The sequence below is a fragment of the Prosopis cineraria genome, unplaced genomic scaffold, assembly GCF_029017545.1.
Source record: "Prosopis cineraria cultivar Desert tree isolate PC_DT_omini unplaced genomic scaffold, ASM2901754v1 PC3, whole genome shotgun sequence".
NCBI lineage: Eukaryota > Viridiplantae > Streptophyta > Magnoliopsida > Fabales > Fabaceae > Prosopis > Prosopis cineraria.
In genome coordinates this window covers 44,251,868-44,323,152 of record NW_026555334.1, presented here as the reverse complement: position 1 = coordinate 44,323,152, position 71,285 = coordinate 44,251,868, and the positions used below count along the sequence as shown (strand labels likewise).

Sequence of the window (71,285 nt, the reverse complement as noted above, 5' to 3'; positions counted from 1 at the left end):
AAGGGTTGAGGAGCAAAAATGTGATATTGTTGAGTATTTGTGCTCATGGTATGCTGTATGGGTAGTCCTAAGTCCTTTAAGTATATTTTGGGTGTTAGAAATTGCTTTTAGCACATGTGTAAGGTTTTGGACACCCTTAAGCTGTGACAAATGTAAAAGGTTATGAAAATGTGTTTTGATGTCCATCTTCTTTTTGTGACATAATTTAGAAGGAAACCTCTTGCCATTAGCTAACTTGTAAAACAAGCTTTTCATAGATATTTAAATCATCTCATTCGGAATTCAAATGGAGAAATGGGGCACTTTAAAAGTTGCCCTGAGTTATTGTCAATTAACAATAAAACTGCTGTCTAATATGTGCATTTCATTCCTTGATATTTTTTAACTGATGTTGAGTCTTTTTCACTCCCATAAAGTATCCCATATTTCTAAAACATTATTTACTTTGATTAAAGGTTTACTAAATGATTGTTGAGTAATTTTAAACTATGATAACTTGGGATCCTATTTTTACAAATTACAAACTTGATAATCTAATTAGTTTAACCCAATGATTGCCTTAAATTATTGTAGTTAATTGTGATTAAGTGAGGAGTTTTACAACTTGCTATTAGATTTTACATCTTCTACCTACAATGGCTATGCCTTTCATTCTTTACCTCCCAATCTAGCTTTCTTGTTGCAGTACACAAAAGATATTGTTGGCATCTGTTATGGCAACCTTTCAATTTTATCCTCACTTCTTATACTCGTTTTTCAGATTTGTTCAAAATGAAGTTGGGGAAAGATAAGAACTTTTCTTCATACTCAATAAATGCACTGATTAAGGTACCGATCAAGTTCAAGTTTGATGGGTTCATCTTTCTTTCACCATTAAAATCTATAGCAAGTCACTAGTTTGAGTTTGAATTCGAGTTCACCATTGATGGGTTCAAGTTTATCTTTTTCTAGATCTAGGTTCAATATCTTACCATTGATGGGTTCAAGTTCTAGATCTGGGTTTAAGCCTTCCCTTCCTTATGATTGCATTAGGTTTGGGTTCAAGTTCATTATCTTTCTCTTTGGAATGTAGATCGGTTCATCTCTTCAACCTTTGACTGCATATTTTTTTAATTAACGATAAGGGGCATTATAGTATTTTAATAATCTATGGTTGATTATAAAATAAAATTAATACAAGTAGTCCATTCAAATATTAATTCATACCAAACATAATTTAAAGACTCAATTCCAATCCCAATACTTCAAAATTCATATCCATGTACCAAACAAGGGTTAATTTCCATTTGCGTTGTCGATATGCAATGCAATATCACAAGCTTCCAAATTTATAAACAACAAGCTGTTTGAGTTTGGGCAACAATCAATTTGTAATTGATAACAACACATTCAAAATTTAATAAAATTAAAAAACTGACAGCATGGGTTTAATGAAACAAATATTCACCCTACACAAACAATAAATAATTTAGCTTTGACAACAATCAATTTGTGATTGATAACAGCATATTCAAACGTTAAAAACCAATTATTGTTTGGTTGTTTCTCTTTCATTATAAGGGGCAGTTACATCATTTCCCATAAAATTTTATTTTTAGCTAAAGAATAAAGAGGTGTAGTAAAAAATTAAAATTTTAATATCTTTATTTAATATAAAATACCTCCAGTGGACTCAAGTGATATTTTCCTGTCAATAAAGTCTTGTGATTTTACGAGTGAGACTATTTGCTCACATGAAGAAAGATGGATACCAAAATAGCCAAGTCTTTCACAGAAAATTTAGATTTGAGAATTGACGACAGGCAATTAAATTCCAAGAATAATTAGTCTCGGCCATGTATAGCACTCATAGCCATCACCAAGTATATATGGCACAAATCTTTGGATGCAGGATCTATGTGAGTAAGATATCCTAAGCACTAGGATGAGGAGGAGAGAAGAACCTAGCATCTCTTCACGTGGATAAATACTTGATACACTCTTTTTTTATTACAAATAATGACTCAAAATGTCTATTAAAATCATCATTGGGTGAAAATTCGTTGGATACGTCTTGACTAGAATAATTTTGTCTCATAAATTGTAAAATTACTTTTTTCCCATGTTGTACTGAACAAAACTTGAATTTGTTATTCACAAATACACTTCCATTTTTTAACTACACAAAAATCACTTGACGGTGTAGAACTGGAATCATGATTGATGAATCTCCCTAAAAACTAGACCTCCGCAGGAATATCCTGTTCCATTTCCATTCCATAGGCTAGGCCCAAGCTAAGCAATAAATCTCTCATTTTGTGAAATAAAATAATGGATGTAAAATGTAAATACTCTAGAATCATAGTGAATAGCAACGCTATGCAAACTCAACTTCATCCATCAACTCTCTAAACTATTCTTTTATCAATTTTTTTATTTTTTTAAAAGATTTGGACATAAATGATTTCAGAGGTTCATAATAAGACATACATGTCAGATATTAGGTTCAACCTTGTAATTATTTCATTTCAATTTTAACTAAACATTGAGTAAATTAATTTATCAGTTGCTGAACATAAACTACTTGCACGCCCTTGTGGTTCATGCTTCAACACCAACATTTTATCAAATATTAAAACATTAAAGAAATAAAAAAAAGTGCCCTTTCGGATTATGGTAGTACAAATCAAAAAAGAGAATTTTGAATTAAAAATACAATATTAATACGTTAAACAATAATGTAATACTGCAATGGAAGAATGACGTAGGTGTATGGGTATTATTTCATTTGAATAACAATCATCCCTTTTTAAATTATGCTTAAGCAGCAAGATAACAGGACATCCTAGTTAGGTGATAGCTTTTGTAAAGGAAAAGAAAATTATTTCAAATGTTGCAACACTTACCAATGAAAAATAGCGTGAATAAATATTTTTTTTGTGAATACATAAATTAAAAAATAAAAATAAATTACAAGTAAAATAATTGTAAGATTTGAAAAGCTATCCATATCAACTAATTTTCATATGTATCTAAAATAGAATGTCAATAAAGAGATGCTAATAAATGTGAAAATGCATTAAAAAAATGCTACATCTGATGGCATTTTTTCCCCTACCATGACATACAAAGTTCGTCCTTCCCCCACTTTTTTTGGGGCTTGATCAAGCCTACATTCATCTATGTCTATTGAGTGGAAAGCAACGCATGTGAAGCTGCGTTTTATTGTCATCACACCAAAAATGCACAATTAGAAAATTGACAGACATTTTTTAAAAAAAAAATTAGTACCTGACAAAGTTAACTATTCAATTTTGTTTTGCTGTAGTGATACAAATCGGAAGGCCAATTTTCCCGCTAGACTTGAGTTGTGACTTTTATTCACACATATTTTGACTATTAGAAGATCAACGTTCTTCTGAGCGGTTAGAAGAGGAAGTGAGGAACCAATAAAATCAAGAATAGCAGGCTTCATTCTCATCTTAATAAATCAAGTTATATAATCCAACTCGTAATGAATGATAAACTTACCCAAGCCATTCCTTTAGAAAAGTAGGTGAAAACCAAAATCTCTTGTTTCATGGCAAGATGAGAAGTCTAGCCAAATACTGCAAGAACCAATAAAACTGAGGCCTGTATAATGTTTCAGACAGACTTTGTACACTAATCCTAGCTCTTCACATGCACAATGTTGGATTAGAGGCATAAAGTAAACAAAGTATATGTTTGAATTAAAAAATTCACAATTAAGATTGAAAAAAATGCCTGTAATGTGAGTTATATTTAAATATTTTTTTAGAAGTTGGTTAAACAAATTATAATTTGTTTAAATAATTTGAATCAAAAGTCAATTAAAATGTATAATGATAAAAATAAATATCAGTTTCATTGTATATATTTTTGTGATTAGTTTGATATTTTCCAAAAAAAAATTTAAAATTACATTTTTTAAAAAGTAGAACACGAATATAAAATATATTGATATGTCAAAAATCTTAGTTTTTAAAAAGGAAGAATTAAATGATAAAATTTAAAATATTTAATTATTAAAAGCTAAAATAAATTCATAGATTATAAAATATCAAATTTACATGATCTACTACTTGGTCTCTAATCAAGAACATGATGCATTTGTCTTAACACTTTAGGTAGATTTGATGGGGATGGCCTACCAATTTTTGTATCCTACTTGTGATTATCTATACTTTTATCCTCAACTTGTGTGAATTGTAAATTAATAATTGAATTTCTCCTGATAAAGTTATTTATTATTATTATTATACAAACTATTTCAACCATAAATTTTATGTTTATATTTTTAGATTAATTTGGCATTTTTTTAAAAAAATTAAACTGTAAATTAAAATTTTATTTTAAAAAAAGTAGAGTTAAAAAATCTAAAATAAATTTATACATATCAAACTTACGAGGTTAATAAAGATTCTTCCTTAAACTCTCTCCTCTATTTCATAAAAAATAAAAGGCTTTATATCTTTCCCTCTCTTACCTCGTATAACACCATCATTTCACCATTCCTCACAGCAATGGTATCACCAATCTCCCATCAAATGATTTGTCGTATTGATACTATTCACACTCATAATCTAGTCCATATTTACCAATCAGCTGAATCTCCATATGTCTGATGCCTGCATGGTGTAGATTACGGACATCGATATTTTCATATTCTTTTAACGCAAGGGTAAGAGATGGGGATCTTCATGGCAAATTTAGGTTTAATTATCTGATTAATGAGTTTCTATGATATCAGAAAGATAAAGTTAGAGGTGAGAATGTTGAAGACATTAACCTGAGAGCACAAGTCTATTTTAGGAGAGCTTCAGTCCTATTTGGTATGCACACTTCAATTTAGAGGGATTGAGCTTGAGATCGAAATTAAGATAGGGACTAAAATTGTTAGTAAGAATGAGGTTTTAAAATTATATTTGGTATAGAGTAATATTTATAGGGAATATTTACGTGTATTTTATTTTGCAATTTACAATTAAACATAAATAATAAAAAGACTATAATGCCCTTAAAATAATAAAAAGGAAAAGTTGTAACCTAGTTCACACACGATTGCTCTCCTTCTCCCCCAAAGAGCACAGCGGCGCATCTAATATGACTACTCCTTCTTTCAGAAAGAGCACGGTAGTGCCCAAGGCCATTCCCTCTAATGGCCTTTGTAACATCCCAAAACTTATTCCCTTGATTAACTAAGCTGATGAAGAGTAAATTTATAAATTTAAATATAAATAGATTTGAAAATAGTTAGAGACGGCTATTAGGTTTGGTTTTAACTTTTAGATTAGTTTTGGAAGTGAGTTAGGTAACCCGAGCTCAAATTGAAGAGAAAAAAATTAGATTTTTAGCCTAGTGTATTATGCTGCAACATAAAAATTTATGCTATAGTATAAATTACAAAATCAACTTTTTTAAAGATGCAAAATGTTTGAAACAAGGTGAAATGAGTCTAGAATAGAGGGAGGGAAATGAAGAGAGTTGTTTCTCTACTATGGCATTAACTCTTGGGCATTTTAAGGGTGATTGAAACTTGATTTCACCTAGATATTTCTTCTTTATCTTTTCTTCTTCTCTCTACATGTTTTAAAAGTAAGATTTGAGGTTGGAAGATGATGATTTTCGAACCTGAGGCTATAGACCTAAATCTATTGGTCTAAACGGGAATAATGGGAGTTGTTTAAGTTATCTAAACCTAGATATAGTGATTTTATGCATCTATAATAATGGGTTCTCAATTATGGATGAAATTATACCCTAAAATGTCATAAATGGTGGTGCTTGAGGTAGGTAGCTGCTATTTATGTGGATTAAGGATTGTGTTTGTGTTTGTGTTAGTTTGAGCTAATGAGAATTAATAAGCCTAATGTGATAATTAAACTTAATAGTTGAGAGCTATGGATTATTAAACTGTTGAAGTTTGAGAGTTGGTAGTTAGTAATTTGTCATATTAATGACAATCATGGGTTTTTGAATGATATATTAGTGATTAATTAAGTTTTTGAGAGCTAAATAAAATTAATGAGAGTGAAGGAACTCATTGGATATGAGGTTGATTTTATAGTTGAGAAATTTGATTATTAAAGTATGAAATTAGATGTTAGAAGTGGTGATTTTAATTATTAATAGTAATACATGTTAATGTAATTGCAGACTAACCTCATGAAGCACCGGTGAGCTTGAATTTAGCTTGAAAAGCAAGTTATGATTGAAGAGTAACTTTGACCTCTCAAAGGTTTGAGATAACTAAAAAAAACCTAGTTTATATAGTTGAATATTAATGGATTCTTATTGAAATAGATGATTTAAAACATGTTTACTATTTTAAACTCTTGATGTAAAATCGGCATATTTGAGAATGTAATATTGTTGAAGTATTGTGTTCACTTACATATGAATAATGATGATGAGTGAGATTATGTGAGTATGTACTATTTGTTATGTGGTATTTGGTATGTGGAGTAGATTATGTAAGTATGGATATGTGAATCCATGTTATGTGATTGATGATTAAGATGCACGAATATGTGGTATACATGCATAGTATGATCATTGGCGGGAGTTCATATAGGAAGAGGAGTAGATTGATAAATCCACATGGTATTGGTAGTAACTATTGAAATTGAAAACTTGCCTTGGCACCGACCGTTAGAGTCAAGAAGAAGCCCTTGTCCCATGGTTGATTCAAGATTGTTCTACTTGTTCTATGAGGAATTCAAACCTAACTAGTCTTCTCAGTTCATGAGGAGGCTAAATTAGAGGTACGACACCTCATGGTTGTTAGTATTAAAAAAAACTAGATTACATAAGTAAGTGAGTTAACCTTGGCTTGGTAACTCCTCACAAGTGAAAGATTGGATTAGTCCGTAAAGGACATAGCCACTGAATAGTCACCGGTTTCATGTCAGAGGTAATCAGGAAGGTATAAGGTTGGCATATAATCATGCATTTAGTCCCGACCATATAATTGTTAGTATTATGATCCGGTAAAGTTTAGGGGAGCATGATTGGTATTATTACAATCCCAGGTTGTGTGTTATTGATATATATATGGTTATGTGTTTGAAGCTTGGTCATATGAGGCTATACATTGTCATACATACTTTATATGTGTGTTTATTGTCAATTACATCCATTTTCGATTGATATACAACTGTATAGATTAAAGGAAACTTGGTTACTGAGTAGTTGTACTCACCCCTCTATTTAACATTTTACAAGCATTAGTTTTGAGCAGAACAAGGAGAAAGGACTAGAGGTTTGGAAACTCAATTTTCTATTGTAGGCCTCTCATAATTTTAATTACATACGTGTGATTAATTGATATTACTAACTAAATTGTTTATATTTTGTTATTACTTGTACTATTAAATATTGAATATTGAAAGGTGTATTTTAGGCCTAATGCGTATGATATTTTTTTAGTTGAGATAGATGAGCAAGGTTACCAGTACATGTATAAATTTGACTATATGCATGATTATATTAGATTATATTGAGTTTTGAAGTCAAAATGCCTCCCCCTATTATTTCTTAAATCAAGGGATTGAGGGTTGAAATTGTAAAATATGTGATATCTGATTGTTGTGGCGTGTTACATAGTTTGTCTTAAACTTATTGAGTATGGTCTAAGGGTTGGTGTAGACTTTTTGCACTTGAATTGAGTTTTGGACACCCTAGTTGTGTTTTGAAAACTTAAATGAGTGAGTTTGCATTTTTATGTTTAACTTTTGATTGAAAAATTATTTGAATATGAAAAGTACCATTAGCTAGAGCTCAGAGAGAGCTTTCTGTAGACACCAAAATTACCTCAATCGGACATCGGATGAAGATTTGGTGTGTGTTAAAAGTTCAGCCAAAAAATCTACCATGACAACTTGTTGCTGTCATGGATTTTACTGTTTATGCCACAACATAACATTTTATACTGCAGTGTAATTGTGTCAGAATTAGTTTTTTTATTATTTTGATCCTAGTTTGATTTTATCTTACCTTGTGTGATATCCATGCTTTTGTATACATGTTTTGGTCTGATTTTAGTTTATGAAAATGATTTTATATCATTTTAAGTTTTGAAAATTTGAGGTCCCATTTATAAAAATTTTATAAACTTGATAATTTATTTAGGTTATTCCTGTGATTACCTTAATTTTGTGGAGTTAATTGTGGTTAAGTAAGGATGACCTTATAGCCTTTCTAGTTTTTGATGCATGAAGCCACTTATTCACCGATGATGTAGATCAACGGAGTAAGACCTTCCTCTTCTCTCTTTCTAATTGTCGGTATGGGAACTAAGAGACATCGTTCATCTACCGTTATGTAATCGTTTGTCCATCCTTGCTCAACTCTTTCCTTGCATAATCATCATTGTTGTTCTTTATCTTGATTCAAGCATTGGCATTATGCCTGTGCGTGGTTGTCGTCACCGTCCCCATTGTAGTTGTGAAGTAGGGTGGAGGGTAGAGGGAGAGATAAAAGAAAGGGTTGGAGGGCATTTTAGCAAAAAAATAATCAATCTCAAGATCAATTTTTCAATACCAAAGGGCGGGTGGTCTTAAGTAATCCTACCTTGGTGAGATTAGGATTGGTATTGGGCTTAAATTTTTCATTACCTCATACCAAACATGAAAAGTGAGACTGCCTAATACCAGTCCTAATCTCACTCTCCTAATGCTTTGTACCAAACATAGCTTGAGTTTCTGAGAGATAAGGAGGAAAGAGAAATGCTCGTCAATAAGCTTTTTTTTCCAAGGCCTGTTTTATTGCACTACTTATTTAAGTGTATACTTGAATTTAAAAAATTTGTAACTAGAAATGAGTCAATTGAGATTAGCATATTAGGATTAGAAGAAAGATTTGTAATTTTAATGTGATTTATATTTGACTACCTTTTTTTAGTAGTTAATTGGACAAATTAAATTTTGTTAAGATGATGTAGTTTAAAATCCAGTTAAAGTGTATAATAATAAAAATAGATATTATTTTTCTTATATATATTTTTGTGACTAATTTGATTTTTTTAAAAAATATTAAACTTAAAATTATAATTTTAAAAAAAGTAAATTAAGAATATAAAATAGCATGATAAATAAAAAATATTAATTTTTAAAAAGATAGAATGAAATGAAAAATTACAAAATATTCAACTATGAAAAGTGAAAATTTATAAATTATAAATATTCATAAAAATATTTAATAAATTCATAAATTATAAAATATTTTTTTGTAAATTAAAAAATCTAAAATAAATTGAAAAATTATAATTTCATTAAAAAATATCCATTTTTTTAAAAAAAATGAAGAAATTGAACACCTGTGCTTTTCCCTTTTTTTTTTAATCAAAGTTTGCTCTTGCTAGTACTCCCTTAGCATCTTCTAGACGGATTCAGAAGCTCCTTCCCTTAGCGTCTCTAATCTCAACCCTCTAATAAAAATTCAATGTCCCATAATTTGCCATATCATCTAATATAAAAATAATTTTACTTTAAAAATTAATTCTTTCATTAAATTGATTTTTTATTTCATTTTCTATTTTTAAAACTTCTTCTAAAAATTATGCTACAGATTTTCATAAAATAATTTATAGTCTAGCTTATTCAAACTCTAACTTGACTTATTTAATAAAAATATATTTTAAAAAAAATCTCCAGAGTAAGTTAGACTTTAAACAAATACTTATAGTCTGGTTTATTTTAAACTCTGGCATGATCTATTTAATAAAATCCTATTTAAAAAATTTATAGAATAAATCAAATTGTAAGCAAATACTTATAGTTAGGCTTATTCAAACTCTGACTTGATCTATTTAATAAAAATATATTTAGAAAGTTTTTAGAACAAATTAAAAGAATTAATTTTTAAAGTAAAATTATTTTTATATTAGATGATGTGGTAAATTATGGGACATTAGATTTTTATTGGAGGGTTGAGATTAGAGATGCTGAGGAATGCTAAGGGGATGAGCTTTTGAGAGGATCTGAATCCCTTTTAGATGCCTTCTTTCACACGGAACACTATGAGACATGAATCATTGTTGTCGATAGTTGTGGCCTATAGAGAGTAGCTTGTGGTATCTCTGATTGTAGGGATAAAAAAGAGCAATAGAGTCTTGATGGAAAGAATAGAACTTATAAAGCAATCACGATGGCCTTGACCTCCTCAGACAAGCAACAACAACGAGCACAATGAAAATTAGTGATGGCAACGAGGAGGAGGAGGAGGCAAAAATGAGCTTCTGAAGACTAAAGGCAAAGGAAGGTGAAGAGCAATAGGTAATTAAGATTTGACAGTGCAAAGAGAAGAGCATTGATGAAAGTTAAAAGGTGATAAGTAAGAGAGAGAAGAATCTAACATGTCTAATATTTCACCTATCACAATGTTTTGTTAAAAAGCTCTTAAGGATAGCTTCAACTAAAATACTTGATTGAGCTTACTGCCTGTTTTAATAATTTATTTTTCCCTGAAACAAGACCTCAATTTAGCAAATGGGCTTTTCACCCTCCCAACCTAAATTTAGGCTATCCCAACTTAGGTTAAAAAGTAAATCAAACATGGCTTGGGTTTTTTTTTCCTCCCAAAAAAGATTTGGAATGAGATAATGAGCGTTCTCCCAAATCTCAGTTGAAAGGTAAACTAAACACACCTAAAATTCCCATTGAACCGCATGTAGAAGAACGTGGGCCATTTATGTCTGCTTCACTGATCATGAACGACCATCTCCAATCAAACATACCCAAAATTCCTATCGAACCACGTTTAGAAGAACATGGGCATTGTATGTCTGTTTCATTGATCATTAATAACTATCTCCAATTTCCAACTATAACTAAACTTTGCATTACTATGTACAAAGCGCGAGGAAGAATGGGAAAGATATATCGGCCATTTAAGAAGATATGTCAAGAGTCATTTGTCTATCGAAAGACTCCGAATTAAGAACAACAGCACCTTCGAAGCTCTTGAGATTTACCCGAGAGCCACGAGAAATGAAGAACAGGGCAAGCTGCAAGTGCCCTGCCTCCGCCGCACAATGAAGCGGAGTATAGCCGGCATCATCCACGGCATCAATTTCAGCTCCATGTTCAAGCAATACCTTCACACTCTTGATTCGACCTTTGAAGGCAGCCCAGTGCAGCGGAGTCCACCCATTCTGATCCTTCCTATTTACATTCGCTCCATTTGCAAGACAGCTCGTCAGTCCATGAACATCGTCGAGTCTGGCTGCTCGGAGCAACGCGTCCCCCCAGTGCAGCAGATCCAGCAAGTGCGAGTGCCCATTGTCCACTGCAAGCGAAAACGCCGTCTTCCCTTCTTTATTCACTGCGTATTTCACGTTACAGCATTCCAACAGACACTCCACAGCCTTAAAATGACCTCCCGAAGCAGCACAGTGAAGCGGAGTCCATCCGTTACAATCGACCACGTTCGGGTTCCCTCCAATTGAGAGGCAAAATTGAATCGCCTCCACATGCCCATGAAGCGCCGCCACGTGAATCGGAGTTCTCCCTTCGGAATTTACCAAGTTTATGTCCATCTTACCGAAAGATTCAGATAAAATCTCCAACAAATCCACCCGGTTCATCGCCACAGCTTCGTGCAAACTTGAATCGACCGAGTGATCTATACTACAACAAGAGGCCAGTAAAATCTTTAGAACGTCCATTTTCCCAGCCCTAACAGATAAATTTATGAGGGATGGTCCATTTGAGTCCCTCAAATTCACGTCTCCTCCGGCATCAATCAGAGCGGAAACAGCATCTTCGTTTCCACATTCAACAGCGGGTCTAAGCAACGCCGTGAGCTCTGACTGAGCGCACCCAGATATCGCTATCTTGAAAAGGGAGCCGCTTTGGCGAATTTGGGTATGTTGAGAAATCAGAAATTCGGCGACGTGGGCACCCACGAAGGATACAGGTAAAACGGCGTCTCTGAAAACGTGGGGTCCCGGTTTGGAAAACAAGCGGAGAAGATCGTTCTGATGGGCCTTACCGGTGGGAAGCATGGCGGTTCGGACAGTGACGACGTCGGTAGGGGTAGAGAGAGGAGGTTGATCGGACGGCTGACAGAGGAAGAGGATGTATGAAGACGTAGACAGCGGAGGGATTATAGAGAAGGGCCGATTTAAGGAGAACAAAGAAGGGTTTGTGGTGGTGAGAGACACAGCCACGGGCATGGTGTGCATAAGGTTGGTGAGTTTGAACGATGCGCTGCACCTTTGGCCTTTCTTGAAGATCACCTCTACTTCCTTCTCCTCTGCCTTCACCAGTCTGTCCATCGTGATTGCTGACCACTGCTTGGTAAGTAGAGAGCTCGTCTCTCCTGGAAAACCAGGGTTCAAAATTGAACGAGGCACGGAGTGCCAGATTGGAGGCTGTTAGCTTAAATGTTGTCCAAATATTGCCACCCGCAATTTTTTATTTTATTGGTCAGACTGGTTTAGTTACATACTCGGAGCGTGATTGTTGGTTTAGGTGTGCTGACTGCGACGGTGAGGCTGGGTCATTGACCGTGACAGAGAATGGAGGAAGGCTGTGATTAGTCGCCGATGGCTTTATTTGAATATGAAGCAACTTGGAGGGATGACTTCGTTTATTCAATTTCAGCTTCTGTATTGGAAAACCAGGGGAAACTTACACGGACTGATTCAAGAAGAAGATGATAGTGTCATGCAATTTCCTGATAAGATGAACATCCTTTTCCTTTTTCTCCAAGACTCTAGGCATCCCATAATCTTGTTCATGTCGCTGCTGGTAATTATAATTAACCGCTTTTGTCGCCAAAGATGGCATGTTTCACCTACATATACATTCCCTGGCTACATGTGAAAACGATTGAACAATAGAAAAATGTAGCGGTTGGAACTTCAGGGATCTTTCGTTAGTTATTATCAGCCCGTCCTCAGCACTCGGCAATCCATGCTTCGGTCCCCCGTGGATTTGTGGCCTTAAATAATGCTGCGCTGAAAAGGACGTTACTATTTGTTATGTTATGAAGATTGCTCAGGGGAACTGAACTCAAATGTTTCCCAGTTACTTGTCAGTCTCACCCGCCGCTCTTTCCGATCACGAGAATTAAGATTGTTCAGGGGAACTGAATTCAACTCTAACATTTCTATTTCTTGCCCTGAATCCTTTAGGTAAATTTTTACCTCATGTTAAGAAAATATCCAAACACTCCCCAAGGGTCAAAATGCATGCCCATATCTGTCCGCGCGAGGAGTGAAGAGCAAGTGCTGCTATGAGAAGCAAAATTCCTTTCGCTGTTCATCTTAGTTATCTGTATACACGTCCTTCCGCTAACGTTCCGTTTTTCTTTAGCCGAGATTGTGGAAATGTTCAGACATAACGAACACTGTACTATATTTAATTTTAATATAAATATTCTGATTCCGTGGAGTGCGAAAACAAATGCTCGGCCATTTCAACTTTGTCTTTATTGGGATTCGCTCAACGTACTGCCAAACAGAGAATCCAAGTTGTTCATTTGCCACGTGAGCAAAAGAGATTCGGTTGTTAGATGGAAAGAGGAAATGCGATGAGAGATGGATAAAGCCGAAAAGGGTACATTATCGACAAGAGCTTGAGATCACGAAACTGATGAACTGGCAGATGGGATTTTCTCCTTTCTCTCGAGTGGGTATTATTCTCATCATCTCCTGAGAACCGATTGGGTGTCTATTCTTTTGTTGTAGAACGATGAATGGCCAGGCCAATTTCTGCAGGAACCAGGCACCTACATCCCTTCTCAAATTGGAAAGGCAAGAAGCATAAAACAACACTCATTTTCTGTTTCCCTGTAACGGTCTTGTTCCTGACCAAGGTTGTTGTCTTCAAAAATTTGTGCATTTTCACTAGTTGAAGAAACCTATCATCTTTCCTTGATCATTCAACAGGCCTGCCGTTTAAGCCGGAAGTTTTGGATTCAGTTGGTCTTGAAACGTAGCCTCTGGAGATGGTGCGCCAGGAAGCGTCCCAGAAGGCCCATGAGTGGGAGCCACTTGTACTTGACTGCGAAGCCCGGCCCGTGATTTCTAAGCCTACTAATGCTTGGGCTATATCTCCACTACTTTATAACCCAAAAACAGTAAAAAAAGACCACAACTTCACCACACAACCTTCCAGGTTTGCACCTTCTGCTGAAGTTTGGGTCCATTGACTCTATTCTCCCCACCCCACCCCAAAAAAAAAAAAAAACAATTCCAGGTGTAATATTAAAAATAATTAATGTATGCAATCAGATTATTTAAAAGTAAAATATTATGAATATCCCATTTCAAAATGAAAACAGATTAATTTAAAAATGTTATATATTTATTACATTATTGTAGACTATGTTTAGATTGACAGATTTAATACAAAAAATGTGTTTGTGTGTGAGCGCACGCTTTTTTCCAAATATTGCAACATTTATTTGGTGTATGTGTGGAATGATGACATCAAAGTATTATTAATTTAAAGTGTATCGTGATTTTAACATTGTTAATTTAATTTAATGACCAGCTTCGTTGCCGAGAAACTTCCCGGAGATGAACGTGTCGGCATTTGAATCCAAATATTCTGTCCGTTTGGATCACTCGCAGTTCGTTCGCTGCAATGGGAACAGTTACGGAGAAAGCGCGGGCACGAGCATTGATTAAAGAGCAAGGGGGAAAATAAATTTAGGATTTTGAAAGTGATTTCCAACGCCAAACAAATGACATGTGCAGCTGAATCATTGCGTGTTGATTTGAAATATATATATATATATATATATAATAGAATAAAGAATCACTATGTTATTTATTTGTTTGAGAAAATACTGTCTTTTATCTTGTTCGTTCGCCTAGCGTCGAAAAAATTGATTTGGAAGAGGAAAGAAAAGAAGAAAACAAGGGAAAGGAAGAATAATAATGTTGGTAAAGCGTCGATGTGAGTTAAAATATAAACAAATACGGATACAAGTTGAAGAATCAGAAACACGTCACGGTAATCTGGCGTGGTCGTCTTCTCTTTTAATTTCTTAATGAATCAAACCGTCATGGCTGTCATCATCCCTCACCACTCCGAGCATCCATACATTTAACTACTAATTCTCAGACATTACAGTGTCCACGGTCCACACACACCGCTCTCAATTAATTCTCACCTGGTTCGTGCACTCCTTCTCATAAGAGCAGCCGAATCATTTTTTTAAAAAAAAAAGATACATAAAGGGGGAAATGAGATTAAAAGAAATAAGTATTACTGTATTAGTGAAGTGCAAGGAATGAGCGTTGTGGCTATATAAATGGGGAAGCCAGGATATGAAAGAGGTGAAAGGAATCCACCACGGGGACGTATGCCAGATGCAATGCACCAAGAGCGGAAGGGAATTGATCCCGCGACGACCGTCGTACGTTCATTGCAGAGAGGCATCCAATTACGAACCCTGTCTTCATTAATAAGAAAAAGCAGCCCCTAACAAAAGCCAAGACACGCCGCACCATCATAATTGCCACTCCTAACCACAGGATTTAGCGATGCAGTTAATTCAGAATATATATTCTACTCCATTGTTATTTATAAAAAAAAATATTATTTTTTACTTATTTTTTTATATAAACAAAATCATATATTTTAATAAATATTTATTACATAATTTTTAAATCACCCCTCATAATTTATATTAATAAAAAATAATTAATATATATTTATATTGATTAATATAATATGTTTTAGTTTAATTTTTTTATTTTTAAATATAATTATTATAATTAATTAATTTTTTTAAACTGTATGATATAACTTTTATATATATATATATATAAAAACAAACGAAAGGAGTATATTTCACGTTGAAATTGGCAGACCAACCGCATTTATTCGAGCCGCCTAAAAAATGGATTTCATGCCCATGTATATCCTAGGGAAATTAAAGAGTCGATCCACGGAAAGCCAAGAATTTAAATTGGCCTTGATTTAGTGGGCAAGGCTCAGGAAGGCGAGGAGAGAGGAGAGAGGAGAGAGAGGGTAGGTGGGGACAGAGGGAAAGGGCGCAAGAGGCCAAAAGCTGTTCCTAGTTGTTGACCTAACGCACAAGAGGCCAAAACCCCGCTGTGGGCCGCACGTTATCGACCCCCAACCCTCTTTCCCCGTTTTTGTTTTTTCATTCATTGCCCCAAAAAGTTGCAAAATGGGGAGTGGGAGGGGGAGAGAGAGAGGGGAAGTTGTGAGAAACACGGCAATGCGTAGTGTAGTGTAGGGAGGGGTGAGCATGTCATGCATTTTGTATTGTAATGTGCGGCACATGCCTCGCCACCCCCGACTTCCTTTTCCCCGTCCTCTTTCTGTTTCTTGTTATTCACTCCCCGCTCCCTCCCTCCACCCACTTCATTTCATTCATTACACACACACACACACACACACACACAACCTCCTTCAAGGGGGGTCATAGAATGGGGCACGATTCGCTGTCTGGAGAACCTACAAAAAGATAGCTATATCCTTCTCAACACACCAGTCACATCCTCCATCATTTAACTCACTTTTGTTCTAAAAGTAGTTCAAATTTCGGCCTGCGCGGCTTCCCTTGAAACTGATGGTCAGGAAATTGAGATGGATTTTGGAGGTAAAAGGAATAGATATGTACCCAAAAAAATGGAACCCGTGAGCCCAAAAGGAAAAAAAAAGAAAAAAGAAAAAAAGAAAAGAAAAGAAAGAAAGTTGCGCGTCCGTCCAGGCATAGGGTCGGTATAAAATCTCAGGATTAGTATAACGGACCGGTCTTTATTTGACTTTTTTCATTTGGAAAAGTGATGTTCCTTATCAATTTCCGCTTTGATATATATATATATATATTTTTTTTTTTTTCTAAATAACATAAAACATAAAAAGATAGGGGGGGTAGCATGGAGCAACAGTACAACAGGGATTGTGGAAGGAGTTGAAGGCGGAAAGCAGAGAGAGGGATTGCAGATGGAGGGGAGGGGGAAGGTCACGTCCGTACAAGGGCTGCCATCGGCAGGGACGGGAGAGACGGGAATGAGCGTGCACTGAATACGACAAAATCCAAAGCAAGCTGCCGCGTTGTATTGTTGCGTGCTCGAAGGCCCAAAAAGAAAAAGAAGGAAAAGGCGAACGAGGTTGGCGCCTGGCCAGATGACAAACGACGTGGCGTCAGGCGGCCTCCGCAACCTGACAAAGACGCGCACTCGCACCGGAGTCCCATTCCTACGCTCGGCAGTTCCGTGTTTAGATCCTACAATTGCTTCGCAGCAGGATGAAATAAATGAATTAACGAGAATCATAGAAATGTGGTGGAAAAGCAGGGTCGGGAAAAAGATTTGTCGGGACGTGCCATGGCGTGGGGCGCACGCAGCAATATCTTTTGGCCGCATTTTCATTCCTTAAACATTCTTAAAACGTGGGGCGTCTTTCTCTTATCTGTCCTCCTTTCCTCTTCATTTTCCACTTCCATGCATCGTTTCAGAGCCTACTGTGAATTCCTTGCATCGTCAATCACGTTAATCAAATATGTCTCCCGTCATCAATCCTGAACACTTCTTCTACGGATCCTTTCAACGCATGACTCTTCCATTCTCCCCCCTACTATACTTGGCCAGTGTCTAGTTGGTGGTTGGAGGGGAGATAGAGTCCAGGGAAGAGGAGGTTCTATCATCAATGCTATTTCTGTAAAATAAATTAGTGGGGTTATAAAATTGAGATGCCAATTGAAATCGTGGGAGAAGTTAATCAAAATATTTTAATCCCACTTCTCCATTTAAAAAAAGAAGAAGAGCAAACTTGTTAAAAATGTGTCATTCCATCCTCCCCTCCAACCAAACAATCACTTTGGGATTTAAATTTCATATAAAAAAACAAATCTAATTTTTCATTCAACTCAGCAACACTCAAATCTTACCTTCTGCTAATGGCAAATGTCAAAAAAGTCCACGGCAGTGTAAAAGATCGAAGCAACATCTAAACTTGCTAAAGTCTTTTAATTTTCTTTCTTTCTTTCTTTTTTTTTTTGCCTGCTTAACCGGCCTATGACCATTTAAGTGTCAAATTATACCGAGTTTGAATCTCACTTGTATTACGGCCTCAGAATAAAAAACGAAAAAAAAAAAATCCCAACTGACAGTGTTACGTATGAGTCTATTACATATATTGAAAAGAAAATAGCCGCCGCCTTATTTGCTTAAGGTTGATACGAATAGAAAAATTTTATGGTTGACCAAATACATCATATCATCTATAATTTATTTAATAAAAATATAATATTTAAATGAGCCTAAATATAAATTAATCTTAATATATAATAACAATGGAGAGATAAAAAGCAACAAATTGAATATGCTAATTTTTTTTATTTTTAATCTAATAACTTAAGTTAATTTAAGTCTATATCCTTAAAGTTCAACCATTTAACTTCAGACTAGTTATAAAATCTTAGTTTCACACTCAAAAATCCTTTTTAACCCATTTTTTTAGATTTTAAATCCTTAAAATTCTCTAATTCAATTTCTCTATTAACTAAACTTAGAAATATTAGGGTAGAAACGTGGTAAAAGGCGGTATGAAACTTACTTGGCAAGTCATTGGTCGAAACAAACTCCCAAACTCTAGATAATTTATGCCTTAGCAGAGACAAGCTCTTCTCTCCCTTTCATGCACGATTTTCCTTTCTTTTCCTTCTATTTTCACGAGTTGAGCACCTCAATTTTATGTAAATTTTGTGCCGCACCACGATGTGTGGCATAGTGAGATAATTCTCACTACTGCTCGAGCATTATATTTTGATTCACGATTCTACCATCAAATCCTGCAACCACACTAACCAATCAGCACCATATGATAGTCCCTTATTCGAAACATAATCAAACAGTTGATTACTAATTTACCTTTGATCAGCAACTAGTTTTCTTGAATTGAAATTCAAAATGTTACAATAAATCTCAGCTTCACGACTGTAACTCTACTGAATCTTCCATTCATATTTTGCATGATTGTAAGGAAGCTTAAGAGGTTTGGAAAAAATTAGTGAATCCCACAACACTCAGTACCTTTTTCTCCTGTGACGTGCAAGATTGGATAATCTAAAATATTAAGAATGAAGCAGGTGGGTTGATTACTAGAAGAACCCCTTGGCAGAGATTATTTACCGAAGCTTGCTGGAATACATGAAAAGTTAGATGCAAGAAGATACACTTTGAAGATGATTTCCTAGAGAGCAATACTGCCTTCCCATGCACACAACAGATAATGAATGACCAGATTCAATCCAAAATCAATTAACTAAGCAAATATGATGATCGATATGAAGCTAAATGCAGTCCTCTTAAACTTGGTTAGGTTAGACTCGATGTTGATGGCTCAGTTAATATCGATGGTTTCCCTGACCGTGGAGGCATTATAAGAGATAATAAGGAAAATTGGATTAAGAAAATTTTCAAGAATCTTGGCTACTATCCCAGCATAGAAGCTGAGCTCTTGGGAATCTTAAAAGGCCTCAACCTTTATTAGAATGAGAATCTTTTCAATATTAACATATATTTTGATTCCATGGAGGTGTTATCGCTCATTGACAACAACCATTGCAATTCACATCCACTCTTAGTAATTATAAAGAGCATCAAATATTTCATCATGAGAAATTGAGTAGCTATTTTTTATAATGTCTACAAGAAAGTTAATAATTGCAATGATTTTTTAGCCCACAAAACATTTTGTGAAGATTTTGATATTTTTATTTTTAACAATTTGCCTCCCATATATAACTCTTATAACTTTAGACATAACTAGACATTAGTCTTTTTGTATAGTTTTTTCATGACCTTGTATGTAAAAAAATATGTCACAAAACAAGTACTCCCATCGACAGGCTCGCAATGTTTTTAAGATTTATTGACAATTTTGATATTAGAATTTTTTTACAATCCATCTTATGGATGTAGATTCTTCATGAAATTTATCGTCAACTGGTTGTAACTATTTTTGCATGAATATTTTATGACCTATTTTGTTTTATTTGTTTTAAATGAGTACTCACAGATGCTACTCACCACTTTCTATCTCTGTCGGATCGGATGAATAAAAATCTGGTCGCAAGAAATTGGTTATTTCCATTGATTGTGAGCAAAAAGAAGTTAATAAATACTTGAACCGGTTTGCTTATAAAGCGAATTAACGCAATCCGCATGTTAAAATCATTAACGACCATCCCATGAAATGGAATAAACTTTTATCGTCTGACTTATTTCAACTTGCTTATTCTTTCACAATGCTTTAAAAATCGAGCAGGATGTTAAACTGAAAAAATAAACTGTCTTTAGTTTTCATAATCTAACTAGTTAAATTAGCTGTAGAACCAGCAATGTAATAATTAAACAAAAAATAATATTAAATATATTCATAAAACATATATATATATATATATATATATATATAAGTATACATAGGCAATGTTATATGAAGGATAAGACTTATATATTTAATCTTATATATTCAATGTACTTTTATTTCATCAAATCAAGATGAGTGAATTTTAACATAGTAATAATAATATTTTGTTGTTGTATACATAACCAATAAAAGATAATTACGGGCCCATCAAAACTTATCGGAGAGGACAATATTCATGCTAAAATTAAATATTAACATTTTTAAGAAAATACTCCTCCCGTAAAAAAAATATAAAATATTTGTTAAGAGATTATATATTAAAAAATATAAAATATTTTTAATTTTTCAATGTACAATCATTGCTTTTTTTTAAAGTGTATACATTAAATAGATTATTTTATATTTATTTTAGGATAAAACACCTTAATAAATAGGGGTAAATAGATAAAGTTAGTTTGAAGATAATTAATTACTCTATTAGGATAAGATTTGATTAAAAATATCTTATATTTTTTAATAGAGAAAATATAATTTTAAATATTAATTAAAAGTAACATATAAATAAATTATATGAGGAGTTTACAAATATATATTAATTTCATTTGCATCATGAATGCATTTTTATAATAAATATAGAAGTGAATAATATTTTTAAATATACATGTTTGATATTAAGTAATTTTAAAGAACATGCGGTGCAATTGATATTAAGTACTTTAAAAATAATAATTTTAAGTGTTAAGTAATTTCAAAGAAAATGTGGTGCAATTAATTTTTAGGGGGCAGTAATAATTTTAAAGGGAGGCAAATGCAGTGTTAACCAAAAATTAAGTGCACTCTTTTTATTTTCATTGCGGGGGCAATTGCCTCCTCTTCGCTTCAAGTGGGCATGTCCTTGATAGAAAATTCAGGTGTCTTGATTTAATTAAAAATTAGCATATTAAATATATAACATTAAGTATATAAGTTATTTTCTAATATAAATTATAATTTTATAACTTTTTAAATGAAGATAGATGTTAATTAAATCAAGTATAAATAGGCTCAAGAAAAAATGCATTTGCATTGATAATTGTCAACTTCTACTTGAAAAAATGATTAAGTTCAATTTAACCCTACTTCAATTGTGAAAACATTTTTGATTTAAACCAAATCATTAATAATTATGGTTAACAATTCAACCAGTCCAACTATCTCGATTCAATTATTAAAATAATGTTCTTGCGTGACTTAGATGGTGGTCATGATATTATGGGAAAAGACTCAAAACATGTATTTAAAGGATGGACAAGACTTATATACTTATTTTTATATATTTAATATACTTCCATCCAATCAAATCAAGACATGTAAATTTTAATATATTAATAACATTAATAATAAAAATTTATTATAGAATAAATAATTTAGATATACATATTTTTAAAAATAATATTTTAAATATATAAAATTAAGTACATGGATGAGTTTTTTTTGTGAAAACATAACTTGGGTTGTGGAAGTGGTTTTTGCCCCCTCACCTTATCTTAATAAATATTCCCTTCCTTTAAAAATATAAGATATTTTTTAAAACATTGGATGTTCAAAAATATAAAATATTTTTAGTTTTTTGAGATGTAATTATTGTCTTTTTTTAAAAATATCTTTATTAATAATGACTTTATATTTATCATAAGGTGTTTAATAGAAGTATATATAAAAAAATAGAGTTAATTAAAAAATAAATAATTATTTAATTAAAAAATAAAATTTAATAAAAAATATTTTATATTTTTAAATGGAAGGAGTATTCGTAAAAGTTAATTTATTTTTTTATTTTGTTAATCATAAATGTTCTTCTTGTCTATACTTTTTATGAACAACGCCAAAGCGGACTAGCCAATGACCATCGACCAAACAAACTTGCAAGTCGCTAGTCACTCGTCACTTTCTCAATCCACCCGCCAAAAGACAAAGCCACAACAACATTGTTAACGAAAAATCAAGGACAATTTAGCAGTACTTTTTTCAACCAGCGAAGGATATTAGTATTTAATCTCTCTCTTTGTTTTTTTTTTTTTTTTTGTGACCAGCAGTACTTAACCTCTTTTAAACGGCTCGAAATAAATAATTATTTTCTACTGCGATTTGTATCCCTATAACTAAATAATTAATTTTTTTATTATCACTCCCTATCAATTGAGTACAAGCGAAACATAATCAATACCTAGTGCACATAAATAGAGGAAATAATTTTTGCAACATTAGGAAAACCAGGACCTCTATTAAAAAAAGAAAGAAAGAAAGAAAGTCTGGATTGGGTAATAATTTTTTAACCAAAATATTTTATAGACTGGATAATAATTTTTGAACCAAAATATTTTATACTACATGATTTAAGCGAGAATTCAAGGGGAAAACTTGTTTATATATTTTTTTTGATACAAAAAAAAAAACTTGTTTACATTTTAATTCTCGGAAAGAAGAAACAAATAGGAAATGGAGGGCCCCACATAAATAGTTTAATTCGGCCGCCCGCTTTGTCGTCTCTCTCGTCTCCGTTCACCCCCGTCGTTCCCTTGGGTTTGACCCTCTCAACCTCTCCCTCCTCTGTCTTCTCCTTTTCTCTATAGCCTCTGTCCGCTTCTACCTTCACTCTTCCTTCTTAACCTTCTCACACTCCATTCTCTCCTTCCCCATCTCTTTTCCGGTATCTGTGATCTTCCTGCTTGTTTTGAGCTCCCTCTGTTCTCATTGTTTCAGATAACTGCCTCTTCTTATTCGATATTTTAAACCAAGAATTAGTCTGGAGAGGTTTATAACTCACTGACCTTGGAGACCGCGAGAGAGGGGAGAGACGCCTACAAGTTCTCTGCTTGCTCTCCTCATATCACTTGAAGGCTTTCCCCCAATCTCTTCTCTCTTCCTCTCCATGTCTCCAAATTATTGTTATGAGGCGGCATAAAAGGGTGTTTCCTCTGAGGATCATTTTCGGCTTTTAGGCATTTTCTTGGTTTTGGTACAAATCTTTACCATACAAACGACAGGGAAGAAAGAGATACATGGCTGGTAGCAATGAAGTCAACCTCAATGAATCCAAGGTACCTTCCTTCATCTGGCAAACTTTTGGAGCTGACTCTATGGTTTCCCGTGTTGCTTGCTTGCTTTCTTTTCTCCACGTTTCTAATTATGCCGTATGTTGAGTTTCGAGTTTTAGGGAAAAGTTCTAATCTTTTTCTTCGATTGATGGCCAGTCTCGGGTGATTTTCGAGGAATTATTTTCCCCCTTTCCTGATTCTAGTTAATAATGCGAGAGTTTGCGTTTTATGATTTTTCTGGTACTTTCTGTATCTTCTACGTAGGTCCCGGATTTCTTGTTCTGGTAAGTTGGAACTTTCTGAGTTTGATTTGGTGCGCCGAGTTGAAATTTTCTTCTTTTATTTTTGAAGATTTGTGGGGTTTATTTTGGCGCACACTCGTTTGTTTTCCCTTTTGGCTTTGGTTTTTCATCCACCTTCTCAATAATTTTCTGCTTTTGCGAGTCGTAAGAGCTTAGTGCCTCCTCTCATGTAGAGCAGTTTTTCTGTGAAGTTATTAAGGACTTGAAAAGTTCTCTGATTGGCAGGATTTCTGTGATTTAATGTACGCAAGCGTTCTAATTTCTTCAATCTCGGTGCATTTTGCAGAGTGTCGTTCCGTTGAATACTTGGGTTCTTATTTCCAATTTCAAGCTGGCCTACAATCTACTTAGACGCGCTGATGGAACCTTCAACCGCGAGTTGGCCGAGTTCCTTGACCGGAAGGTGCCCCCTAATGCAATTCCAGTGGACGGGGTATTCTCTTTTGACCATGTTGATAGAAACACCGGCCTCTTCAATCGGGTGTATCAACCAGCTCCAGAACATGAGTCTCAGTGGGGTATTATAGAGCTTGAAAAGCCCCTGAGCACGACCAAGATCGTCCCCGTCGTAATTTTCTTCCACGGTGGAAGCTTCTCTCATTCCTCTGCTAATAGTGCGATCTACGACACTTTTTGCCGGCGTCTCGTCAACATTTGCAAGGCGGTTGTGGTCTCTGTGAACTACCGCCGATCACCGGAACATCGATATCCGTGCGCATACGATGATGGATGGGCTGCACTTAAATGGGTTAAATCAAGAACGTGGCTTCAGAGCGGAAAGGATTCCAAGGTTCATGTATACTTGGCCGGCGACAGTTCAGGCGGTAACATCGTTCACCATGTGGCGGCGAGGGCTGCCGAGGCTGATATTGAAGTGCTGGGTAATATCCTGCTTCATCCGTTGTTTGGAGGGCAGAAGCGCACAGAGTCGGAGAAGAGACTTGATGGGAAGTACTTCGTGAGATTACAAGACCGTGATTGGTATTGGCGAGCTTTTCTCCCAGAAGGGGAAGACAGAGATCATCCAGCATGTAATCCATTTGGCCCTAGAGGGAAAAGCCTTGTAGGACTCAAGTTCCCGAAAAGTCTTGTTTGTGTGGCTGGTTTGGATCTTGTCCAAGATTGGCAACTTGCATATGTGGAAGGTCTCGAGAATTCTGGCCACGATGTTAAACTACTTTACCTGAAGGAGGCCACAATCGGGTTCTACTTCTTGCCAAACAATGATCACTTCTATTGCCTTATGGAGGAGATAAACCACTTCGTGAATTCTAACTGTTAATACACTAGTAGCACTTTCCACTGCTGCTGCTACCACTTAACCTTACCTGAAGAAGGCTATACATGACGAAAGCTTGACCATTTCCCTTGGGTTCTTTTTCTTTCTATTTTTGTATCCGCTTTTTGCACTTCCCCTGCTTTATAGTGGTGATGTGTAGTTATAAAATTGTGTAGCATTACGTCTTACTTACTGTCATAACATCTGTGGTGGTCAACTATTAAGAGTTCTGTTACTCCTTTGAAGGGTAGCGCCTGTTTCAGCGAGCGTGCTTCAAGTACCAGAACTCTTTTCATTTGTTGGGTTTGGCTGAACCACCGTATACGAGGCTTACCCCATTTTTAACACTTTGACCTCATCAACAGGAGGGAAGATGGAGGGTATGGCTTCATTGATCACGTTGAAGTAAATGCATCTCTGTGGCAGCACATTCATTTTTGAATGTGAACTGCAGCAGGTCCCTTTCTGTTAATGAACTTGTATGTAAAATACCTCTGTTCTATTTATATATAAATGTTGCCTGTTTGCCCTTGTTTCAGTTGAAGCTAGTGCATTAATTTTTCTCTGTTGCACTTGCATCGCGCTCTATAGTTAATGGCCAAAAATGGCACAACGAAGCTTTGAGTTGTGACTGACACAGGGAAGGATCACTATCAACAGTCACTAAGGTTCTGAATCGTTAATGCTCTCTTTACATCTCAGTTAGGCATGAAACATGAGAGTCGCCTGAAAATTGGTGCCAAGAAAAGCGCTAGTTGGAAAAGGTGAAAAGATTATAGTTTGTGTTTGCCTAGTCATTAGTCACAAAGGAATGAGCTTAGAGACTTGGCGAAGAGGACCATCCTGGTTGCAAAAGACGAACCCCATCCACTGAAAACTTGAACAGGAAGAATGATTGGCAGGAGTTTGAATCATGATCATGAACTCGGCTGTCTTTCAACATCAAATTGATTAATTCCTGTCACCCCCGTATTGCATGTTCTAGATAGGTCTGTTTTGGAGCCTGGGGAAACAGCAAAAACAGGAATTTGGATTTGTTTTGATGGGAGGAACTATTTTACTAGTAGTTGGGAACTTTGGATGTATTCTTGGCCTCTGGGACCACTTTTAGGGCACCCACAAGCGCCCAAAACTTGGAATTAAAATATTAATCTTGTTGGGATTGCTTTGAAGTGCTTCGTAGTCACTGAGTGGCAAGAACAGCTAAGCTTGGACAAGGACATGGAACCCTGTCTTTTGTTGACTTTCTTAGCCCTCCCTTTAAAAATATTTTATCCTTTTGTTGTTTTGTTTTGAATCAGAGTGATTGGGTATTATTAGGATTTTGTTTGAAGCTTAATAAAACCTTTCTTGTGCAGATGATTTTTCTTTGCTTCCTGTCTTATTATGATGTGTCTCTTGTGAATTAGCTGTTTGTGCCTAGAAATTATTCCCTAATACGACAAGTGGGAGTCATTATCAACGAATGGGGTTTTCTTTAATGCGTTTTATGGGCAAAAGAAACGTAATTTGCTTGTTCGGTACCAAGCTCTTTTATGCATTAAACTACTTGTGGTTTTGCGCGTTTCTATTTAGAGTTAAGAATATAAGCGAGCTTGATTTTTAAGGGATCGGCTCTTGAGCTTGATTTTTCATTTTTAATATCTTTTTTGAGGCTTAACCTTTATATAAAGGGCTTAGAGCGGACCCAGTAGCCTTGTTCTAAAAAATAAAAAATTAAAATAAAATTAAAATTACAAATTAATAAAAATATTTTAAAATTAAAAAAAAATAAAATCCTCACAATCTTTTAAAAGTTAAACAATATATTTAGAAATCTAAGCAACAAACATTCATCAATCAAAACTTAAATCCTCACCATTTACAAATAAAATACTAGATCTCTCACATGTAAGTGCACTGTTAAAAATAGAGGTGAATATTCAATGTCAATTATCTTTATAATTTTTTCATCACCTATAATATATATTAATTAAATTGTGTCATTATCAATTAAATCGACATGTGTGTATATAAATAAAATAATCAAGTTTATCAAGGTTTGAAGGGTTACTCAAACCCGAGCCCTTTTTTACAGAGCTTATCAGGGGCAGACTTTTAAGCCCAATTTCTTAAAAAATTAATTTTTAAAGCACGAATTTTTATTTAAATAGAGTCTACAAACCCGACTCTTCAAATTTGACCTTTATTTCCGACTTTATTCCCACCATTATGACTATTCTCATATCCATCTCATCAGGAATTGTAGGTCCACGCTTTATAATAATAAAATATAATAATGATCAAATTCCCGCTTGTTTTACTTTCGACCAAAAATGGTTTCCGGAGAATTTGATTCTTGCTTTGCTGAAGAAATTAATCCCTGAGATCCGTTGAAAGTGCATCCGTTGGACAGCATGATGGGCTTATAATTTAGTGATTACATGTTCAAACAGTGAGCACGAGAAGTGACGCGACCCTCCTCTAAATCAATGGGCTCTGGTCGAATCGAGAATGATTAAACCAAGTATTCCATGATTAAATATGATATTGTTCCCAGGCTTTGAATGATTGTAGGTCAACTGGGGCCAGGCCACACCAACCCCTCTGGCAAGAGGCAATCTTTATAAGAACATGAGCGACAGAGTTTGCATTTGGTAATAAAAAAATGTGGGAGGAAAGTCAGTGGCATCTCATCACTCGGGTCCTCATTTCTTAATTAAGCAAATGACTCCTCTCTGATGCAACTGACTTTTTAGCACAAATAAAGACCCAGTTGATGTAACATCAATGCTCTCCTGCGGTTAAATTCCGAGGCGGAGACAGGCAAGGGAATGAATAGTGACGAGGGAAAAGCAGGTTTTCACCGGTGGAAAGGCCTTAAAGTAAAAGGTGTGGCCAGTGAAAAGCCCGCAAGATTTAATCTCACGAAAAAGAGACAAGACGAGCGAGACAAGAGGTGAAAACTATAAATAGGAGCTCAACTACCACCAAAGACACAGTTTGGAACAAGTAACTCGGTTGGCATGACCTGATGAAGCATCAAAATCAGGGAACAGGTGGCTAGTGCGTTGCATGGGTAAATGAAGCTGGGACCTACTTATCTCTTCCATTTATCTTTTTCTTGGGCAGGAGTAACGCTTCTGAACCTCACAGCTCCCTCATCCCGACTTATCCAAACCGGACAATGTCCACGCATATGTGGAACTCAACTTTTCGAGTAATGTTGCTCAAGGGTAATTCACATTCTTCTTGGAGACCGCTTTCTAAAGAATGCAATATCCATAACCATAATGTCACGAACATCATTCGGTATACATGCTTGAAGAATTTCTGAGATTTATTGGGGAGGGGCCCAAAAAAAGGGTTGGGGCTGTGACAGTTTAAGGAAAAGACTAGCATCAGCATGTTATCCTGCAGAGATCGCAGAGTTGTTCTGAAGCTGAAGAAGACGGAATACGATTTTTTATTTTTTATTTTTTTGACGATAAGAAATCACATCAGTAGCATAATCACCTTACAATGTGAGAGAGAGAGAGAGAGAGGGGGGGGGCAGATCCTGAGAGAAAGAGGAAGCAGAGAGATGTGGTGACAGCAAGTGAGAACCTGAAAGGGATTAGTTACGCTGGTGGCGGAGGATTGGGGTTGTCTGGAATTACGACAACTCTGCGTCTGCTGCATCTCAGAGATTCCCTCTTCTTTCACCTATCTGTCTCTCGGAACATTTTTTCACCTATGCATATTTACTCTCTCACTCTCTGTTTTTTTTTTTAAATAAATCAATATTACTATTGTATCTTTTAATGCACCAACTTACATACACCGCTCTTATCTGACGCAGACTTTATTGATATCAAATAATTAATAACTTAGAAACATGTCTCCCTGTATTACTGTAATACATAGAATTTGATAGATGATTGATCGATTATTAGTTATCATCGCAATTATATTTTTTCGTTAAAACCACCGTTTATGTTGCATCGTTGCTCATCGATCCTCCTTTCTCATTTTCCCTTTCACGTGTCCTCCTACCGATCTAAATGTACAATGCCGGGCATATAGTAAAATATATGGCGCCAAATAAATAAATAAATTATTAACTTGTTTAATTTTCTCCTATCACGTGTCCTCCAATCGGCCTGTTTCCGAGCTTCCAACTATGTAATCTTTTCTCTTGCGACTAGTATTTATTTTCTGCCAAGTAATTTGACTTTTTTTCATAAAAAAATACAACTCCTTATTGAATTATATTTTTCAATTCTAAATTCTAGGTTGTAACTAATTATATACTTTCTACTCGTCTTACGAGAATATCTTGAATATGTGGAAGAATAAAAACTAAAAAGGTTAAACTTTAAAGATCTGCGGGCCTCTGGTCAACCGGAAAAAAATATCCGTGGGCGGGATGTCAGATCCCGAAATCCCATTACGATTGGGCTCAAAAACCGGAAGCTTATTTAACTTTGGACCTTTTTGCTCCGCTTTATTCAATCCAAAGGACCCAATATTTTGTTTCTTTCAGGTCGTTCTGACATAAAAAAATTAAGAGTGATGGCTCTCTCTCTCCCCACTAGGAATCTCTCTACAGAGGCTCACTGTGTTCAGTCCGACAAGGAAGATGATCAGCTTCGTCGAAGTTCAAAGAAGATTAAAAATGCTAATGCTGAGAAGAATACGACTCTCCTTGAGGGTCACTGGCCGAAGCTGGGAGAGAAAGAACCTGATAAAACTACAAGCAAACCTGCGTTTGCAGAAAAACTCGAAGGAACGTCCAGGGATGTTGACTTCTCAGATGATGAAGTGGAGAAGGATGATAATAGTCATTCTAGTGAACCTCAGAATAGTGGAGAGAACCTTAAATCTACGGAACCTGATGTCAACATTATAGAGGACCCCAAACGTAGCTTCCCCACCTTTTTTTTTTCATAATGAGTGAAGAAGAGGCTCTATAGGGCGTGGAAGAGGGCTGTGATTGTTAAGCTCTTGGACAGACCGATGCTCTTGAGTCAAGGCTCCAAACTATGTGGGCGAAAGGAGGAGTGATCAGACTCATCAACAGGGGATACGACTACTTCGTTGTTAAGCTCTCTAACAAAGAAGATTATTTTAATGCTTTGAATGGAGGCACATGGATGATTTATGACCACTACCTCACAGTCTGGCCTTGGAAACCCATATTTAATCCCAGGAATGCTACCATGGACAAGGTAGCTTGCTAGTTTAGAGTACCAAAGGTTTTTCTTGAATATTATGATGATGAAGCACTTACATTCATCAGCAATAGAATCAGCCAAACCATTAAAGTAGATATTCATACAACTTGCCAATTGAAGGGCCATTGTGCTCAAATGTGTTTTAGTTGATCTTCGCAGACAACTAATGTTGTATTTCTTTTAGAAGGGGGAGGATTATTATCTAGAGTATGAAGGTCTACACATGTAGTGTGTAATGTTTGCTTTGACATTACCAAAACAACACACTGACACACCGTTGTGATAATTGGGATTAAACAAAATCTCTAGTAAAAGGTATTACAATCCAAGGGTTATTAGAAGTAATTAATTTAAAACAATGGGATCCTAAAAAAATTCTTTTAAAAATATTGTTTGAGCTCGAACTAAAATTTAAAATCAATCAAATGTGATAATGGAAGCATGAAAACCATAAGCATCTGAAAATAAGATAATAAAATTTGAAAATTTTTTAAAAACTGGCCCATCCACCGCGGCGGATGGCACAGAGGGACAAATCCCTTAGCGAGCATTTGTGGCGTGGAGCAATTGCTATGTGCTGCAGTGCACACTTACTGTCATGACAACAGACATCACTTTGAACTTCCGGAGCACGCTGTTTTGCCATTTGATGCTCGATTTGAGCAATTCAAGTGTTCACACGAAGCTCTTCGAGCCCTCTAACTAATGACATTGTCTCACATTCAAATAATTATCCATTAAAAAGATGAATACCCAAATTTAAAATGGTTCATTTTCACCTCAAAATACTTTCAAAAGTGTCCAAAACATATTACCAAATGCCATAAACTTCAGAATCACTTTGACCACCTCAAATAGACCACACACTACACACATGATTGTTCATATCACACAATTAAACAAATATACTCAAAATGATCACTAAACCCCTAATTCATAACAATATAAAGAGGTGAATAAAACTTAATACAAATATTATTTTGGTCATTTTTACATATAAATCATCACAATTATATCACTTGTAATTGTATCTTAGCTAAACACACTCATTCAATCACAATAACATCAATCTTAGGCTAAGATACACACACATATCACAAATCTTCATACAAGTGATACCAAAACAATGTTATGATCCTAAATTGGCGTAATATTTATGACATATTTGTTACAAACCAAAATGATAAGGAGAAGAGCTATAAAAATGAGCTCTTCACTCTTCAATTGTCCCTTCCTTCCCTTGCCCCTACCGGAGCCCTCACCTGTAAAATATAACCACAGGATGAGATAAATATCTTAGTAACAGAATGATTCACTATTACTAATTAACATGCATGACCATATAGGAGTAAATCTCTTATACACCAAAATATACTTTTAGTAAAGTTCAAGATAATCTTTTTTCATAATCAATATTCATTTACACTCTAGCATGATCATTTTACCATCCAAGCCTCCGTATCATCCTAAATGAAACCATAGGCTTTTAGACTATGTGCACATTCACAATGATCCAAGCTTACTTTTAGTAGTAAGATCACCCAGTCAAAGGTGTTCTATCCCACTTTTGGACTGTAGTCTCCCCCTATTGCACACAAATCAGGGTGTTGTTACTCTAACACAGCATTACGGATGCTAAGGAGCATCACTTTTTAACGCTGTATCCCACATGGATATTGAGGAGAAAATCTTCAACATTATGCCTCAATAAACAATTAAGATGATGTATGCCATATGGACTTCCACTACGTCTTCCTACGGGTGAACTCCCACCCCCAACATGATCATGCTTACATATCTCATATATAATACATGTACATATCAAATTCTTCAACCAATCCATATAAAACTTTCATCATTTTCATCATTGTAAATTATTTAACATGTACAAAAATCACATTTTGCAATATACAAGGTTATCAAATCTCAAGTATAAATTAACATATCTACTCACAAACAGTTAAACAATATAATCAGATAGTGTAAATTATTTCATTACCTTAACCCTTTGTCACATAAAAGGGTTACCGTGGCTCAATGCTAACTCCAAACGTTCTATATGCACAATAAAATTTAAGCAACACTCAATTTACACAATCAAGTAACAATTATCAATTATCACTCCGGATAAACCTCGAATTCACTAGGTTCTAAGTACCTATAACACTCGAATTCCTTATTTAATAACATCAACCATTTTCAAATACTCTAACCATCCTATTAAACATTCCAACATACTAAAATCACCATCTAATTATCTACATTATCTAAAAACTCTTAAATTATGCCTAGGGTTCATCCATACCCTCAACAAAAATTTCAAATCATTATAAAACTTATAAACCTAGGCCTAAATGCTTGATTTAACTCCCCAAGACCTTAAATAAGTCAATAGGTTTATTCATTATTCAACTACAACTAAAAACAAGCCCCTAAATGCCTTAAAGTCAGAATTTTTGCATCAAAGGGAAGGAGAGGGGGAAATGAAACTTATCGAATAAAAATTCAAGCTCTAAATACATTTAAGATGCCCTTGAGATCATGCCCTAACTGCCCTTGGGTCTCCTCCATCTCTATCTCGATTTTCCTTCTTTCTTTCCTCTGGTTCTAGTCTATTTTTGTGAACTGATAAATGTTGATTTTTACATGTGCACCGCGTCATATGGCACAGAGAGCCCCTTATCAATTTAAACCTTTCTCTGTGCCATGGCTCACTCGAACTTTTACCTAACTTTTTTTTAAGGCTGTCCAAGGATTCAAAAACTATATTAGTCTCCCATAAACATCATTAATCAATAATTCATCTAATTTGATCAGAATACCCTTATAAATGCTGATAATTCTCACTTGAAAACTTAGGATGTTATGTAGCATACTAATTATAGGATTTATAGGCATCAACCTAAGACTTGTCCTTCAAAGTAGTCACAAGTTAATATGGAGAACAAACCAGAGCAAGCTAATACCGCAATAAAATAGGTACCATAAAATGTGAAACAAAGTGATGCTACCAACCTTGATCAATGGAAAGTTGTTCAAAAATAAAGGCGGCAAAGAAAAGAGAAAAATAAGGGACTTAAACCTTCTCACTAGGAATTGGGATCCTTTTAGCTTACATTTTGGGTTACTTGCTAATGTTGACGATAATGCGACATAGGGGAAAGAAGATAATGAAAGTGCCAACCATACAAGAGATACATACTGACAAGGTAGGCCTACAAATTAGCAATAGGAGAAAGAACAGCAAAAAGGTGAGCAGTATTAATATTGAAGAGGATGTTGACTGGGGATGTCATTATGGAGCACAATTAATACTGTCATGCTAAAAATGGTAGAGACACAAGAATAGCATGAAAGTATACAACAATAAATGTATCAATTCATATAGTAGAAAATGGCTTAGCAAGAGCACAATGAGAATGTGCAATAGGGAGAAAATAAGAGGCAAGCTGAGGAGAGAACAAGAGATATGGTGAAAAAGTATGCAAAAAAGTGACAAGGTCCTAATGTTAACATAGGAGGAAAGTGAGACTAACTCTAATATTGAGGGCTAAAATGAGTAAGTTAGAGCTCAAGATAAAGTAATGCTAGATTCAAATCCTATAACTACCCAACCTAATGGGTTGGGTGATATAAAGATTAAGGAAGTAGATATATGAAATAGCATTAATAGTGAGTTGATTGATAGCCTAGTGAACGAGGAGCCCATAATGAGAAGTTAGCATGAAGAAACTATGGTGGTCAAAACACAGTTCTCTATTCAACAATAAACACCTAGACAGTTAGTGTAAATAATTAAAATATTAATTAATTAATTATTAATATTTTATGTTGGAATGTTTATGGGGCTTATGATAAGGGTCTCATTAGAAACCTAAACGTAGTGGTTAAAGGGCACTATTCTTGTGCTAGTGGAGACTAGATGCTTAAACGCCTCTTGATTTCATTGTCTTTGCTCTTTTGGTTTTGATTCAACAAAAACAATCCCAAGTGTTGGGAGATAAGGGGAACGGTCAAGGCATGAAAAATTCAACTTGTTAAAAAGTAGTTTAAGAAGATGTACAATTTCTTCATATGAGATGTAGCTTGTTAGGATAATTAGATTTTATTTGCACAGTAGTCTATGTCATGCCTTATTTGAATTTTAGTGAGGTGTTATAGGCAAAATTAAGTAATCTTGCTTCCAGTGTTATTGATCCTTAGACAGTCTTCATTTTAATGATATATTGTTTGTTAGTGAATGAATCGAAGGTGTAGGGGTAAGTCATAGCCATTTTCAATGGTTTCAACAAGTGGAGGATTACAATATGATTGATTTAGGTGCTTCTGGACCTAAATTCACTTGGAAAGGCCCATATATTGTGGTTTTTCTTAGTTGTATGAAAGATTAGATAGAGCTTTAGTTAATAATGCACTTCTTGACTCATTTCCCAACTACTAGGTTTAGGTACTTGCTGGAATAAAATACTTTGATCAAAACCTTATATTGGTTAAATTGAATAGTGATGGGTTATCAAATATGGGATCAAAGCCATTTTGATTTAAAGCTATGTGGCTTACTCACGAAAATTTTCAAGCTCTATTAAAGGATAATTAGGGCTGGTGATTCTGATTTGAATTCAAAACTAAATGATTTTAAGGTTTTAATGCTGAGCTAGTATAGAGATATCTTTGGTTATATAGAGAAGAAGAAGAGTAAATTGTTGGCTCGCTTGAGGGGAATTTAAAAATCCAATTCCTATCCTTATTCTACTTTTTAAGTAGAATTGAAAAAGAATTTGCAAAAATAATTGGATGATTTACCAAAGTTATAGGAGACCAAATGGCTCCAAAAAGCAAGAACTAATAAGATTAAGAATAGTAATAGGAACTATTGCTCACCGCAAGTGCACGGGTCGTAGCAAGTAATATAATGAAAGTAAAGTATCATTCCTTTGAGAATTTATTCAAAAATAATGATCAAGCAAAAGATTAAGCAAATTCGATCAAGTTGAGCTATACATAGTTAGGTAAAAATAATTTTTCAAATGAAACTAATACTAGAAAATAAAGAAAGTGATTGATTCAAAAATTTTAAACATAAATTGAGTCCTAGAATTATTTGTCCCCCTTGCATTTCATAATACTAAAATTATCTCCCCTCATAAATGCTTTTAATGAAAATAAATGCTAACTTAGGGTTCTAAAATTACTTGGACAAGCTCTCTTAAGTCATGAACAAGTGTTTAGTTAAATTAATTGCCTAATCTCTTGTTATAATTAATAAAACTCAATTTGAAAACACCAATCCTCATATGGCTATGCAAGGCTAGCAAGTATATCTCTATCTTACTAGCAAAATCATCCATTCAACATGCAAATATCAAGTTCTTGCACAATATTACCCAAGTTCTATACTCAACCTAGCCCTCTCAAGCATCAATTAAGTAAACCCAATAATTAAATAGTGGCCAATCACTTAGAAGCATTAAGGAAAGAGTAAAATAAACACATATATATCATTAATTACAAAAAGAGAGGAGAAATATAGTGTTAATCCATACAAAGGTTCCAAATAATCCTAAAACAAAGGGTTTAACTACTCATAATCATTTACAAGCTATAAATATATAAAATAAGTGGACCCATTTCAGATTAAAAGAGAAGAAAGGGAAGAGGAATAGAAAAATCAAAGAAAATGAGCTCCAAATGTCTTCAAAGCTTTAATCTCTTGATTCCAACTCTTCCGATGCCCAAACCCTAGCACAACCAAGTTTCAAATGTGTTTAAAAGTCTGAAGAATGCATTCTGGATCAAGCTCTCAGCTTATATGTATCTTAGCCAACTAATTTCTGATAAATGAAACGCAGTGTTTTTTTGACAGCGGCAAAAGTCGCGAACGAAAGTCATGACTTTATGACGACTTTGGCAGTTTTGTACTGTTTTTATAGCTAACAAAAATTATTTATTTTGCTCTTGATTTCTTCATCCAAAAGTTTTCCAAAAACATCCACAAAGCTCCAGAAATGCTTCTAATTAAAACTTCAATCAAAATAATATGAAATTAGGATGAAAATATCAAATTAAAGTCAAGAACACAAGCCCAAAATAAAATGTATATTTTCCTAATTTGGGCAATGAAAACATATACGATTGAACCAAAATGAATTAGAATCTAAGAAAAATATGATAAAATAACATGAACTTCTTGAGGTTAACGGGAACACATAGTATTACCGTCTTAAAACATCTATAGGAAGAAGAAATAACATAGTGGTATCTTCAAAGAATGATTAGGGCAGATAGATCAAAGAAGAAGAAGAACTAAAGGTGTGGCTTATTGATTATTTTAAGATGTTTCAAGAAGAAGTGAGGGACTTGAAACCATCGATTTCAAATATTTCTTTCCCTTGATTGGAGTAAGAATGATTTGAAAGACTTGCTTTATTTCTAACAGATGAAGAGATTAAGAAAGTAATGTTCTCTTTCAAAGCTTATAAGGCCCTAGGTTATGATGGTTGTGCCTTTATTTTCTTCCAAACCAATTAGAGTATAGTGGGACCTATAATTTGTAATTTTGTAAAGGATTTTTTTTATGGTAGAATGTCTTTGGTAAAGGCTAATAGAACCCTAATGTCTCTGATCTAAAGTGTGAAAACCTTAAAATGGTTTGTCATTTTCACCCTATCTCTCTATGCTCGACTTGTTACAAATATATTATCAAGATCCTTATTATCAAAATGAGGAATTTGATAGATGAACTTATTTTTCTTTTCCAATCAAGCTTTGTACTTAGAAGACATATTTAAGATAGCTTAGTTATTGGGCAAGAAATAATGCATATTATAAAGAAAGCCAAAAAAAGAAAGAAAGAGAGGCTTTATGACAATGAAGATTGACTTAGAAAAAGTATATGATCAAGGCCATTTGGTATTTCTACAATCAGTACTATTTGAAGCAGGAATGGACCTAACATTCATTAAGCTAGTGATGGATTGTGTGTAACATCCTGGAAATTCAAGCCTGACTAAGTGAGCTTAATAAGGGTGATTAATAAATTGATGAGGTGTGTGGCTAGAAGGGATTGATAAGTGTATTTGATTTTGATTTCAACTTAAAATATGGTTCTGAAGTGAAGTTAAGTTAACCAGGCATGGAAAGAGGAGAAAAATCTAAAGGAAAGCCCTCTGTGCCACATGTTACAATGTGCGGATGATTTGCCATGATGTATAGAGGCAGAATAATGAGGAAGAACCTCTCTATGCTATGCGCAGCAGTAGGAGGCTTTGTGCACCAGGGTGCAATGCCAAAAATTTGCATTTATCAGTTTGTATATATATGTGAAATTAAAAGAGGATAAGGTTTGAAAATGAAAGGAACATTTAAAGCTCTACTAAGCACCTACATTGAGACCATTGGTGATATTTTAAAGCTTCTCAAACTCAAGGTAAGTGTAATGTGCTTCCTTCTTCTCTTTACTTTCATATTTATCAGGATTAAAGTTAGGGTTTGAATTGAGAGAGTGATTTTTTGTCTATATAAGCTATGAATCTGAATCCATTAGTTAAAATGGATATAATGAGAATTGTTTAGAGTATTTAAACTTTACATTAATAATTTTATGAGTAGTTAATAATTGAGAGCTATTAATAAATGAGGTTGTTAGGAGTATGTAATGTTCATTAATGGTGTTTAGTGACTCATTAGAGATAATGTGGGTTAATAGAATCTAGTAAACTCATTGGATATGATTGGGTGTAAATTTATGATTTTGGTAAAAATAGATAATGTGGAGTTTAATATTGGTAATTGCCTAATAATGTGCTAATGATGATATTATTGTAAAATTGATTATAGACCATTCATTTGGAACCATTCAAGCTTGGAAAGAAGCTTTGAAAGTTGGTATTATGAAGGGTAAGCCTTTGACCTTTTAAAGGTTTGAGGTAGTCGAGAAAAATCTAATTTGGATAGTTGCATGTTAATTTGATAATTGTTGAAATTGATGATTTGAACTTATTTGATGCTTAGCATGTTAATGATGCAATTTTTGGCAATGTGTTATTTGATACATGAAATTGATTTGAAAAATGAAGAACTTTATGTATAATGCATATATTTGTTTAATGATGATAATTGATGATGTGATATTGCAAAAATATACCATATGCATTATACATGATGTGGTGTTTGTTGGGAGTGAGAAATTGATGTGAATATGACATAAGGTTGTGTAATTGGTCACAATCGCCTAGGAAGAGGAGTAGACTAGTAAATCCACGTGGTACTGGCAGCTTACCATTAGAATCGGAAGCTTGCCTTAGCGTCAACTATTGAAATTAATAGGTAGCCCTTGTCTCATGGTTGATTCGAGACTATCCTACTTATTTCATGAAGGACTTAAACCTAATTAATTTCTATTGGTTCATGAGGAGGCTAGCTTAGGGGTACGATACTTCACGGTTGTTACTATTGGAAGAAACTGTAATATACAAGTGAGTGAGTTAACCTTAGCTCAATAGCTCCTTACAAGTGAAAGACTGGGTTAGTCCATTGTTATAGATATAGCCACTTAATAGCCATCAATTTCATGTCGGAGGTAATAGGAGGGTATAAGGTTATCGAGTAGTCATATTCACCTATCTCTTTCAATATTTTACAAGCTCTAGCTCTAGTGTCATAAGGGAAAAGGTTTTGGAGGCTTAGAAATTTGAGTATTCCTACTGTGAAGCCTCCTATCTCCATTTATTTTGTGTAATAGTTAGAATATTGTCAATTAAGATGTATTTTGTATACACTTACATTACGTCATTTCTTATAATCTTGGGATATATTTTAGGCCCTTAAATGTTATATGTAAGCTGGTTAAGTGTTGATAGACTAAAATACTAGTACAAGTGTATGAAATATTATTATATTATTGAATTTAAAATCTAATGATCTATGTGATATCAAGACTTCTCCCTTATGTTTTTGGTATTAAAGGGGTTAAGGAGTGAGAATTTAGTATTGTGAGGATTATGTGCATGTGGTGTGTTCTATAAGTAATTCTAAGTTTACTGAGTATGTTCTGGATATTAGTAGTAGCTTTTAGCTTATGTGTATAGTTTTGGACACCCTAGAGATATGAAAATTGTGAAAAGTTGTGAAAATATATTTGATTGTCCATTTTCCTTGTGTGACAAAATTTAGAAGTAAAACTCGTGTCATTGGCTAGGTCATGAAAAGATCTTTTTATAAATATCTATATCATCTTAATAGAACATCAGGTGTAGAAATGGGATGCATCAAAAGTTACACTTGGTTGTTGTCATTTGACAATAAAATACTATCTGATAATGTGTCACATGTCGCGGTGCATGGCATTTATGTAGCAGTATGTGGCACAGAGAGGGGCTGCCACAACATGTGCACATGCTGTGACATGTCACCTTGTTTTCACTCCTTGAAGTTTTTCAACTGGTTTTGAGTCCCTTTGACTCTTAAAAGATATCCCATGCTTTTGAAGCAATATTTTATTCTAATTTGACATTCATTTAATATTATTTAAGTAATTTTGAATTAAGAAAAACTTAGAATCCCTTTCCTTCAAAATTTCAAACTTAGTAATTCAATTGGTTTAGTCTAATGATTGCCTTAGATTTTAAAGGAAATTGTAATTTAGTAAGTGTGATATTACACAACTTATACTTGTATCGAGGGAGTAGAATCTTGTTGCTAGCGTTTTGGCAAAAGAGGGACTTCAATCTTCTTTTCTTTTAGATGTGGCTCCTTCTTATTTAATGGACCTTAAAGATAGTGAGTGTTTGTGATTGCAATCCCATCTTGTTTAATTTTCATTGTTAGGCTTTGCCCTTTATTGTATAAAAAAAACTAAGAGTATGAATAACATAAAACTCACACACTTCTACCTACTCGTCACATTGTACTGTGTCTTATCCTCCAAGTTAATTAGTTTAGGTCTTGAAGAAAATAGAAAACTCTTGATTATCTAAAGACAGGGAGGTAACAATACCTACACAAAATATAAGGGCACAAGCTTACTAAACAAATTTGCATTAAAAGGATAAAAATATCTATAAAGTTCTTTTATAGAGACACCTAGTTTTTTAAAGTAGATGAGGGTACACAAGTACCTCTAACATTGATTTAATGAGTACAACTATGTCGAAATTGTTTGAGGAGTTGAATGTCTATTATATTTGCACATAGTCATTGCCACATGTCACCATATGTCATGTTACATAAATTTGACTATATGGAGCTCACTATAGGTCATTTTCTTTCCCATTAAATTCAACCCTATGCAAGTAATAAATCATTCACTAACCATACGAAAAGCACAGGCTAAAAAATAAAGAGAGTCATCATCTTCATTAGGTACTAGCATGGCATGTAGAAGACGTAGATGATGCAACATAAGAGAAAAAGTAAAACTCAATATGAGAATTTAGGCACCTAGATCAAAGCATTTCTTGCTATAGTATGGAAGACACAGAAAACAAAGAGAGTGAAAAAAAATGAGAAAATTGTATTACTATGCATTTCAAACCTTTGATTTTGGAAAAAAAGCCATCGAATAATTTAGCCTCTTCCTTTTAAGTTCCTTACTATCCATTTCTCACTAGATCTTTCACCATGGGTTTTGTCGACATTGGCTTTCATTTAGTCTATTAAATTGTTGTTCTATCGTTCATGTAATGGTAGGGAGACCATTAGGGGCAAGAAGATTAGCAGGTCAATATTCAGGAGGAGGAAGGAGGGTATCAACAGGGCATTTACAGTAGACTGGTTGTGGCAGTGAATGGCATTTTGTAAGTTACTTAAGCTACTAATGAGACCATCAAATTTACCGATGAAGTAGAGAAGATCAATAAGCGAGGAGAACAGGATAAGGTCACGGTTGGCTATCAATAATGTGTAGAACAAAGGTAGAGCAAGAGGAGAAGAAGGACACATCAACGACAAAGAAGCAAAGCAATGAAAAACAGCATGTAGACAGAGGTAGTAAGAAGATGTCAAGTACGAGGGGAAATGCTGAGATTGGACTTGGAATCAATGTGTGCATCTAATTGTGCCTTTTCCTTTTTTTCTTGCTCTCGTTGACAAGGATAACCTAGGTTAGATTATTCACTCCACGTCAACAAAATAATTCAACCATTTGCTTATATGTCCACTTTCACAGCTAACATAGAGCTCCTGCACTCATTAAATTAATATTATGAGCACTTTTGCAACCTCATCCACTTAAGGATACTAAGTGCTATTAAGAAAAACTTCATGAATATTTTTCTCCTTTAATAAAAGAATTCATTTTTCTCAAATTTATATGTATAATATACATAAATAATTATCAAATTTAATAATATTACTTTTAATACTCCTATAAAATATATGTATATGTATACTTCCTTTCCTTCTAAAATATTTGGCTTCATCACTATTCATGGACCGCCATAATTTCAAACATATTCTTATCCTTTTGCATGTAGAAACTATGCAATTTGAAAAATGTTTGTAATTGTATTTTAAATTTCAAATCATTTGTATTTGAAGAAGAGAGAATGACAAAGAGGTCCCAAAAGAATTAATTAATTTAAATTATGTTCAAGTGCTAAATTTTAAAAATTTATAATTCAATCTCTTAATTTTGTAATTACGTTGTAGTAAATTTATGAATTATTTTTTAAATTTTAATATAGTTGAAGAATAAAAAATTATTTTTCTATTAAAATTTAAAATATAAGTTGTAAATTCATCATAACGAGTTATAAATTTAGATTGAGTTGTAAATTTAAAATTTGACACTTGAGACCTAATTTAAATTATTTAATTTTTTTTAAAACTTCTATCATTCTCTTTTTAAAAAACTCCTTCCTACCTATAGAACCGACAAATTATAGTTTCCCATTTGATATGACAAGCATTAATATTAATAATTAATAATTACTTAAATACTTCCTTTGATTTATTGTATTGTTCGCCTTTTAAAAAGGTAAAATAGTTTAATTTATAAGTTATTAAATTGATAGTAATATTTTATTTTAAATAAAATGCTTAAATTACTCTTAAAATGTAAGAGAGAAAGATTAAAAAAATATTATATGATTTATTATTTTTTGTTTTTTTACTCAAAAGTTATATTTAAACTTTTATTAATTTTTATTTTTTATTTTTACTATATTAATATTGATGAAATTAATAAAAATAATTTATGAATAAGATCGAGCAGCAAATAATGCATGTAAATGAAAATTGAAGATATATGAGTGAATGAGCTGCTTCTTCAGTTTTTTGTTTTTGTTTTTTTTTTTACCCCTTTTTGTATTTTCACAGAAATGGGCGTTTCCTCACAACCAACGCCCTCCTGCACACGCAGCAGTGTCGACTATCTTCTTCACATCCACCGGCTTTATCGGGTTATCCAATCCAAATATACAAATAATATCCTTTGGAAACTCCCTTCTATATTTCCTGTTTGAAATGCTCCGTTCTATATTACTATGCCAACAACCCCAAAAGCAGAAAAATCTGTTCAATTTTACCTTTTCCGAGTCTCATGTTCATCGAAGAATCTTCGTTTAAGACAAAAAAAAAAAAGTAGATTCTTTGGCTGTTGAGTTGACAGAGGTATGATTTTCATGGTAATACTTGCCAGATATTTGCAGATTTATAGTTTTTTCCTCCTTACTTGTTAACTGTATTTTTTATCATCTTGAATCGTTCCACAAAATTTTTCGCTGTTCAGTATAAAACTGAGGTTTCAGTTTCAGTGGTCTTGCACGTTATTGAAGATGTCTTTCAATTTTCTCCTTACCGAGAACTGAATAACTGATTCATTTTTAAGGTGATTCACTGGGTAATATAAGGTATTGGGTTTACGATTCATATGTGATTCTGCGCCTCAATTACTAGTTACTGAGCTTTATTGGAGCGTGTAAAAGTTTGGGGTGCAAACTGATACTGGGTGATCCTCCAAAAATCACTGAAGAGCGCCGATGGTCATACCTCAAACTTAAGGATTGGATATTTGACGCGTTTGTAGAACCTGTTATTAGAAGTCGCAAGATTAAGGTACTCCTGTAAATTTTGTGGTTCAATGTCAACGGGCCGCCCCGCCGTCCATTGAAAACTAGAGTCAACGAAGAAGCCATCCTTCATAAATGCTACATTTTTTTAGATGTTTGGGGCAGGCAAAGAACTCAATTGCTGTCAATTATTGCATAAATCAGAAATGGAGTAGATTTATCTGAGTGTCAATTATTTTGGAAAATGTGATTTTGATAAGAAATGAAGGCTAAAAATGCACTCATCTTCTGTTCTATAACTTCTGTAGGATTGACCTTCACGGGGAAGCCATGAAGACTCTGTAGCAGAAAAGATGCTTAGGCAATACAAAGTTTTGCCGGTTGCTGTGAATGATAATGTATTCAATACCAGGTGCAACTTTCATTGAAGAAATGGGTTATGCAATGAGTAGACTGGAGATAGAATCTAACCTTTGCGATGATGGAAATACCATCCATGAAGGTTGTAGTAGCCGACAAACTAACAAACCAATGAAAATTGTAGACAATGAAATTGCGCAGATTACAAAGTTGAAGTCAACACCCCATCATCTGCTGAGCCGAGTTGGGCCTGGAAGGCCTCAGTTGCCTGTTTCTCCTGTCAAAATGTTGGCAGGTCGGGAATCTAATTATTCAGGCTTGGGAAGGTTTTCATCATCCGATTGTTGTCATATCTTGAGCAGGTATTTGCCAGTCAATGGTCCGTGGCTCATTGATCAAATGGCAACTCGAGCATACGTATCTCAGTTTTCAGCTGATGGCTCCCTATTTGTTGCTGGATTTCAGGTAAATTGTATCCTACTTCAACTTTTTTATTCCTTAGAGTTGAGATCCCATATACTACCTCTTTTATATAATCATGTTGCATGTAATGTATAATACATCCTGGACTGGAACAAAAATAATTGAAATATGAAATAGGAACCATGAATTTCCATCATTGGGAAGCATGAAGCTTGTTTCCTTTATGGCAGTGTTTGTGATCTCTTGTATGAAAGAAAAGAGAAAAGGAAAAATGTATGCAATAGTTTTAATTAAAATAAGAACACCTATATTGCAGGGAAGCCACATAAGAATATACAATGTGGACAAAGGTTGGAAAGTTCAGAAGAATATCCTAGCCAAAAGTTTGAGATGGACGATCACTGATACAACTCTTTCCCCTGATCAACACTATCTTGTGAGTTTTTGCATTTCATTATGCATGAAGCATATATGCCTATGCCTTTACAATAATTTATTTCTTGATGTTAGTGTTCTGTATATTTATGCTTTTGTTAGCCTTAATACAAATAGCAATTATTCTTTTCAATTTCAGGTTTATGCTAGCATGTCTCCTATTGTACACATTGTAAATGTTGGGTCTGCTGAGACAGAGTCCTTGGCAAATGTTACGGTACTGACTTGTGACTGCTAATTCTGCTTGTTAGTTTTTAAATTTTCTACTGATTGCAATTCAATAAATAGGGTCCTTGTTTCTAAACATAACAAATATAGCAGATTGCATCAAAGATGACAAAATCAAATCTTTAGAGATGTGTGGCAATCAGAACTGCCGTATGTTAGGCAATAGGACTGGTATTCTTCTCATAAATAATATGTTCCAGTTCATATGGCATGCAGGAGATTCACGATGGTTTGGATTTTACTTCGAATGATGATGGAGGATACTCTTTCGGTATATTCTCTGTGAAATTTTCAACAGACGGGAGAGAGTTAGTTGCTGGAACTAGTGGTGATTCTATATATGTATATGACCTTGAAGCAAATAAGCTGTCTCTGCGAATTTTAGCACACATGGTAATGTTCCTAGGCATAAACACTTCATTTCTTTAACTTAGATTTTAAATGACTATAACAGGAGTTGACTTATAATATGTCCTGGTTATGTCTGCAGTAAATTTTTGGGGGTCTGAGTTGCTTGTGGCTTGGATTTGATATGTTCCTTCATTTTTGAAATCGTTGAACCCTTGCTTATGTGATTAAATATTGGTCTTAAGGTAATAGAAAAACAGTCAGACACACACATACAAAACCAAAACCGTTCCAGACCCGGTGGAGAGATTTCCATCATCTACTGTTCTTTTTCATTGAGAAAACTTTTACCTTATATAATGATTACAATGGAACAAAAACATTTACGAAGGGGGGTTCTAACATTTGATGTAATTGTTTTTTTTTTTTTTATCTTGTAGTCTGATGTCAACACAGTATGTTTTGCTGATGAAACGAGCCACCTTATTTACTCTGGAAGTGATGATTCTTTCTGTAAGGTATGTCCAACACCACAAGGTGGAGTTCAATTAAGATGGTTTGTTTTATTTTCTGCCAGTTGAGTTTCACAACCTCTACTTGTGTATGGAAGTTACTGCCTTACTGGCACCTATAGCATGGGAAGGCATTTTAAACATCCCTAACTTTAAGATATAGGTAATTTGAGGGTTTTTCTTAGTTTATTTGAGTTAATTTTTTCAGTTTTTGTCATTGGGCTATCATCACTTAATCCAAAATTTCTGTATAAAGTAGTTTGTGAGAGGAAACTAGTTTAATTTTGTGACACGTTCTAAAATAGAAGTTTTATTTAGGTATGGGATCGACGTTGCCTAAATAATAAAGGCAAGCCAGCAGGAGTCCTGATGGGACACCTTGAGGGAATTACATATATTGATAGCCGTGGTGATGGACGCTATTTCATTTCAAACGGTAAAGATCAGACCATCAAACTTTGGGACATTCGCAAAATGTCATCAAATGAAACCTGGTATGCCCATTCATTAATACCCGGCAATATCATATTTTGTTGGAGAGATTCTTAATTAAACTCAGTCTTAAAAAAATGAGGAAACCAAGCAAATCATAAATATACATATAAGCATGTAAAAAATAAGTCAGGTTGAAAATTATGCCTGACATGCTTACTTGTGCATTTGTAATTGGATTGGTTTATCAGATCTGCTTACAAAATTGTCATTCTGATGTCTATGTATTGTTCATTAAAATGGAGAATTTGATGTATTTTGATGATGATATGTGATTTCTTGTGCAAATGGGGAAAACTACCATCACATGAGCTGATAATGGAAATTTGGGAGGCCATCATGATTCAATTATCAATGCTGTTCTGTTGTTGGAATACATTATTATGGTATTGTCTTGCTGATACACCATTACTGTTGCATGAATGGGCCATAATAACATTTTCTATTCGTTTCAGCAATCCTGGGTATAGGAGTTACGAATGGGATTACAGATGGATGGATTACCCACCTCAGGCAAAAGATTTGAAGCACCCATATGATCAGTCAGTGGCTACATATAGAGGTCATTCTGTTTTGCGTACTCTTATCCGCTGCCATTTCTCCCCAGCATTCAGGTGAGCATTGAGTCAAACTGGCAAGTATTTGCCCCTTTTCATTTTGTGTTTTACCTGTAAGTTTTCCTGGTGAGTCTGGATCCAATTTCTGAAAAATTATGATTTGATATAGCTTGGTGATTTGCGCATGGATTTTATGAATGGAAGAAAGGACTGAGGGTGGGACAAGATATACAAGTCTTTCCACCTAACTTGCTCAGCAATTTAACTCTGAAGTGTGGATACAGATTCCTCCCTTGAAAATATTACTTGCCTTTTGATTGTGGTGACCGAAATAGGTTGATTTTTCGGCCGTTGGGGCCATTATGGGTTAATATTTCATTTAATTGATGTCCACCTCTTCAAATATGCAGCACTGGCCAAAAGTACATCTATACGGGATCACACAACGCATGCGTTTATATATATGATTTGGTATGTAATAGCCACACATTGCTGCTATGTCTATATTTACACGTTTAAGAAAAAGTAGCGAAGCTGAGTTTTGGTTGGCTCTATGTGTTGGAACAGGTGAGTGGAGCACAAGTGGCAGCACTGAAGCACCACAAATCTCCAGTAAGAGACTGTAGTTGGCATCCTTACCAGACTACGCTGGTTAGCTCCTCGTGGGATGGGGATGTTGTCAAATGGGGGTTTCCTGGGAGCAGTGAAATTCCAGCCCCTTCCACTAAGATGAGAATCTGGAAAACACGCTTTTTTGAAGACTAAAAATAGCGCCTCTCGGTAATCAAAGTTTGCGAATCGTATTTGACATATTATAAGTTTCATATGAACTTTATATTCCAGATTTCACCCTGTGTATAAATAATCGCTCAAATAAGTTGAGTTCATCTGTGTACCCATTGCATCCCTTGTTCTGTAAATCTGCCTCTCAGGGTACTCTTCGCCCGAGCTTCTGCTTGTGTGCTAATAATCGTTGTGCACATATTTCCCGAGATAAAAAATGAAGCCGAATGATTCTGGGTTCTCTAATATGCACTAACAGCTTCCTATTTCATTATTCTATAGATTATAGAATATTACACTTTGCCATCGTAATTTTTTTTATTCGACCAAATCTTTTTTTATAACTTGATGTCAGTTAGGTCTTTTAATTTTTATGTATCAATATTTTGGCCGAAAAGGTTGATGATAAGTAGTTAACAAATCTGAGTGCGCTTCACAGTTGTTTCTGTCGGTGACGCTGTGAGAAGGGTGTTTCTCTTTGAAAGGGATGGATGCTAGTACGTAATTTATTGCAATCATTTGAGCCCTTCCTGACCGGTAATGATTGGGAAAAAATTTTTTATTAGAAGGGCACTAAGAAATAATGAGGTAATAAAGACTGAGATTCTGTTTGAAGAAGACTGTCATGGCGCATTCATTCGAGATTAGAGATCCACTAAGATGGTAAAAAAAAAAAAAGGTACGATCACTCTTTAATCAGGACTTTGTAAAGAAATTTACATGTCATTAATCCTATCCTACAAAGCATGTATCTTTTATTTATCATAGTTTTATGTTAAAGGATAAAGGGACAAAGATACCTTACCAGGACATCTAGTATTTTAAAATCAAAAAAACAAGGTGTTTGCAATTCGAACCACGTACACCTAAATGTAAAACCAGAGTTTGAGAGGAAGAGAAAGAAGATGTATCCAGCTTAGAGAGTGAAAGGAAGAAGAAAAAGATGCAGTTGTAAGGATTGTTTAGTGCATTGATAGGTGGCAAACACATTCAACATTTAATATTAAAAATTTATAAATGTTAAAATAAGTTAATGATTTAATCACTCTTATATTTAGACAACATTATGAGTACCTGTACATTTTTTTTATTTTAGCATATTAAATATTTTTGTCAGATCATTTGATAAGTAGTTTTGCTCTTTTTATCTTACATTTTAAAAGAGAAAATTGAAATGGCTATGAAGATACAAAAGCTGAATATATGTGGACATTGTTATTTTGGGAGATAGAGAAGCATGGTGCTGGTTCATGGAAATTTCCTCCTTTCTTTTCTTTTTGTTGAATGGAAACTTTCGTGTTTGTTTCTAAGAATGATGCCAAAAAGTTGAAAAGGTTGTCAGTAGAGCCAGTAATTTGACAGGTTGAGCTTATTTAAATCAGGCTTAAAAAATCTTACTCTTTCTAAAAAGCTCATATAGTCAAGTCCGGCCCTAACACCTTTGGGCTTATTCGGGCTGGTCTGAATACCCGAAACTTTAAAAATATTTTTTATTTTTTAATCAATTTTAATTTTTAAATAATTTTATTAAACATAAAATATTTTTTTAACTTAAAAAGAATAAAAAAAATAATAACTTATCAACTTTGTAGTTAAGTACTTAAATAGCTCTATTACTATTTTGTTATATTATGTGTAATTTATTTATGAATGTTTCCTTTATTTGTAAATTAATGTCGTATTTATTTAAATATTTTCATTATCAGGGTTATATAAAAATATTTATATATTTTAATTGAATCATATTATTTTAATTATAATCAATTTAATCTCAATTTAACTACAATTAGACCATTAATTTAAAATTATTGTCCTAATTAGTTTAAAGTTTTTAACAACTATTAGATAAACTGTACTTTTTATTTTTAAAAATATGAAAAAATAGCTATCATTATATTATATAAAATAAAATCATTTAATTATGGGTAAAATACTATTTTTTTGAATTTTTTCTTTAACCTTTATATTGTTTAAGTCCTATATATAAAGGTTATTTACTTTAATTCATTCTTAATTTTTAACTAAGTCTGACGTGGATGATAATCAAATAATTATCTAAAAATATTATTTTATTTGTTATGTTTGTTTAGTAGTAGAGCTGGAATTTGTACATGCCCAAATTTTATTTTTAAAATTATTTTTAATTTAAAATTAATTATTTTATTTTATAAAAAATATAAAATATAATTTTTTGGATAAGAAAATGGTGTATAAGACTCAATTTTTCTAAAAAAAAGATTGAGTCTTAAAATATAAAAATTAATATTAAAATATATTTTAATTATTATTTTGAGATATTTTATTTGATTAAAAATTATAAAAATAGGAAAATATACTATTTTTATTTTTTTTAAAATAACTATAGTAATACACTCAAATATATGATATTTTAAAATAAAATGATATAAAACTTAAAAAATAATTGATATTTATTATATTATATATATTTTTAAAAATATATTTTTTTATTTGGGTATTCGGGCAAGCCCGAACTTGATCGGATTTGGCCTGAATTTTTTTAGACCTATTTGGACTATTCGAATATGCCTGAACAATAAAAAATATTATTTTATTGAGGCTTAGGATTAAATTTTTCAAACGAATTTGAGTTAGTTCGTCGAATTTGATTCAAATTACTGACCTTAATTGTCAGCAAGACAACAACCCGAGACGACAAAGGAAAGCAAGGGTTTAGGTTGTTGACCATGTGTGTGTTTGTGTTGTTTAACTGCTGCTTCACTCTTCCCACTCTAAGCCACCTAATCTCCGTCTTTTAATCTTTCATTTTCCTTTCCTGTCATGTGCTTCCATTTGTCCCCGCAGGGCCACGTTGAGTAGCTTCGGAGCTTCCAAAGCAGAAGAAGAGTGGCTTTGTGGGTTTAACAAAAGGTGACTTCTCCATGGAACCAGAGCAACACCCCAGAAAACTAAATAAATAAACAAACCCAATGATAGGTAGTTCTGCATTAATGACGAATCCATGCAGAGAAAATGGGCCATCATAGTAAAATAATGAATCATATTACATCATTAAAGAGTACGTAATATGGAACATTGACTTGCAGCTGCAGTTTCCTTCTCTCTATTCACAAATCTTATTCCCTTCATCTATTTTTACCAGTAATCCCAAAAATTAAATTAACGAATAAGAAGGCCAAAAAAGGAGAAAGATAATTAGATGAATATATATTGTAGAAAAAACTGTGTGATTTGAAGATCGGCGTCATGTTTTGTTTAACCCCTCCATTGGCTGCACTGAGAAGAAGGCCTCGATATCTGTTTCCCGGCCTTCAAAGGGCAAGTGGTCTCTATGGGCGGGACCATGCAATTGTACTGTAGACACAAGGAGCTGCTTAGAGGAATCTCAGCCGTCGGACTGATCGCGATTCCCATCAGAAAATTGTGCTGCAAGTAGAGTATCTGTATGGTCGCATCCAATAACCGATCCACGAAGCTACTCGGAACCTGACCCGTGAACCGGTTGTTGTTGAGGTATAGATTTTGCACGGTCGAGAACATGGGCGACACCTGGCCCGACAACCTGTTGTAGCTCAGATCAACGGTTGGGATTTTCACCTGATCAACCGGTTGGACTGCACCCCAAAATTCATTCCTTTCTAGTTGTAAATTGTTCAACGGAAACGAGAATATCCGACCCGGAATCATGCCCGAGAACTTGTTCAGGCTGAGATCCAGATAGTTCAGTTGGTCCATCCGGTTCAACAGCCGATCCACTGGCCCACTCAACTGGTTCCATGACAACGACAGATATTGGAGGGAGGCGGGGAGAGAATCGGAAGCCAGCGAACCGGACAGAGCATTGTGCTTCAGGTCCATCCGGGTCAGCGTCTGCGATGAAAACCTAGGCACAGAACCGGTGAGGCGGTTGTGGCAGAGGATCACATTGTTTAACCCCGGTAATGCTCCGATCGACGGAGGAATGCTTCCGGTCAACTGATTGTAGCTGAGGTCGAGGGTTTTGAGATTGCGCAACTGACCCAGGGTCCCCGGAATATCGCCTGAAATGAAGTTCCGGCTGATGCCGAGGAATCTGAGGCTCTTCAAGTTAGATAATGTCTGCGGCAGAGAGCCGTATATCCTGCCCGGAACTACCGTGAACTCGGCGAGAGCAGACAGCCTGCCGATAGCTGGGTCGAGTTTGCCGGTAAGGCCAGGAGCACCGGCTCTGGGGTCCCCGAGGTTGAGAGCGATGACTTTATCGGAATCACAGTAAACGCCGGCGAAATTACATGGGTCGGAAGTGAAATCCCAAGAAGAAAGGAAATTGGATCCCGGCATGTCTTGCAGAGCCTTTCGAATGGATTGCAGAGCCAAGAAATCAACGGGGTCCAAAATGGCATGCACATATGAAGGACTTTGTATCCGTATCAAACACGCAAAAAGCAGAATGTACAAGCCAATGCCACACCAGGGTACCCTTTGATTGGCCATGGAGGGAAAACTGAAGCTCCAGTCAAAGAGAGTAACGAGAGAAGAGGAGGTCAAAAGCGTATCGTGAAAGAGGAGGGGGAGTTTGATGGATTTTTATAGAGGAAACGAATGGAGCTTTTTGGAGGGTAGAGAACGCTTTTCCGTGAGAGGAAGCTACCGGTTTCTCGTGGAAAACGGCGTGAAAGCTTTAATGGCGGAACTATCAGCATCAAACACAAATATCATGGGCAAAGATAACACAGAAAGAATTTTCGTAAACAGAAAAGATTAACCGGAGCGAGAGATGAGAAGAAAGGTAAATAGATGGCTTGAAAGAGAAGCAAATGCTGAATCTTTTTTGGTAATGGTACTCCTCTCGCTTTGCTTTTTCATTATTTTGGCTTCTCAGGGAAGAAGCAATGACAACCCCAGACGCTGCTACTATTCTGTTTCTCTTTCTCCCCCTATATATATCAGCAGCAACACCAAGGATATGTCACAGAGAAATACTAATACTTTAATTGTACAGTAATTTTAATAATGGCGTATTTTTTGTTTCTTCACAGGGAATAGGTTTGGGTCAAACGGTTGTCCGAGCCTACGTGGGGTCCAAACCTTAGGTGTGGACGACAGCTCATGCGGTTCCATACGGTGGTTCGGGGTGGCTCACGTGACCACGCGGTGCTGTCTCCCCAAAAGCACGAACGACGAGTTTCCTTGAAATTTTAGTGGGCCCGTCACCCGTATTTGTAACCTTCCCATCCATGCCGTACGTTAGATTTTTCTTTTTTCTTTTTTTGGGGGGAAATTACTCATTCCAGTAATGGATGCAAGGTCTAATCGAGAAAGTTATTTTAATTCTAGATATAAGATTTTGATCGTCTATCTCCCATTAGTTAATTTTTTTTCATATAGTACCCTTATTAATTTAAAAGCTTTCATTATCTTCTTTGTTTCGATGTTTAATATGCATGGGAGTCAAGCTCAATTAAATGTGACAATACTAAAATCTAACATAACCAGAAATAGTTATATCAAAAAGAGGATATTAAAAAAAACATTTTTATATAATAATAACAAACAATCAACCTAGGCAATTATTTTAACTTCAGTAAATTACTTTTTTGTTGCCATTTTGCTTTACTAAATTATCAATAAACTTTATAATATTTAATTGTGTTATATAGGATTCAAAATAATTCTCCTTTACTTTTTCTCCCGAATATCAGAATTAAGTGATGCATCCTTTGAAATTGAGAACCCTTGAATTGCATGAACTTTATCTTTTTTTTTTTTTAAAGAGGAAGAAGATTTCATGTTTTATAAGAAATAATAAAATAGAAAAATTATTTGAAAAGAACAACTTTACCCAAATTCATGAATATCAATTTTAGAGTATTTAAATTTTAGGATCATGCAATGTTGTCCAATATCCACTAATAATAAGAAAAGAAGAACAATACTAAAGCCAAATGTTACATCAACCTGTTATGAAAAAAAAAGTTATATCTGCCTTTTGCTTTAAGAAAAAATTTGTGGTTAATACTTAATATTATCAGCGAGGAGTTAAGAAAAAAGAAAAGAAGCGAGGACAGGAAGCAAGCCAGGTTGGGATTTGAGGGGCTTCGTGGGAGAAAAAAAAAGGGAGGCAAAGGCGTGGGTGATACGTGAGGAAGGGGATGGGTAAGAGACAGCTAGCAAGGCTGCAAAAGAATAGAAAAGCGAGACGTGGGTGTTGTTGTCTTCTTTTGTTGTCACTTGTGTTGTGGGGAGTGCACTGCGATTCTCTTTTACTTCACCGGTCAATGGACCCAGTTCAGGCTCTCACTCACACGCGTCTTGTGCATTTTTCTCCCTACCTGCTACCTGTTTCTGAACATCACACTTTTAATCCCCTCTTCTTCTTCTTATATGAAATTTACACTACGAAAAAAGCAACAGAAAGAGAAATTTTATGACTGCCCTTTGGTCTGATTGAAAGGTAGTTTGAAGCTCAATTTAGCCCCCAATCGATGGAGAGGAAGAGCTCTGTTGCAATTGGAGTCAAAGATATGGATGGTTGAAGCTTGTCTGCCAATTCACTTCCTTTTTAACCAAATGCCATGTGACACAGAATGAAAGTCAACATTTAACAGAATCATACCAACCATATCAGCTCTTCCCTGTGTACTTAAGGAAAGTTTGTTTCATTTCCATTTTCTTTTGACCCTGAATTGTGCACCTTTCTCTTCACTCATACTTGCTCCGACTGTGAAAGCTTCTCCAACAAGCCAACTTCTCTAATAATCCATCCTACTCTACATCTTTTGCCCCAACACCCTATTGCGTTGAGCCCAAGTTATTGTCAGTCAAACGACTTGTATCATGATATTTCTATCTGCTTCGACAAACTCTCATGAATCCTAACAAAAAACGCTTATTTATGAATGCAAGTTAAGCATGTGAGTATGGTCCCAGAAATAAAGAAACAAACAATCATAGTACTATACATATATCATCACATTTGAACTTCATTCTTAATTTGGCAGAATAGAAACCAGTGAAGATAGTTCTGAAAAACAGTTCCAATGGCCCCCATCTCGTTCATTAAAAGAAGCGTGGAGATGTGTAAGGATCACACCAACTCCAACGAACCCAAGCACCCACTTCTTTTTTAATTTCCACGCTCTAGTAAATGACCTTCAATTATGGAGTTTGAGGTTGCCTGATGAAAAGTAATTTCACTGTGTGTGTGTGTGTGTGTGTAAAATATCCCCCCAAACGCCCTTACAAGATTCTTTGGGCATGCGTATTATAATTTAAACGGCTGTGCTGTCTTTTTCACATTTGCCACGCTACCATGATCACGCACATGTTGATCTTCAGGGCATTGCAAAGCTATTGAACCCTTATCCATGCAAGGAAATCGTTGGTTCTTAAACATTGAGATTACAAATTCGAAGCATCAAGGGATAAGGTTTCTAACAATTGAATTGCTTTCCAATTACCATTATTAAGATTTGGTCTGTTACAGGTGGGGCACATTACATTTGGAGAACCAAATCATTCTTTCCACCTGTTTTCAGTAAATGCCACTCAGATCTGCAACCTCTTACGCTTCTACTTTATTTTTGTGTATCACAAGATACATGGAAGTGAACTCACAGAGGCTGAGTTAATAATACCATATGTCTGAATTCTGAAACATAACAACTGCACCCCAACCCCTTTATGCGCAGAGAAGCTCAAATTCTCGTTGGGCCTAGCCAATAATTTGTTTCAAAAATGAATTACATTCTTCACAATTTCTCAATTCACGAGATAGCAAGGGTTTTTTATGCTTAGATTTAAAAGGAAAATGGAAACCTAGACGGTAACCATGTTCATGGAATTGTTCTCAGCAATAGCCCATAAACTCGATCACCTCATTGGGTAAATTCTGAAACTTCAGAACAAGTTAACTGGGGAAAAAAACATACACGGAGCAGCAAACTAGATGACTTATGCTTATTCAATTCACATGAATACCCCCATTCAGAAACTGGAAGCTACATTAACTCTAAAACTCCAAACTATCTCTGTACCGTCACAAGCCTGATCAATTGCATTTCACTAGTCAGCAATTACTCTGCCGTGGAAATTGAACCACCTAGCCCGGATTCCTCTCGTTGTAGCTACCAAATCAAGCAATATAGTAAAGTACTGTCAGGTTCAAACGGCCTAAAAAATATCACACCAACAAATATCATCAAAGAACAGCTTCATAATCTGTGTCAAAAATCTGGACTAGTCTCAACTTGGAATCCAGAAAATTAATCCCTCCGCAATTCACGACCTAATTGCTATCGCGTATGTTTCATTCTTAATCTTGATGTCACTCAACTACTCCCAAACCGAAACCCAAACCCAATTCTCGAGATGGGTTATGGATCTCATGGTTTTCTCCAAAACGTCATATGGACGCCATTAAGCCCAAACCCTTTTCGGGCGAAAAACAATTTCAGCCCAAACCCTTCACATCAAGAAAATTTATGTAGTATGTGCTAACTGTTGACTGTAATACAACAAACTACCCGAATGCGTGCAGAATGGCCTACAGCGATTGCCTTGAAAATTGTATGCAATCCAACTTACTCGAATTAGCAAACTCAAAATAAGCTTGTAATCTTAAACAGCAAAAATTTTACATCCCAGTGTCTTCCTGTGTAGTTTCTTTCTTTACACTTGACACATACATCTCCAATCAAGAAACTCTGATAAGAGAGGGAAGGGAAGAGAAGCAACAGAGGAAGCTGCTGATTGATTTGTTTGAACTACTACTCAGAATGGAGGAACTCGTCCTCCAAGACTTTACGAACAAATGAGAGTCGAGTTTTCTCCACGTGCTTCAAGCCGCTAAGGTTGCCGTTCAGAAGCTGCACAACCTGCACCAGAATCTCAATTGCTAAATGAACTCTATAGCGAAGACCACTTTGTAAAAAGCATTAAAGTGAATGACGAGCAAATCTAAGTCGCGTGGAAATTCCAAAAGAATGTGCCTGTCTCATGGAGGGCCGGCGAATTGAGGATTGCGGGATACAGAAAGAAACCACCAAGAGAACCAAATAAATCTGATGACAGTCGTAGTCTTGGCCTAGTGAAGGGTCAACCAACTCCCTAGTATTTTTCTTTTTCAGCAATGATCTTGCCTGAAAATAAGTTAACCAAAAAAAAAAAATGCCAATGCAGTCAGTATTCTATTAGCCCCGTGCGAAGAGAGGGATTTGTGTTGAAATTGGTTAACATCCATACCCACAAAACGAGGCTTTGCTGTGAATAATCAAGCGCTCGCCGCCCAGTGACCAATTCTAATAACAATACACCGAAGGCAGACACATCTCTTTTCTCGTCTACTATGCTATGAAGTAAGTATTCCGGAGCAAGGTAGCTGTGACAATCCAGATTGGAATTTTAATTTGAAGTCATATTTTGTAACGGCCAGAGAATGGAGTAATTGGGAAGGCCACAAACCCGAAAGTCCCTTCAAATTTTGAAACGGTATGATGAGTCCAATTCTCTGGCGACCATTTTGCTAGCCCAAAATCACAAATCTACATTATAATTCCGTAATATCCCAATCAAATCATTAAACCATAGCGGTACTGCTTTTTTCATGCGATCTACGTTAACTTAAGAGTAAAATATAGAAATAAAGCAGAGTAAGCACATGCCTAGGGTTCAAAGTCCTCACTAAGCAAGATGTTGGCAGCCTTTATATCTCTTTGGATAACTCTCCTATGACAAACTTCTTGAAGATAAACTATGCCTTTGGCCGTTCCCAATGCAATTTTGCGCCTTGCACACCATGGCAGTTTCTCCTTCGAACCTTATGCAAAATCCCAAAAAGTAAACAAATCTAAATTACAGAGGTCAATGAAATTGGGTCTCGGATTTGGTAAGGCGGGAAATTCATGAACTGGGCATTGCGGGCATACCGTAAACCAACAAAGTTAAGCTCCCCTTTTCAGACAATTCAAGGACAAGATGCATTCCCCCTTCCACTCCATAGCCAACCAACTTAGAAGTATCGGGACGGTTCACATGAGCCATTATGCCCAGTTCTGATAAAAAATCCCAGATGATCTCATCTGGGGTTACTCAAGTTAGCCGTTTAATTGCTACCAGCTGACCATTTCGCAAACGCCCTTTGTAAACTTCAGCGTAACCTCCTTTTCCAATCAAATTCTCTGTGCCAATTAACGTAAAATTTAACATTAATCACAATTTAGATTCAAACACTCATTTCATTCACCACATTTCACTTTCTCTCTAATTCATCTTGTTATTCATTTTCTCTCCATTGTTATTCATTTTCTAGCACCATAACCTCTACTTCTAGCCATCAAATCTCCATAAAACATACACCATTCTTCATCCTTTCCTTCCATTTTCACAAGAATCTAAGCTCATTTTTCTCATCCAAGCTTCCATAGAGTTTGGCCACTTGGTGTTTCTCCTAGGGTTCTTGAAAATGAAGATAGTTGGCTAAATTTCTTGGTAGAATCCTAGAGAGATGAAGATGGAAGATGAATCTAGAGCTTCATTTGGCTAAGTTTCTTTTGTTTCCTATTCTTTTTTCTTTTTACTTGATGATTGGATATTTTAATCTAGAGTTATCTAGAGTTTGATCATTATGACTTGTAAATTCTAATGTGAAATTGATTTTGATGCTATGAAAAAGGGATTGTATTGTTAAATTCTTTCTTTGGCTGCCATGGACTAATTTAGCCACTTAGTATTTAGCACATAATCTTGTGTTTTTCATTTAGTGAAATATATGTATTGATGTTGTATAATCTTGTAATGTTAATGCTTGTGATGTTGAGTAGCTTGACATAATTTTGTGATTGCTCAATTCCTTATTTAGCCATGGAACTTGAGGGGAGATTTTGATTGATTCACTTGGCTAATCTTTGCATTAATTAGTTAAATGAATTAGGAACTTTGATTTAAGACTTAAGGAATTTAGCTAATTAGGTTAATTGACTTAGGATAATCTTCTTACCTCAAAACAACTTTGGTCAAGAGGAAAGAAAAGCTAAATTTAACTTAATCATAAGAAGATGATGATTCTAAAGTCAACTAATCTCTAAAGTTTCACATTATTAAAAAGGAAAGTCCACACCATTCACTTTAATTTTTATCACATTGAGTCATTTATTTCATTAGATAGCCTTTTAGTTGAACATAAACCATTCCTTAAGAGATGATCTAGGCTGGCCCTATACCATATAAGGGTTAATTCTAATTTTATTTTGAAGGTTAGATGACTATACCTCATTACCAAGGCCAGGGGACAAATTTAATTGTTTTTAATTGTAAACCCAAGGGACAAATTTATGTCACCACAGCCATCCAGTAGAGAAGTATAAGAATTTAAAGGAGAAAACTAACCTTAAATGATGTACTGGATGAATGTCGCATGTGGGAATGAAGTTATGTGACTGAACTCAGTTCTTGATTTTCACAGCAAATAATTCACACTAAAGAGAGAAAGAGAATGAAGGAAAATCAGAGAGTAAAATCCTAAACTTTCGTTTATTGCCAAAATGAGATATCTACTTACTAATAAGCAATATCCACAATGCGCATGATAAGAACATGTGAGATATGGTTATCTAACTGTTCCCTCCTTAATACAAAAGTTAAAAGGGAGAAAATTACATTTGAGGCCCTGAAAGAATTACACATTAAGCCTAAGCATTTCTCATAATTGTGACAAAAATTCATTCCTTAATTGGGCTTATATTTAGGTTTTATCCACTAAGGGTAGATATCTCAACATTTTTCATTCACACTTGGTGGAAAAGATAATGTCAGGCTTGTCCTTTTCTTTTCTCTCTTTTCATGCAAGGTGCTTTGTTGTGACCTCATAGGATTGACGCCTTCGTTTTGAGTGTTCGTACTAAGAATCCTATTAAAAACTAGCACAAATAACCTTATAACTTAATTTATTCTTAATTAAATTTTTGCTTTAATGTCCTAAATTTATCAATATTTACTTTTCTCATTATAACTAATCTAATCTCTCTTGAGTCAGTCTAAGACTCAGATAGTCTCCTTTAATTGCATAGTACCCACATATATGAATTATCACATTATTTTATGAGGGACATGTCTTGAATATGAGCAAGAATGTGTATATTTAAGGTAATTTTCCTTTTGCTTGAATATCACTTTAATAGGAAACAGTCGCTTTTCTAACATGATACCTTTAAATCGCATCAATCATGATGATAGGATGTATGTTAAAGTAGCATACACTATGACATGTCTCTATGATAATGTCAAAATTAAAGGACATCATTGAAAAGATTTTCCTTTCTAGGACTCACACAGTAATGAAGTGAGAATTTATTCACTTGCTTCCCAATTGCCATTTTTAAGCATATGTGATATGAAACACATGTTATGGTGTTACTCTTGCTTGTAAGAGCGTATGTCATTTTCATTTATTAATAACACCAAACAAAACTTAAGCAATTGTACCACTGAACCTAGACCTAAATTATTATATTCTATTATATTCTATTCTATTAATCTCATATGACGTCAATTTAAAAGAATTAGTTATTTGGCTACAAGCATCATGAATATAGAGATCCATGACTCGACCTAAGTACACTTATGAATCTCATCTCAACTTACTTTTTAATTGATGCGGCATATGATTTGTGCTTCTTCTCTACCATATCAACACTTCTATTGCCTTACTGGTGAACATAAATATCTCGTCTTTGATTTGAATGTCAAAGGCAGTTACTTGTGTAAGAGAGTTGATCCTATTAGCCTGTACAACATACTAGACATTGTATATTTTGAAGTACATACATATGGAAGTAATGAAAATTTTTTATTAATATAACCAAAATATTACACCAAGTCTGTCTTTTCAAAATCTAAACATACCAAAAGCCCTTACATATTTCTCAAATATCTCTTTAACTATAGGTTTTGTTAAGGGATCTACTATTATACAGTCGTGAAAATTGTACTTAATATTTATGTGCTTGGTTCTAATTTGGTACTTAGAATATTTAGTATAGGCTATGGCTGCAATGTTGTCACAATGAATTAACATTGAATTTGTACTTTCATTTCCCAATTCAAGATATTCTAAAAATATCTTCAGCTATAACCTTTTGCACTACTGCAGTACATACTACAAACTCAACTTTTATAGAGTGTGGGGCAATGCATGTATGCTTCTTGTTGTTCTAACAAATGGCCCCATTGTTCGACTAGAAAGTGTATCCTGAAGTCAATCTTCATTCGTCTTTATCTCCACCCAAATTCATGTCGGAGTATCCTGTCAGGCATGGATCACTCCCTTAGTAACACAATGCATAATCAACAGTACCCTTCAAACATCTTAAGATTCTCTTCACAGCCTTTCAGTGTTCTTTATTAGGGTTGGATTGGTAATGACTCACAAATTTTGCTGCATAGCAGATGTTTGTTCTTGCACACATCATTACGTACATCATACTTCTAACTGCACTGGCACATGGAACTCTTTCCTTCTTCTTTTTTTATTTTGAGAACATACTTGTTTCTAATAGCCTTTCCACCACATGATAAATCAACTAATTTTTATACTTAGTTAGTCTTTGTGGAATCCATTTCTTCTTCCATTACTTTCTTTCATTTATCCTTAACAAGTTCTAATAAAGCTTCATTTACAAAACGTGACTCATCATCACCTTAAGGAGTTACCATCAATGCTCCACCCTCAATTTGGAAGCGCCTTTCTGGCGCACCCTCTCTATTACTTTTTTGAAGTGGGGTCTTTTGTAAATTTTGAATCTTTATGGGTCTTTTGGTAGACCTTTTAGAGATCCTATTTAGATCAGCATTTTGTGATGATTCAGGCATATCTATTTGTTTTATATTATGTTGCTCCTGTGTCTCATAAAGAGATATAGTTTTGTCAACTTCTCCCTTGCTAGGAAACTCATTTTCTATAAACGTGGTATTCCTATGTTCAATTTCAATTATAATTCCATTAGCATTTTCACTAATAAAAACATAACCCTTTGATTGCTCAAAATATGTTATAAAGATACAAGTCTTCCCCCTTAGACCTAATTTTTCATATTTATAGGAATCATCATGGACATATGCAGCTAACTCCCATGATTTTAGGATATTTAAATCAATTTTATTTTTTTGTCCATAACTCATAGAGTGTGGAAGTAATTGATTTTGAGAGCACATGATTAAATATGAAGGCTACAGTTAGCAAGGCATCCCTCCAATACGAGATTGAAAGATTTGCTTATGTCATCATTGACCTAACCATATCTAAAAGAGTTCTATTTATTCTTTCATTAACTCCATTTTACTGTAGAGTGTCAAGAATGATTAGTTGTCTAATTATTCATTTTTCTTCACATGGTTCTTTAAATTGATCAAACAATTATTTACATCCTCAATCAATTTGCAATGCTTTAATTTTACTATCCATTTAACTTTCAACCTCATTGATGTATCATCTAAAGCACTCAAGAGCTTCAGACTTTTCTAATACCAATATAAGAATTTGGAGGAGAAAACTAACATTGGGTGAGGTACCGAATGAATGTCATATGCGAGAACGAAGTTACACGACCAAACTTGATTCTTGATTTTCATAGCAAAAAAAGTTATCACTATTTAATAGTGATAACTTTTTATCCAAAACTTCCATTTGTTGCCAAAATGAGAGATCTGCTCACTAATAAGCAGTATCCACAATGCACATGATGGTAATGTGTGGGATACAGTTAGATAACCATTTTCTCCCTAATTCGAAAGTTAAAAGGGAGAAAATTACATTTGAAGACATGAGAGAATTGCACATTAAGCCGAAGCATTTTTCATAATTGTACCAAAACCTCATTCCTTAATTAGGCTTTTATTTGGGCTACCCAACATGAAGAATTTTCAGAACCGTGTACATATTTGATCTTGAAAACAAAAGCCGAGCTCATAGTCTGGACTTTGGAGCACCTAAGCTGATGTAATTTATGTGTGCAATGGCCATATCATAATCCTAAACCAAACGTGCAATTTAGTTGATGTTAATGGACTCTTAATCAACTGTCACTTTGCTTAGTAAATCTACCCGGAAACCATGTAACGTGTATATTTGTATTTCCTACCAATCATCCTATCCCCTATATATATTTTAGATATAAGATATGGATGTATACTTCAATTTAATTTACAACACAATCGCTACATGCACAATCAAAATTGAAATTAACTGAGGGGGGCAAATTAATTGGTACGATTCATCATCATATTAATAGCGACTCTGCTTTTCTTCGTAGATGGACGGTCGTGTCTTTTTCTTGAGCACGTTAATAAGAAGATAGGTTGAGATCATTTTTGTTTAGAAACTAGAAAGCGACCTCCAATATGACGTGAATAGGTTGGCGTTTAAGCATATTGTCAACATTCATTTAGTATTTTAGTACTGGTTATTTGATTGGTGGTTCTACCCATCCCACCACAAAAAAAAAAAAAAAACCAAATTTTTGCGTGTTCAATGCCGTAATTGCTTAATATAATGAGTTTAACATGATAAATTAATTAAGAAAAAAAAAGAATGAATGAAAGATAAAAAAATAAGAGAATAAAAAAAGAGAAAAAAGGAAAAAAAATTAAATGAACCTGAGACTTTTAACATTTTAAAAAGTACAAGCTTAAATAAGAGGGAAAAAAATGAAAAAAATAAAAAAAATAACAAAAGAAATATTAAAAATAAAAAAATTTATAGTCACACATTTAATAACTATAAAATGAATTATAAATTATGAATATATAAAATATAAAGTATCTCTAATCAAATGACTAGCTACTTCAGCAAAGTAAAATGATAAGTTTAACAGTGATTTTGCTTGCCACCACCTAACCCTCTTAATTTCATTTTCTCTCTTCATTATTGTCAACGTCGGTTGACATTCTGTGTCAGACTTAACACAACGCTTGACGGTTTAACGACCAATAAAATGAATGGATTCCAATTTTAATACATGCTTTTTTCTGTGAACTTGGGAAAAAAAATTATTTGTACAACTAAGAATTCTAATCGAAAGAGAGTTATTTTATTTTCCTAACAACCGGGATCCGGAACCCGAGAAAACGCCCTGATAATGAATTCTAGTTAACGTGGACCGCAAGTCTCATTCACTTGCAACAGTCAAACATCCACAGATTTCCGGCTCCAAGCAGATGGCGTCTGCATGTGGCGCCAGGTGGCAGGAACAGTGTTTACTGCATTTTTTCTGTGCAGGGCCTTCGAACATAATAATTCGAAGGGAAGACTCAGAATTGGGAAACTGATTCAAGCGCAAGCAAACATAAAAGCAATAGATGGGAAGCGATAATAAAATTCTTTGGGAGTTGGTTTTCTCCTTTGAAAAATACACGGCAAATCTAGAGTGTAAAATTATATTTGATAATTTAGATTTAATAATTTTTAAAAATGCTTATTTAATTTGAATAATTTAGATTTAGATTGGCGGTGGACCAATGGTGGAACCATTTTGGGAAGGTCAAAGCTCAACGCGATTTTTGCGATGTTGAGCTCCTGGGGAAGGATCTTCAAGGGTTTGGTATTTTAGCAATAGCAGTTAAAGTGGTAAGTGGCTTAGTGCCCCCTCCACCGTCAAAATGATACAGCTCCTCCCCCTCCATATTGTCTCTTCTTCCCACCTGTTCAATTTCAAGGTCCCTCTCCGACCATCGCCTTCGCTATTCTCATTCTCACTCTTGGACTTGTACGGCATCATCCTCGATGTCTCTTTCCTTCCTCATCGTGGTCCTCCTCGCTTTCTCACGCCCTTACCTCTCCGCAAACAACGGGCCTTGCCCCCTCAAATTCACCATCCTCCGCGACGTCACCGGCTGGCTCAGACTACCTCGTGATCCCGCTACCCACTGCCAGCACGTCCGCAACGCCCTCCATCTTGTTCAGTCCGATTACCTCCGTCGCTCTGGTGATTTCTTCCTCCCTGCTCTCGACTCTTCTGAGTCCTGCTGGCATGATTTCCACTCTTACACTCATCAATTTGACTCCAACTTTGATATTCGCTTCTCTTGTGGATTCCAAAGCAGCTGGATCTCCCAAGGATGCATGAATATCACTACCCGTCAGCAATTCGAAACGTTTGTTCCCAAGCCAGTTCTTCAAGATGTGCGGTTGAATTGCAATCACTCGCTTGCGCATAACTCCTCTTGCTCTCTTTGTATTAACAGCTTGTCCAAGCTATCTGCTTCGTACTTGAGCGGACCGTCGATTGGAAACGTCTCCACTTGCAGGGACTATTCATCAATTTATGCTGCTGCAATCGTCAATCAATATGGACCCACCGACTCTGGGACTGCTAAGTGCTTGTTCTCCATGGATCTTGAACCTGCGAGCTCCAATCGTAGGGTGGAACGGATTGTTATTGCCCTTGCTTCCGTTGTTTGCGTGTTGGGCTTGTTATTCGTGATTGGTGGGTTCTGGCTTTGCCGGAGAGGATTGAAGAAGAATAAGATAATGAGAAAGCACAATATTAGCAGAATTAAGACGGGGTTAGATTCCGGGTTGAATTCCTTGAATGAGAGCACGACCTTAATCAGGTTCACATTCGATGACATTAAGAAGGCTACTAGGAACTTCAACCCGGGCAACGTTATTGGGAGAGGAGGATATGGGAATGTGTATAACGGAGTGTTGCCCGATGGGAGTGAAGTTGCATTGAAAAGATTCAAGAACTGTTCGGCTGCAGGGGATGCGAGTTTCGCTCACGAAGTTGAGGTTATAGCAAGTGTGAGGCATGTAAACCTCGTTGCGTTGAGAGGTTTTTGCACTGCCACAACTAATTTAGAGGGTCACCAGAGGATTATCGTCTGTGAGTTGATGAAGAATGGGAGTCTTCACGATCATTTGTTCGGTTCTATGTGTAAGAAACTCAGTTGGCCAACCCGTCAAAAGATTGCACTGGGGACTGCAAGAGGACTGACTTATCTGCATTACGGGGCTCAGCCAGTTATCATCCATAGGGATATAAAAGCCAGCAATATACTTCTGGACGAGAAATTTGAAGCCAAGGTCGCAGACTTTGGACTTGCAAAGTTCTACCCTGAGGGAATGACGCATATGAGCACTAGGATAGCTGGAACCATGGGGTATGTGGCTCCCGAGTATGCATTGTATGGACAGTTAACGGAAAGAAGTGATGTTTTCAGTTATGGTGTTGTGCTTCTTGAACTTTTGAGTGGGAAGAAGGGTCTTGAAATGAACCATGATGGCCAACCTTCTGCTCTCTCTGACTGGGCTTGGTCATTGGTAAGAACAGGTCGACCTTTGGACGTTATTGAAGATGGTATGCCAGAAACTGGTGCTCCACATGTCATGGAGAAGTATGTGTTGGTTGCTGTAGTTTGCTCTCATCCACAGTTATATGCGAGGCCAACAATGGACCAGGTGGTTAAGATGTTGGAGTCAGATGAATCAGTGCCCGCTATACCCGAAAGACCGCTTCCTCTGGTTGCTAGGAGGAGTGATATCGAGAGATCTATCAGTAATTGTGGTTCGGTTCAGCTTTATAGTCCAACTGGTTATCAATCATATGCATTTGACGGTGACCGTCATTCTTCTTTTAATTCTAATTAAGAATGAAAATGATCCAAGCTGAGGCTCCAGATCCATCACTTGTGTATATAACTATATTCCCCTTGTTGATTTCACTGTGATTATTTTAAAAAAAAATTAATATTAGATTGCTGGTTGCTGGAAGCATTATATGCACAAGCTGATGCTCCTACAACTCTGACGAAAACAGAGTCAGCTACTTCTTATTTGGTCTTCATATGCTTCTAGCTTATTAATTATTTCAGTGTCATCTATCATTTTAGTAAAAATCTTCAATGAACAGGACGGACGCACAAGGGAGCAAGCAGGGGTACCGGCCCCCATGAATCATGATATAAGATTACTTTGTAAAAAGTATATATTTTTATTTGTAACACATGTGAAAATTAATTTTGGCCCCTCACTTTCTTGTAATCTTTCATTTTGGGCCCCCGTTATATTGATTTCTAGATCCATCCCTGTCAAGGAAAGTGTTCAGGCGGTTGCTTTCTTATTCTCTCTTGCTAGCGAGGAAACCCAAAAGTTTGAGCGTTGTAGCACAGTAAATATCGGCACATGGATATATTAAAAAAGGGAGCTTATGATTTACGAATGTCGTTTTACCAATATGATTTATGAATGTATCTCTTTTATTTTATTGTATTTTATTTTTTTAAATATGGGTATTCTTGAAACGAGGTAGAACAAGAACATTTTGGTCTTTCTAGTTTTGTCTTTTGGGCTTTTGTAATGACAAAATATAGGCGTTTCTTTTCTTTCTGGGGTCTTCAGTTCAGTCAAAGCAAGAGTGAGGCGCCCGTAGACCCAATAATTAAAGGAATATAATATGATCTTGGCAATTGACCTTTGCTGAACACCAGATCAACCAATGTAACTTTTTTCAGTTTTTGTGGTAACACCAATATGACATTTTTTTTTTTAATTATGCGTCTTGAAAAGAATATTTACTTGAAACCATCAAAAGCTGGGCAGGGCTGTCCCGTTGAAGTGTTAGTAGGCCTGTTTCAAATTTCGTGCTCGACCACAGGAAGTTTATTCAGTTCATTTTACGCTCACAGGGCACTTACTTACCTACTTGCTTGATTACAAATGTACAATAATTAATAAATAATAAATTCACGCTTATTTTACGCATGGCATGAGATAAGCACTGACAAGATGTGATAATGAAGTCCATTTCCCTTGGTAGTTGGTGCACAGCTGGGCCTAATAAGGACGACAACGTAGAAATTTTGCAACATTCAATGCCCGAATTAATAATCATTTAGAATAGAAATGATTAATTCTGTATAATATGATAAGTTAATATTTAAATTTTTGTTATGAAAAATATTTATATTTAATATTTAATTATATTTTAAATAAAATTATTTTTAATAAAAGAATACTTATGAGCCATAAACAAAAAGACAAAAATATCAATGAAGACCTTTTGATAAAACTTATTTTAAATCAAAGTTTTTAAATTTTTAGCATATCACTATAATCCAAAGATCTTGATTTAATATTAAATTTTTAAGAAAAATGATAAAATTACTCTCATTTAAATTAGTATCAAAATTGTTATACTTTACTTATTCATTACCCTGTTTTACTTGTTCATTTATTTACGGAGTGTTGTTCATTGACATACTTCATTTGATTTCATTTAAAGTGTTTAAATCGTCTTAAAATAACTTGTTAGTTTTTATATTGTATGTTATTTATTTACGCATAAATTGATGTACCCTACTTTACTTGTTCATTACTCTACTTTCATTTGATTTCATTTTAGAGAAATGAACAAACGAAGTAGAACAATAAACAATGTTCTATAAGTAAATAAACAACTGAAATGAGGTAATGAACAAAGGAAGTAAATGAAACGGCTGAGGTTAGGGATTAGGGATTAGAGGATTAACAAAGGTCAAATTGGAGTCCATCCAGACATAATAAAATAATATAATTATAATAAAAGCTCATTAATAAGAAATAGTTATATGATATAAATATAAAATTAAAAAATAAAAATAAAAAACTTACAAGTTTAAAAATAATAAAAATACATGTAAATATATAATTTTAATTAATAAGAGATTGAAATATGTGAGTGAGTAGTGATAGAACATGTAGAGAAAACGTGTATGGGTTCATAAAAAAAGAAAAAAGAAAATGTGAATAGGGAGATGGGATGGAATGATAAAATTGACACCTCGTTTAAACAAAAAATTCAATAATACTGTTATGGCTCATGATTTGAAACTTTGAATAACAATGGTTAGCCATTTTGGTATTGATTGGTTGGGGACAAAGAGAGAGGATGGGAGAGATTTTGCTATCATCCTCTTATTTAGTTTGGAATAGTGGAGGGGAGGAAAAATTTTAACCAAATCCTCCCAACCTCTCTAAACTGGGGGTTGGGAAATGATGGGTATAATTTTATTGTGCAATGACCAATATGCCCCTTCTTTAAATAAAAAAATAAAATTATGTGTATATATATTGCAAGTAGTAATTATGTATTATAATTATAATCCTATATATTTAATGAGATAATTTTATCTTGTAATTGCTTATTAAAAACATTCATAATTATATTTTCTTAGAAAAATAATTTTAATAAGATAAAGGTAAATTTATCTATATATAATTATTTTTCCTCCTTTTCCTGACATTAAAACTCTTCCCTTTCCTCCCCTCGAATCAAATAAACCCTTCATTTTTATCTTTATGACTTCATCTTTCATTGTCTCTTTCTCTAAGCGAAAACAACCCCACTAACATTAGATGAAGACTATGACAAGCATCAGACAACATTTAAGAAGAGGATTTTGACTTAACAAAGATGGTATAGAGATAATGGTGAAGTAGAGTTGCCAATGAAACCCATAGAAGGTTGAAAAAGTCAAAGACAAGACCCATAAACAATAGATACATGGAGCTGGCAAACGAGAATGGACTATTAAAAATGCCAAGAAGGTCGAAGGTCTATTCTTTTCTTTTTGAGTTGGATAAGAGATCAAAGCCGAGAGGTAAGAGGCTTTTACATTTTTTTAATTTTATGTAACTCACCTAACTCACTTGACTCGTGGGGTTAGGCAAGTTAATCTTAGGTCACCTGGGTTAACTAGTACCTTAAGAAAATAAAAAAACTAGACCAAACACATTGTCGGTTCGCTGGTTAGCCAAGTTGACCAACTGGTCAAGTTTTACAAACCATGATGATACATCACTATCCTGCTAGTCTTACAACGATTAAGAATCATAATATAAACACAATCTGACATGCATATTTAATCGTTAATTAAGATAAGTATAGAGCACACTTATATTGTTTAGCGTGATAAGTGATTTAATCTTTCCTTTTATAATCAAATGAGAAGTAAGTTGCCAAAGAATCAAAATCAGAATAGGCAAGAGTAAAGGAACTGGAGTATGCTTCTTATAATAAAAATCAAAATCAACTAAATGAGATACATAAGAAAGAGTCCTTCATTTCTATCAATTATCTTTACTTTCTTAGACCTCATTTTCTGTTATGCCTAACTTATCATTTGAAGTTATATCTTTTTCATCTCCTAAAAGCTTGCTAAATTTGAAATCTAACTCAGCCTCCCTTGAGCCTTTTTCTATAGAAAATAGTTCATTGAATTATATGGTTTGCCATGAAATCTAATATTAATAAACTTTTGAAACAGAGACAAGTATGAGACACAATACAATTGAATCACCAATGCAGCTACCATGTAAAAGAAGAAGGTTCTTATCAAATAAAAAATGTGCAGCCATTTATAAGATTTTGTTAAACTCAAGATGTCACGTTAAGCTGAAAAGTTTTACAACAAGAGAAATAGCTTCAACATACTCAATTTCAATGAGATTCATTCAACGCATTTCACATTAAGTTAAGGAAATAGGTGATGCAACTTATAGAAAGACAAAAAAGTGTGAAAGAAATGGACTTGATGTGAACATGCAACAACCCGTTGCAATTACTTTACAAAAATAAACTACTTATAGGTCACTTGCAAGTGCACTGAAGGTTAACTAGACATTACTGATTAAACTTGAAAAAAGGAGTTTTGTGGTGCCACACTAGTGCAAAACTTGCTAGCTTGATTAGGGTGGTGTTTGTCCATTCTTAAATAAGAAAGCATACTAAATGATCTAACTTTTTAATTCATGCACAACATGATCTACATTGATGAAAAATGATTTTACATGATAAGGAAATCCATGACCTACTACTTGGCAATAGGGGAGAAGCTTCTACATTAAACATGTAAAAGAAAGAACTATATTGGTAAGGTTATGTTTCTAGTTATTGTGGCATGATCTAGATTTGATGCATAAGGGAATGAAATTTTTGCTAGGAATATTAGGTTGTTTCCATTTGTTAGAAAAGAGGTAGCAAGAAGAAGAAGCATGAATAGAAGTATAGGCACAACAGAAACAAAACTAATCACTTCAATTACAAAAAAAAAAATCATGAAATCTTTCCTATTTAACAAAGTATTGCTAGAAATCAAAGCTAAGTGGCCATCAAGTCATGTAAGAAAAACCATTTTTGTTTAGCAAGATAATGCTTCTTGTCATATTGGAGAAAATTATGAGGATTTTTGTATGGCAACAAGTGAAGGTGGGTTTGATAATTGCTTGATTTCTCAAACCTCCACTCTCTTAATTTAAACATTTTGGATCTTGAGTATTTTAGAACCATTCAAGCACTATAACACCAATAAGCACCTAAAACTATAGATGAGCTTGTCAAGGCCGAGGATAAATCATTTGAAATTTGCACATCTAAACAACTGAATAGGATCTTCCTAACACTACAAGTTACTATGATCAAAATTATGAAGGATAAAGGTTTAAACAAATATAACTAAAGCCATCTGAAGACTGATGTGATGGAAAGAAAAGGTGAATTGCTTAATCAAGTTAAGCATGATCCATCCATAATTGAAGAAGTGTTGGAGCACTTAGAAGAAGTGTATGGATGGTTGACATTAAAGGGGTTGATGTTTTTGTGAACTCTCTATATTTTGGTTATTAATATTTTATATTATAATTTTTCATTTAAATTACAACACACAATATTAATAGTCAATATTTTAGGATGATTGATCTCTTGCAATTTAAATATTTTATAATTGATGCTGTTGACAATAAAGCATTTCAATTGAGTAATGGCTCTTATTGGTAGTGAGTTTTCGTTACACTAATTTCTAATAAGTTTTGTCTAAAGATAAAACCTTTCTGCTATAATAGTTATAAGAAATTCAAGTTCTGAAAAAACATTTAAATTTTACTGTAAGAGAAAGATTAATTTAGTACTTGAACAAAACCAACCCAAAGAGAGTAATTA

General features: G+C 34.6%; 5 protein-coding genes and 1 pseudogene across 11 annotated transcripts; 3 read left to right on the top strand and 3 right to left on the bottom strand.

The window, feature by feature from the left end:
* Window positions 1-10,720: 10,720 nt before the first annotated feature.
* LOC129307144 (protein VAPYRIN-LIKE-like) lies at window positions 10,721-13,168 on the bottom strand. Its single transcript, XM_054948025.1, has one exon. The coding sequence runs from the start codon at window positions 12,275-12,277 to the stop codon at window positions 10,889-10,891; it is 1,389 nt and encodes a 462-aa protein (XP_054804000.1). The 5' UTR covers window positions 12,278-13,168; the 3' UTR covers window positions 10,721-10,888.
* A 9,724-nt stretch (window positions 13,169-22,892) lies between these two features.
* LOC129306381 (gibberellin receptor GID1B-like) lies at window positions 22,893-26,378 on the top strand. 2 transcript variants are annotated; one of them, XR_008592204.1, is made up of 3 exons: window positions 22,893-23,443; window positions 24,029-25,500; window positions 25,613-26,378. XR_008592204.1 is itself a non-coding variant. In XM_054946952.1 (2 exons), exons 1-2 carry the CDS (start codon window positions 23,405-23,407, stop codon window positions 25,022-25,024), a joined length of 1,035 nt encoding a protein of 344 aa, XP_054802927.1. In that variant the 5' UTR covers window positions 22,893-23,404; the 3' UTR covers window positions 25,025-26,378. The 2 variants fall into 2 exon arrangements, 1 of the variants encoding a protein (XP_054802927.1); XM_054946952.1 differs by having other exon boundaries at window positions 24,029-26,378.
* Window positions 26,379-42,542: 16,164 nt separating this feature from the next.
* Window positions 42,543-47,498, top strand: LOC129307426 (LEC14B protein). Of its 4 annotated transcripts, XM_054948383.1 has the most exons (11): window positions 42,545-42,825; window positions 43,043-43,269; window positions 43,532-44,048; window positions 44,323-44,442; window positions 44,581-44,658; window positions 44,886-45,062; window positions 45,458-45,535; window positions 45,848-46,023; window positions 46,477-46,635; window positions 46,989-47,049; window positions 47,146-47,498. In XM_054948383.1, the coding sequence occupies exons 3-11, from the start codon at window positions 43,614-43,616 to the stop codon at window positions 47,341-47,343; spliced, it is 1,482 nt and encodes a 493-aa protein (XP_054804358.1). In that variant the 5' UTR covers window positions 42,545-42,825; window positions 43,043-43,269; window positions 43,532-43,613; the 3' UTR covers window positions 47,344-47,498. The 4 variants fall into 4 exon arrangements, with proteins under 4 accessions (XP_054804360.1, XP_054804358.1, XP_054804359.1 ...); XM_054948384.1 differs by lacking the exon at window positions 43,043-43,269 and having other exon boundaries at window positions 42,545-42,839; XM_054948382.1 differs by lacking the exon at window positions 43,043-43,269 and having other exon boundaries at window positions 42,546-42,825.
* A 2,865-nt stretch (window positions 47,499-50,363) lies between these two features.
* On the bottom strand, window positions 50,364-52,253 carry LOC129306587 (LRR receptor-like serine/threonine-protein kinase ERL1). The gene has a single exon (XM_054947264.1). It carries the CDS (start codon window positions 51,811-51,813, stop codon window positions 50,596-50,598), a length of 1,218 nt encoding a protein of 405 aa, XP_054803239.1. The 5' UTR covers window positions 51,814-52,253; the 3' UTR covers window positions 50,364-50,595.
* Window positions 52,254-55,966: 3,713 nt separating this feature from the next.
* On the bottom strand, window positions 55,967-57,698 carry LOC129305641 (receptor-like cytosolic serine/threonine-protein kinase RBK2; annotated as a pseudogene).
* Window positions 57,699-63,891: 6,193 nt separating this feature from the next.
* LOC129304673 (probable LRR receptor-like serine/threonine-protein kinase RKF3) lies at window positions 63,892-66,142 on the top strand. Of its 3 annotated transcripts, none has more exons than XM_054944413.1 (2): window positions 63,892-64,464; window positions 64,555-66,142. In XM_054944413.1, exons 1-2 carry the CDS (start codon window positions 64,094-64,096, stop codon window positions 65,957-65,959), a joined length of 1,776 nt encoding a protein of 591 aa, XP_054800388.1. In that variant the 5' UTR covers window positions 63,892-64,093; the 3' UTR covers window positions 65,960-66,142. The 3 variants fall into 3 exon arrangements, with proteins under 3 accessions (XP_054800388.1, XP_054800386.1, XP_054800389.1); XM_054944414.1 differs by having other exon boundaries at window positions 64,155-64,295; window positions 64,414-66,142; XM_054944411.1 differs by having other exon boundaries at window positions 63,893-66,142.
* Window positions 66,143-71,285: the final 5,143 nt, after the last annotated feature.

Excerpts from the sequence above, each read along its gene's own strand:
- LOC129307144 (XM_054948025.1), bottom strand. The coding sequence starts at position 12,277 with ATGGACAGACTGGTGAAGGCAGAGGAGAAGGAAGTAGAGGTGATCTTC.
- LOC129306381 (XM_054946952.1), top strand. The coding sequence starts at position 23,405 with ATGGCTGGTAGCAATGAAGTCAACCTCAATGAATCCAAG. Across the intron at positions 23,444-24,028 it reads TCAACCTCAATGAATCCAAG|AGTGTCGTTCCGTTGAATAC; the intron begins GTACCTTCCTTC and ends TGCATTTTGCAG.
- LOC129307426 (XM_054948383.1), top strand. The coding sequence starts at position 43,614 with ATGATAATGTATTCAATACCAGGTGCAACTTTCATTGAAGAAATGGGT. Across the intron at positions 44,049-44,322 it reads TATTTGTTGCTGGATTTCAG|GGAAGCCACATAAGAATATA; the intron begins GTAAATTGTATC and ends CCTATATTGCAG. Across the intron at positions 45,063-45,457 it reads TGCGAATTTTAGCACACATG|TCTGATGTCAACACAGTATG; the intron begins GTAATGTTCCTA and ends TTTATCTTGTAG.
- LOC129306587 (XM_054947264.1), bottom strand. The coding sequence starts at position 51,813 with ATGGCCAATCAAAGGGTACCCTGGTGTGGCATTGGCTTGTACATTCTG.
- LOC129304673 (XM_054944411.1), top strand. The coding sequence starts at position 64,094 with ATGTCTCTTTCCTTCCTCATCGTGGTCCTCCTCGCTTTCTCACGCCCT.